The 72,089-nt window shown below is 31.9% G+C and overlaps 4 protein-coding genes and 1 long non-coding RNA gene across 6 annotated transcripts; 2 read left to right on the forward strand and 3 right to left on the reverse strand.

Annotated features, from left to right (window-relative positions):
* Nucleotides 1-12,979: 12,979 nt before the first annotated feature.
* On the forward strand, nucleotides 12,980-13,891 carry LOC120088778 (kiwellin-like). The gene has a single exon (XM_039046217.1). It carries the CDS (start codon nucleotides 13,062-13,064, stop codon nucleotides 13,725-13,727), a length of 666 nt encoding a protein of 221 aa, XP_038902145.1. The 5' UTR covers nucleotides 12,980-13,061; the 3' UTR covers nucleotides 13,728-13,891.
* A 6,289-nt stretch (nucleotides 13,892-20,180) lies between these two features.
* LOC120088923 lies at nucleotides 20,181-20,924 on the reverse strand. The gene has a single exon (XM_039046361.1). The coding sequence runs from the start codon at nucleotides 20,922-20,924 to the stop codon at nucleotides 20,181-20,183; it is 744 nt and encodes a 247-aa protein (XP_038902289.1).
* Nucleotides 20,925-57,397: 36,473 nt separating this feature from the next.
* LOC120088924 lies at nucleotides 57,398-57,796 on the reverse strand. Its single transcript, XM_039046362.1, has one exon. It carries the CDS (start codon nucleotides 57,794-57,796, stop codon nucleotides 57,398-57,400), a length of 399 nt encoding a protein of 132 aa, XP_038902290.1.
* Nucleotides 57,797-64,902: 7,106 nt separating this feature from the next.
* LOC120087592 lies at nucleotides 64,903-66,919 on the reverse strand. 2 transcript variants are annotated; one of them, XR_005484626.1, is made up of 3 exons: nucleotides 66,746-66,919; nucleotides 65,654-65,804; nucleotides 64,903-64,965 (listed from the first exon to the last, which is right to left on the reverse strand). It is a non-coding gene; the product is annotated as an uncharacterized LOC120087592 (long non-coding RNA). The 2 variants fall into 2 exon arrangements; XR_005484627.1 differs by having other exon boundaries at nucleotides 65,654-65,815.
* A 3,573-nt stretch (nucleotides 66,920-70,492) lies between these two features.
* On the forward strand, nucleotides 70,493-71,245 carry LOC120089348 (kiwellin-like). The gene has a single exon (XM_039046785.1). It carries the CDS (start codon nucleotides 70,510-70,512, stop codon nucleotides 71,185-71,187), a length of 678 nt encoding a protein of 225 aa, XP_038902713.1. The 5' UTR covers nucleotides 70,493-70,509; the 3' UTR covers nucleotides 71,188-71,245.
* The last annotated feature ends 844 nt before the right edge of the window (nucleotides 71,246-72,089 follow it).

The following is a 72,089-nucleotide window of genomic DNA, read 5'->3' on the forward strand; positions in this document are numbered from 1 at the left end:
CAACCAGAACACTGTCACCACTTCTACTGAGGTCATTTAATACAAGCCAGACATAACATCAACCAAAACCTCCTTACACTTAACTTTAAAAATACTTTGAGACGGTGGCAGACTAAACCTTTCTTGACAAGCAATCGACAACATGGAACCCTGGAACTCTTCTGTTATTGGGGGGAAGAGGGACAAAATATTGGAAAGCATGAGCTGGGAAGCCCAATTAGTAGCATATTCCTTTTGAAAACCTTTAAGTAAATCAAGATCAGTTGAAACAAGATCTTAAACATAAATTACTCAACATGTTTAGTAAAAACATTCTTAAGAAATCTTGAAACCTGCATGCATTGTATATATCATGCTTAATCATTCCCCAATAAAAACCTAAACTTAGTTTTTACATAGAAATTTCAGTTATTCAGGATATAACTCATTAAAACCTTGAAACATAAATATTTCATCAATTCATATGCTCAAATACTTCCTCAGTTAAGCCAGAGAATACTTTTAAAAATGGATTTAAATACTACCAGGAAATACATCATAGTAAAACATCTCATATAACACCAAAGATTTCATTCGTAAACCTTTCACATTTAAAACTTAGCATACTTTTCGTAGTTTCCTGTAAATCCAGGAAGAACATATAATAAGACACCTTCATAAGACTATAGGTTTTAGCATATTTATTTCCAATAAAACCAGGAAAACATATTTAACTTGTATAGAAAACTGTCAATCATAAGCTTACTCTCATTGATTGATGAAGACTAACTCATAAAGCTTTCATATAACGTTAGAAAATAGCATAGTGAAATATCTCATTAAAACCAAAGTTTTAAATCATTAGCTTCCTCTAAAAACTAGGTAACCATACTCTGACATGTACCCATTTTATCCCATCCCATGTGCACATGTTAACAATTCTCAGCTTGACATATTAGAGTACATTGACATTTTCCATCAATATACACTGAAAATTCCCATCAAACGTCTCTGTTGTATGGTAGCAAGGCTACTTAGCTAGTGGTTGGAACCCTTTCATTCTAAACCAAAATCAAATCATGAAACATCATACATTGATTATATTTGTTCCTTAGCCCTTTTGCTAGAAAACTATAGATAAATCATACTTATCTAAATCATATTATATCATAGATCATGCTTGAAATCTTAAAACATGCTTTGAGTTTATAACATACTTATTATAAACCTCATTAGAGATTGTAGCATAGCGTTGACTCCTTTGGAAATCATGGCATAACATAGCATTTTGGAGTTCAATGCATAACATAGCATTCTTAATAAAAACATAACTTTATCTTAACTTCCTTGGAACTCATCGCATAGCTTAAACCATAGATAAAATAAGTTTATCTAAATCATGCTTTGAACTAATTTAGAAAATCATGATTACTTAGGCATATCATAGACATACTTTATTTTATGCATATCATAGTATATTTATTGAAATACTTTTAAAAGTAATAACCACTCACACTTAGCTAGCTTTTCCCTTGAATCTCTTTAAGCCTTAACTTTTCTTCACCCAAATGATCCTTCTTTAAGCCAAAATAGATCCTTTCATTGCATGCCTTGGTTGGCCGCATAACTTAGTTGGGTGCATGGGATACGTTGAACACATGGGCAAGCAAGTTGCAACAAAACTTAGGCCGTGGGCGCTGGCCCTCACACACAAGCGATCAGATAGATGCACGACACTACTCACATGTAGGGCAGTTGAGTTCTACGATAATCCTTGCATAAGTGTTTGCACTAAAGCTGAGGTGGTGGGTGCTGGCATATACTAAGGCAACAGGCGATGGGCGTGCATCAACTACCTCCTTACGCACGTAGTGTGTGGGCATGGGCACGATCACTACTTTCAACTTGGGTGCCTATGCATTGACCTTAGCATCACTAAAAACAGCCCCAATGTAGGCCTTCTTCAACCTCTTGACCGACAACTCCTTGATTTCTTTTGAAAATCCAACCGACAGCTCCTTTTTCAACACTTTATGCTTTCCTTCATTTTCCAGCACTTATAGCTTTAATTTCAGCCCAAATTAAACAATACTTCCTTCATGAATCTTGTTAAATAATATCTTAATAAGCTTACCTCTGAATTTGGACTTCTAATTCTTTCTTAAGAGCTCGGAATGTACTAAACTCCTTAGCCTGCTTTAGTTGCTGCGAAACTCAGACCTTCTTTGAGTTTCCTTCACTTTTAAGCATTCTTTCAGTCAAATTCCTTCTTGGCAACCCAAGATTACTTTCTACATTCACATAGCCTTGTTCCTTTGAAGCGTAGTCTGTCCAAGTTATTATATTCTTTGGTTGCAGAAAAGCACTAGTTAGGGGAATCTTACAACTAGCAGGTGAGTGAAGTCGTTGTGGTAGCATCAAATTTAGGGGGAACCTAACTTGCTCACTAATGTTCAGTTATGTGTAAACTGATAATATGTAATCTTAATTGAAGTGAATGCTGTAAAATTGAGTTACATCCTAATAGATCTCTTTTCACCTAGGCACAAAGCCTCCCAGACGCAGATTTGGTTGCACGAAACTGGGTTAACAAGTTTCTATATTCTTCATCACTTCTTATTACTCTTTTACCTCTTGTCTTAACTATTTTTAGTAATATTATTCCTATTTAGTGTTTTATTCGTGATTCACCTATTTTTCAAATATGTTAGTTAATTTTTAAAATTTTGAATAAATTAGAAATTTCTTAGGCACAAAATTGAAGATGCTGAGAATGAAGAAGTCCATAGTCTAAATTTTCTCCTCAATTTATACTTGAAAAGAAAAAGGAGAAAAGAAAATAAATACACACAAACTTCAAATTTAAGAAGCTTGTATTCTAACAATTTCTACATTTTAAGTGCATCATCTGAAATAATAAGAAGCTGGAAGGACATTTTGTCTACAATAAAATAAATAACATCTCTTTCCTAATAAACAAATAAACGAAATAATTTCTACGGCCCTTTTTGTTTGCTGTTTTATGCTATCCATTTTGACCAGACAAAATTTGTAAAAATAAGTTAAACTGAAAGCTATAGATATAAAATTAATAGAAAAAAAAGTCAATTTATACACTGAAAGTCTTAAGCCATTAATTGTGTACAAAAAAATCTCAAATTTGTATAAGATCACTCAGTGATTTAAAATTATTTTCATTTGATTTCATTTAAAAACTCTAAAGTATTTAACTAACATTATACTTTTCCCAAATCCCACAAAAGTAGCAATACAAATTGTTAGGACCTCTTTCGGTAACTATTCCTTTTCCTTTTTTTTATTTTTTTTATTTTTTTATTTTTTATTTTTTAAAATTAAGTTTATTTCTTTCTCATTTTTTATTATAATTTGCATTTTTTTAAGTAAACAGGTAGAATTCTTAGCCAAATTTAAAAAATAAAAACAAAATTTTAAAATTATTTTTTTACAGTTTTCAAAATTTGGCTTGGTTTTTTAAACCATTAGTAAAATGTAGATAACAAAGTAAGAAATTTCGAGGAGAAAATAATATCTGTAGACTTAATTTTCAAAATAACAAAAACCAAAATGATTATCAAATGGAACCTACATCATTCTATATATACAAATAGAAAAACAATACAAGAGTAAAAGATGAAAAACTACAAGTCACTACTATCCACTTGATTCCTAATTTTTCCTCTAATATTTAGATTAGTCTTTACATTTAGAAAGAAAAAAAAGTCTTAAACATGTGAGGTTTAGAAATTAACAATTTTAAAATGAAATTTTAGGGAAGAGGATAAATTGATCCAGACTTGAAAATTAAACTTTAATTCAGACCTTAGTATTTTAGATTTATAATTAGTTCAAAAGTAAGTATTAAAGTGATTTTCCCTATAAAATTCTCCTAAAGACAAACAAATAAATAAACTTCCTTCATCATTGTATAGTTCGGGCTAAAGCTTCAGAGTCCGTCAAACAAAATATATGGGCCGAGAAGCCCGAGGGCTTGGACAAAATGGCCCATATAGTTGGGCCAACTAGTCATGTAACAATTTTTTTTGGGGGAATTGGAATGTACGAAGAAATTTGAGGTTTCATTCTGAAAAATGGTAAAATCACTTAGGAATAAGAAATATCCCTGATTTGCCCTTGTGTTATTCGAATATGTTGTTATTGATGAAACTACAAATACCATGTAATTTCAAAATAGAAAACAGGGTTACAGGGTAATTGTTGATATTTGTCCAGGACAACTGCCTCTTAATTTTACTCATGTAGTTATCCTAATCTCTATATTTTCTTATTATTTCAGATTCTATTTAACCACTTTTCGAATTTATCTCACCTTAATAAAATATCCATATTTTTCTACCAAATTTATATTTGAAATATCCATATATTATTAAAACTTCTTTTATCCATATATTTTATTCAAAGTTCTATATTGTTTTCATATTTGTATACATACATTTTTAATGAATTAGCTGTATATTTCTCACATTTTTAATAAATTAGTTGTATATGTTATTTTTTGTATTATTTTAACGTAAAAAAATAGTCATGCGTTAATTGCACAATAATCAGTTGGAACGGTTGCTCCCTACAATGCTATAACTTTTGTTACTCACACAAAGGTTTCATCGATTTAGGTTTTCTTGTGGTTTCTTTTAATAATCTACTGTTTTTGTTATAACTTTACAATTAGGATTTGATTTAAAATAAACCAATCTCTTCCTCATTTTTCTCTTGATTCAAATTGGCTATTTGTTTAGTTATCATCTAATGAACGGTATAACATTTACATTTGATCATTTTTTGTATTTTTTAATTACCTTTTATTCATTTTCATCTTATTATATTATTACATCATTAATTTATCTTTTTGACAAACAAATAAGTATTCACTTTTGCAAGTTATAAATATATTTGTTGAAGCTTATGAAAATGGAATTATGAATACAGTGTAATTGTAAATAAACGAACTCCCTTTCTGATTTTTCTCTCTTAATTATATTTGAATTTATATTTTATTATTAAATTAGATTTTATCTAACTACTTATCGATTTTTTTTAATTAGAATAAACAAAATCTTACCATTTTTTCTCTCCAATTTATATTTGAATTTATTTTTTATTATCAAATTTGATTTTATCTAACTAACTTTTGATTTATTTATATGTTTGTTATAAATTCAATTGTATATAAATATTTTTTTAATTATTTTATACATATTGTTATCAAATTAATTTGATTTTTTTTTCTTTATATTTTCGATGTTTTCAATTTTTCATATACAAATATGTAAAAATGGTTTGTTGAACCTAAAAAGAATCATATAAATGAGAATTAAATTTTAAATATTTGAAACATATAGTTGTGTATATATATTTTTTTTCAGTTTATTATTAATATTAATATTAGTATTATTATTAGTATTCTTCTTTTTCTTATTATTTATTAAAAGAAGATAATAAAAAACCCTAAATCTCATCTTCTTCACTTAGTCGCCCCCGTTTGCAATTTCATGTCTTCGATCGTTGGTTCAACAACTCAATTTCATCATATTGACTAGCTTTTAACGACCATCCTCACTAGGTTGTCAACCTTTTTTCGCTTGTTTTTTGCTTTTGTTTCTACTTTGAACATCATTTTTAACAATGACGTTCTGGGATTGATAGTGTTTAAAGTTGGCTTTCAAGATCTAATGAGCAAAATGGTCAGAATGAAGTGAACATGATGAGACTCCCTACAATTGGTTTGGTGCTTTCATACTTCCAATAGTCACATCGAAGTTGCAATTCCTTCACATATTCATTTGCCAACAACTTTAACGGTAAAATCAACTTTGCCCTTTTTCACTTTGGAGGAAGTCCATTGTTGTATACATCCATAAGTTTCTAATGACCCTCATGGACTGCTCGTCATACTATGTATTTGTGGTTCTAGAATGTCTAGATAGGGTGCATTATGTATTTGTGGTATTCTTTTGAAAGAGTGTATCTCTACATTTTCATTTGTACTTAATTTTGTTGTTTTACGGTAGTTTTGTCATTTACTATTTAGTATTTTTTATTATATAAATTCATTTTGCTATTTTTATAATTTTGAACTCTTTTGCCATTTTTCCAGATGAAACTTTAAAATTTGTTGTTTCTCTTGTCAGCCCATTTTTTTAAGTTAAATATAAAAAAAGTTCCGCTAGTTTTGGTTTATCGTTTTTGAAAATTAAGCCTATTTTCTTCCAAATTTTTAGTATGATTTACATTTTTCTAAATACAATAATTAAGTTCTTAGCCAAATTTTACAAACAAAACGAGCTTTAAAAATTATTTTTTCCATTTCCAAAATTTTGCTTGATTTTTTAAAACATGGGTAAAAAGTAGATAACAAAGCAGAATATTTAGAATTGGACTGAGTGCTTATAGGCTTAATTTTAAAAGACAAAAAACTAAAAAACAAATAGTTATCAAAACGGGTCTTAGTCTTGTAACTTTAAAAAGTAAGCCTTTAGTCCATTTACTTTGGAATCCATAATAGTTTAGTCTCTATTGTGAAAAAGTCTCTAATTAAGTCTCTAATTTTATTATGTAACAAATTAGGGCCAGTTTATGAAGCACAGATACTTCATGTGAGGCAAAGAATCCGTATCAGACATGTATTGGATACCGATACTTCCAGATACTTTCCAGATACGTATTGACACGCGATTTGACGTATCTATTTCTACACATATTTTTTTTTAAAGAAAAAAGACAAGCAACTCATCTAATCGTTCTCAATCTAAAACTAGGCAACCTATTTAAAAACTCGTTACTCAAGTTCAAAACGAAAAGGAAAAATAAATAAATAAATAACGACCAAACCCTAGACTAGAATCATCTAATCTCCATCAGTCCCCACAAAGTCCACCAAAATATAAATCATTTGGATATCTTCAACAATTTAATGAAGAAGTTCTTCGTTTATCTTCATACTTCTCCATCTAATCTTCTTCTTCTTTGCAATATGAGTCACTTTTCTATTGATTTTATTAACTATTATACTTCAACATCTTAGATGTTGCTTTATTTGTATTGTATTTCAGTGTTTGTATTCTATTTTGTGTTATTGTTATTAACTTGTATACTAAATTTATCTATATCCTAGATTTGTTTAAAGAAAAAGAAAATATATCTTTAATATATCAGTATCCTCGTTTTTTTAGAAATTGACAAATTGCTGCATCCGATCATATCTATATCGTGTAGCCGTATCTGTGTCTGTGTTTCATAGGGGCCAGTTTAGATTGACTTGATAAATTTTTTTTTTTTTTAAATATTCATTTTTATTTAAACACTTTTGATAAAAATGGTTGAAAATATACTTCAAAAGCAATTTTAAACGGTTGCCAAACACTCCATTTTTTTTTTTCTAAAATGACTTATTTTTTAAATTAAACACTCGAAAATACATTCCAAATACAACCTTAATCTTTTATAATTTATAAATAAATTTGATTCTCAATTAGTTTATCAATTCGTTAGATTGTAATAGTATTTTTCACAATAGCGGATTAAATGTTAAAGTTTATAAACTATAAAGACTAAATTGTTACACATTAAAGTTAAAAAATCTATACTAAGTGACCTAAAAGTTGAGGAACTAAAAAAAATATATTTTTTCAAATGGAACTAATTTGTTAAACATTTTTGTGGATGGTTTCATCCCATTTGATTGAAACTAATGGAAAAGGTTTCCGATACTCAAATTTGTATAAATAAACGAGTTTCAATAAACTTCTCATTCTTGTTTTTATCATGAACAACAGTCGAAGGTTGACCTAATTTGAAGAAAAAGAAAAAAGAGAAAGAAATATTGCCTTGTGTTATTTAGAATTTAGGACCAGTGGCCCCAACTTGTCTTGGATCAACACATCAACTAAAAGGTTAAAGATTCAATTTTTCCTCTCTCATTTACTCTCTTAAAATTTTAAAGATGCACCTAAAGGGTAAGAATAAAAAGTTGTAATATTTTCCATACAAATTTCTAATTCACCCCGATGTATTTTGGTTAACTTTTCAAATGTTATATTAGAAAATAAGTCATCTTTTAAAAAAATTAAAGTGTTGAGAGCCACTCAAAATACCATTTGAAAAAATAAGTTTGTGAGATAAGTTAGTTTTTTTAAAAAAAGTTTGAAATCAACTTTTAGAAAATTGATTTATGAGTATTTAATTGATAGTTTCATCCTAATTTGTAAAATACATAAAAGTATCAAAATACCCTCATTACTCCTCTAACTCACTTTCATCATAGTTGTTGTCGACCACCTCAAACAACCTACTTTGGCGAAACTTCCAGCAACCATCTCTGATGACTTCCACCTGTAACTAACTTCAATGACCACCACCACCCACTTTGACGGTCACCTCCGATGACCAACTCTAGTAGCTTATCATTGCTAACTCCAGTGCTCACCTCCAACACTCAACTTCGATGATCACCACCGATAACCAACTCCAGTTGATCAACTTCACAACCACTGTTGGCAGCGTACTCCAACAATCACTAAATTTAGTGACCATCATTGGTGATCACCTCCAACAATCAATTTAAGCAACCTAACTTCAACAATAACTACCTTCGATGACTAGCTTAGTGGCTAATTGCATCGATGATCTCCAACAACTAATTCTAATAACCAATAAGATCTATCATATGTTAAAAAAGATTAACCAATGAAAGTATTTTCAAATTACTAGTTCATAATGTTTAATAGTCATCAATTATAGTAATTTAACATCAGTAGTATATAATAAACCAAATAAACGCATATTTGAAAACAGTTTTGTGAAAGTATAACCAAACATTCACTCTTTTTCTTCCCAACATTTCCAATCAAAGTTTTTATTTATTTATTTATTTTTTATTTTTTTAAGATGTGGGATGGAGGAATCAAATTTCTAACTTCAAAATTGGTAGTATAAATAATATAACAGTTAAACTAGACTCATTTTAGCATTTTCAATCAAAGTTAAGAAACTAAGATTGAGTATTAATTCTGATTTTGAAGGAACACACCAAATAAATTGATAATTTGATATCGATTGGATATAGTAATTTTATTTATTTATTTATCAATCACGCCCATCCCCATCCCCATCCCCATCCCCATCCATTAATTGTATTGTGAAGTCAAAGGTTGTTTGAGGACTAAAGTAGCTAGGGGAGTCGGTATTCCAAAAATAGTTGACAATTATTTAACAATTTCCCCCATAAAACCCAAAATTAGTTGAAATATTGTTAGAAATTGGAAAAATAAATTAAAATCATTTGAAATATAAATACTGACACCAAATAAATATGAAAGCTAAAATAGGCTAAGCTTGGAGTTAGTTTAGAGGCCTTTAAACATATAATTAAACTACTCTTATTATTTGGTAAGATTTTGATAAGAAATTATATTCACAATTTTGTCACTTCAAAGTTCAAAATGATCTTTGATTACACATTCTCTCGTACCCACAATTGCCTGCCAATGCATTATGCATGTGGCCGCCAAAACCGAACAGTTCTTCACGCAACCAAAGCATTTCCAAACTAACCTTTAATTTGCATTTTTTTTTCTAAATGAAGTATATTTCTTCTCAATTTTTTACGATAATCGACTTTTTTCTTAAGTAAAGAAGTTGAATTTTTGCCAAATTTCAAAAATAAAAAACAAAATTTTAAAATCTATTTTTTAAAACCTCGTTTAGTAATCCTTTCATTTTTCATTTTTGGTTTTTTAAAATTAAACCTATAAATACTATTTTCACTTCTAAATTTATTTATTTGTTATCAACTTTTTACCAATAGTTTAAAAAACCAAGCCAAATTTTGAAGACTAAAAAAAAAAAAAAGTAACTTTTAAAACTTGTTTTTGTTTTTTGAATTTGATTGAGAATTCAACCGTTATATTTAAGAAAGATACAAATTATTGTAAGAAATATGATGAAAATAAGCAAACTAAAAACAAAACAGCGAAATGGTTACTAAGCAAAAAACTTTCAAGTTTTAGCTTGATTTTGAAAATATTGATAAAAAGTAGATACGTCAAAAATAAGAAAATTAGAGAGGAAAGATGTGTTTATATACTTAATTTTAATAAATTAAAACCTATAATTTAATGCTCTATTTGGTAAAAATTTATTTATTTTTAGTTTGGAAAATTAAAGTAATTTTTTTTTTTGCATTTTATATTTACTTTTTTTTGTCAATATTTTAAAAAATCAAAATCTAAAAACTAAAAAAATCAAAATGTAGTTTTCAAATTTAAATTAGTTAAAAATTCAAATATTTATCTAAAAATATAAAAATCGCGAGTAAGGAATTATGGAAAAACAAGTACGAATATAGAAAACCATAAACAAAAATTGAAATCGTATTTTTCATTTCTTCTTTTGCATCTAATAGGTGGAACCATTTTGTTGTTCAAACAAATTGAATGATTCTTGATATATCTACTTTCTTTCCTTCCCCCCTAACCGTGTGTTTTGAGAGATGTGTTCATATTTTCAACTATATCATTATTGATTGTTGATTTAATTCCTCTTTCTTTGAATGGACGACTTTTTTTATCCTAAAATGGCTAGTATATTTCTACATTTGGATTCTTACACGTTTTTCGTTTGTTAAAAGATAATATAAAAAATCCATGTAATCTAAGACAAATAAAAATGATGTTGTCAAATAATAGAAAATAACAAAAAAAAAAGAAAAAAGAAAAAAGAAATCAAAGCTCGAATTCAAATTATTAATTCTAAGAATGGAGTGTTTCTTATGGCCATAGTCTATAAAACTGAACCAAGATATTTGAAAAAAAAAAAAAAGATTCAATTAAAATATGATGAAGTAACATGTTGAGGATTTCACATTAAAAATACGATGTTTTTTAAAGAGACACATGGATTATTCCTCCCTTTATTATTTATTAATTTTGAAAATAAACCACATATCTACCAAATAAAAGCATTTAAAAATAATTTGGCCAAATAATTCAAATCATTTTCAAGGAAACTAAAGTAGTAATTTTCTTCTGCCCATACCATATGTTGTTTTTTCCACTTTATTTTTATAAACAAAAATTTAATGAAAGTAAAATAATAATAAATTATGCCCATTTTCCTCTTCACAGAAAATCATTTTTTATTATATATAATAAACAGTGTATTATACTAATTTATTTTAACTCTATTATATTAAAAGAGCAGTATAGAGAGAATCTTTCTCTCTCCATTTTGCTCTCCATGTTTTTTTGTTAAATGTCCAATATACCATTTGCATCACATGAGTTGAGGAGAGAGGAGGGAGTGAAAAAGTAACTTAAGGATAAATTATATTCACTTCACTCAAGGATAAATTATATTCACACTCCTTTATAATTAAAAACAATTTTATTTGTATTTTTAAAGTTTTTATTGATATTTTTAATTTTTCTTTTCCAATTTCATTATTCTTAGACAAATACATTGTATCACTTTTTTATGAATTAAGTAATTCAATTTTCACTTTATATGATAACTAAATATTTTTTTAAATAAATAATGATCACACATTTTCATGGAATCCTCTTGACATATCCCTTCAAGTAAAAATTAAAATTCAAATGGAGACATCATTAACAAATAGTACACAACCTTTCTAATAACTAAATATTTTGTAAAGAATAAATACAAGTTTTGTTGTTTTCTTTGGTCTTATCTCCATTCTAAGAATGTCACGATAGAAAGAAGTGTAGAATGATAATTAGAGTTTTTATTATATGTCATGATAGAAAGAATTGTAGAATGATAATTAGAGTTTTCATTATTTGTAAAAGAAATATTGGATCATGCTAGAGTGAAGCCTAGATAACCCATAAACTTATTTTCTTCAATGCAAAGTATGCATGTTATCTTCGTATTTAAATTTTGATTTATCATTATCCATTGACCGTTATATTTGAGGAAAAAAAAACTAGATAAACATAGTATCTTGAAGTTTAAATTTTGATACAATATTGATTATTAGATTTATTTCCAACACTAACAAATATTTAGGTTAATCTCAAATTTAAATTCTGATTTTGTAGGAAATTTAGTTTCATTTTCTTTATTCTTTTTAAATTCCTTTTTTAAAGAGACAGGTGAGATAAATTACAAGAAGCACAAATAAAACAAGAATTGGGTCCTAAGAAATAGAAGTGGGTTTGAATGAGGAAAATGAGAGAAGAACGGAGGTGAAAGTAAATAATAAGGTTCAGGAGGGAGTGATTAACAATGACGATTATTCTAGATTCAGAAATGTAGTAGTTGAACTCAATCAAATAGCAACAACAATTTTTAATTTTCAATTTGCTGGAAATTATATAAAGTATATTCTTTTACATATCTGTGTTTTTTTTAATTAAATTAAATGTTGAACATGTAGTTTTTGTTAGTACTTGAAATTTCATATTATTATTATTTTATTAGTTTCAATTAGATCTTTGATTATATTTTTATAATTTCAAGTTTATTCGAATCTTGGATGTCTTATCTATTTGTTTGAACCAAAATTTTTACCCATTTTGTATGTGTTTGAATTTAACTTATTTATTTATTGTGTTAAGAAAACTATCCATGAAAATTATGGTAATGAACAACCAGATCAAATTTAGTAGATTCAAAGGATCTAAAGACAAACTTTAAATGTATATCCCACCATTATTATAGGGCTGCTATATTGTTCTAAAAAGAGAGGAAAAAAAAATCATAATTAAATTGTATTCCAAAGAGGCATTCATAGTTTTTTCTTTCTTTTCTTCCCATTAATGTAATTACAAGTTCTGAGTCCTAAAGAACTAATTAATGTCAAATAAAGACAAGAGAGAGCCGAACAAATAAGAGTAGATATTGTTGACAAATTCCACTCAAGGGCCTCATAGCAGCACATTAAAAAGTTGACGAAGGACCAAATAAATATTTGGTGCCATTATAAAAGGCCAAGCATATCACTCGCTTTGATTCATATATCACTAGAAGGGGAAAAAAAAAAGAGCCTTTCTATTGATAAATTATTCAATCTAGCTCTAAATTTAATGGCAAAGTTAACATGGTTGTTCGTTTCTCTTTTTATTTTTATACTTGTTACCAATCTTTGTGAAGCAATCTCTTCTTGTAATGGCCCGTGTAAGACCCTGAATGATTGTTCTGGGCAATTGATTTGCATAAATGGTAAATGCAATGATGATCCTGACGTGGGCACTCATGTGTGTTCGAACGGAGGAGGAGGCAGCGGCGGCGGGGGAGGATCTTCACCACCGTCAAGCAATGGTTGTCGACCTTTTGGCAACTTGATTTGTAAGGGAAAATCACATCCGCAGTACAAATGTTCTCCTCAAGTGACTTCCTCGACTAGAGCTATCCTTACAAACAACAACTTCAGTGAAGGTGGTGACGGCGGCGACCCATCGGAGTGCGACGACCAATTCCATGATAACTCTGAATTAATAGTGGCATTATCCACAGGTTGGTATAATGGGGGTTCGAGGTGTGGAAAGAAGATCAAAATTACCGCTAGGAATGGAAAGTCTGTATTGGCTAAAGTGGTGGATGAGTGTGATTCTATAAATGGATGTGACAAGGCACATGCTCAACAACCACCGTGTCGAAACAATATTGTGGATGGCTCAGATGGAGTATGGAACGCTTTGGGACTTGACATAGATGTTGGTGAAGAGCCTATTACTTGGTCCGATGCTTAATAAAACAATAATAATGATAATAGTATAAAATACTTCTTACTGTTATATGGGAAGGATAATCTCCTATTTAAATAAAAAACACATTGTCTGATCATCACTTGTGGTGGTAATTGTATCATCTACTTGGATCCTTTTTCAGTAAAGTTTTTTTTTTTTTTCCTCAATGGACCTCGGTTTTTATATATATATAGTACAAGTTAATGTCAATATAATAAAGCTTTTGTATGTTAAATTTAGATATCTATAATTTGATTTGTATTAAATGTTTGGACTGTTTAATATATAGCAAAATTTTAGTCTATTAATATCTATCATTGATAATTCTAAAATTTTACCATATCTTTTAAATATTTTCAACAATTATACTATTTGAAATATTTTTTTCTAAATTTTCGTTCAAACTAAATGGATAAGCTTAAAATCAAGTGAGGATAAAGCTTAGCTAGATGCAGATATCCTTCATGTCATTTTCTTTTCTTTCTCTCTTATTTTTTTCCCCCAAATATTTAACTCATCTTTTTAGGTAACCATATATGTCCAAGTTAGAGATTAAAGATATGTGGAACCTTTAAAACTATAATATCTATTTAGAGGGATATTGTTGAGCTAGGTTCACTCTATGAACCTATGCATTAAATGTTTTAAATTTTCATTACCTCAGCCTAAATTGCGGATTCTTGCTGATAAATTACTATTTTGAAAATTCAAAGCAACCATATTTTGAAAAGTCTTCGAGATTTTTAAGGATATTTTTGATTGGCAATCTGGATTCTATTTTATATTTTCAAATTTACTGAGTTTAACAAATATGTGTTTGACAGATAATTTAGATTGACAGATAATTTAGATTCTATTTATAAAAACTATTTTCAGTGATCCAAACAATGCAAATTCAGAAAATAATATTTTTATGTTTTTATTGTATTCAGAATTTGAATTTTAAAATTTAAAATGCAAAATTATATTAGGTAAAAATAAAGATATTCAGAAATATTATATGTCATATAATAAATTCAATTCTTTTTTTTTAATGAAAATATGTATTATGTAATGTATTACAAATTAGTTAAATTGCAAATTTGTTTCCTATGGTTTTGATAAAATTAGGAGTTAGTCTCTATGGTTTGATATAATTCATATATAGTCTCTATGGTGTGTTAAAATACTTTTATTCTCTTAAATAATCTCTACTATAGGGACTATTTATGAAACTTTCATCAAATCATATGAACTAAATTCTAATTATAAATTATATGACCTAATTTCTAACTTCCTCCAAACTATGAGAACTAATTTTTCAGTTTATTCTATTAATAATATAACTTTCATTACAAAGTAATAATTATACGAACTTTTTTTAACATAAAACATATTTATAAATAAATTAATAATAGTTTTTTGTCAATTAACATGTTGTGGGTAAGTACAACTAGTTTACAATTGTTTAAATTATAATTCAATATTTGAATTTGCTAATAAACACATTCATAAAAACATGAAATACAACTCTGTTTTTATTTAATCTATTATTTTTAAATTTATATTTCCAGATTCTCTACCAAACAGACTCTAATAAACTCTAAGTTTTTGTTTTTATCCATTTTCTTAATTCCTGGAATCATTGTTAATGTTAGTTACGATAGTTACTTCCACTATTGTTACACTATTATTATGAGATAGGCTATATTGTGACGGCTAAATTCATGTCTCAATAGATTAAGCATCAACAAAATTAAGTCCTCACGTTATAAATGATCCCAATGCTTTTAATCTCTCTTTTCTCCCAAACCTAAATGTATTCAAAGGGAGCGTTTGGTGTGCAGATGTGAAATCTTAAGTCTAAAAATATTAAACCTAACAGTCTGGAAGCTTAGACTGTGAGGTTTAAGACTAAGAATTGTTGCACTATTATTATGAGATAGGCTATATTCTGACGGCTAAATTCATGTCTCAGTAGATTGAGTATCTACAAAATTAAGTCCTCACATTTAAACGATCTTAATGCTTTTAGTTTCTCTATTTCTCCTAAACCTAAAAGTATTCAAAGGGGGTATTTGGTGTACAAATGTTGAATCTTAAGTCTGAGAATGTTAGGTTTGGAGGTTTAGACTGTGAGGTTTAAGTAGACTGGATTTAAGAAAACTGTGTTTGGAGTGTAAGGTTTTCAAAGTCAAGATTTAAGAAGTCTGTGTTTGGAGTGCAGAGTTAAGAAACATCATAATAAAAAGTAGTTTTATAAATCGTGATTTTGTTAAATATTTTTTAATTTAATTAGTGGTTAGATTTTGGATTATTCAAATTTGTTATCTTAATTATTTTAATACAGTTAAGTTTAAAATAAACTAAAAAAATTAGAAGAATATTTATCTTTTTTTAAAATTTGAAAATGATCAAATTTTTTACGGTAACATGCTAACTTCAAATTGAAATAAACTAGTATTTTAGTCTTAGATTTAATTATTGAAAGTATATATATAATCAGATTACATATGAGGAATAAAAAAAATCATAAGTTTGAGTTTTAATTTTTATTTGGTGCTAAGTTGTTACCAACATTTTAATTCTTTATGTTTAAAAAATAATTCTAAATCTTCGAGCTAGTTAAATTGACCAACAAAAAAAAAAATGAAAATCTTAAATTAAATTAGGATTTTCTATACATATATTGTAACGACCGGATCCTTACATATTATGGTCCGACCGCTACGACATGCATACTTAGACTTTCCTATCATGAGATGAGTTTTGGTAAAAATCTTAAAAGAACATATCTAAGATTTTATTAATTAGGTAGAAAACTATATAAAAAGTTTATTTTACAAAACAACAGGATCCATAAAACATTAGCGTAGTGATACAAAAATGCATATACCTATAATAGTGAGCTTGATGGTTGGCCATTTGAGCGACGTCCAGTTCTGTCACCTATGCTGTGTCCTTACCTACAAAGTCTGTAAAATAGGATGAATATATAATATACTCAGTAAGTAGTTCTTACATAGGGTAGTGACCAAATGCACAATCATATGCAACATGTCCTGAAAACATATGATTGGGACCGAAAACATATAATAACATGTGGTGGCCGGTTATGCTTCTAACGTAAATTTCTCCGCCCTAATAGGAAGATGAGGACTTAAGAGGAAACTAACCCATCTGATGATTAGCGGGTCATACAGTCAGTAAGGCTAGAGTCGCATCCAACATCAACCATTAGCATAAACGTAAGATTGGACTAGATGGGTGCAACCATACATACCTTGTTAGTCCCTAGCATAAACTTGACATAGAATTGGGTCTAGAGGAGTGCAACCATACATGCCCTGCTAGCCCTAGAAGCATAACCTTTATCTAATTAAAATTTAATCTTATTTCATCATTGTGAACAAACATAATGCATGGGGTCCCTTGTCGATAAACGTATTTTATACATGTAATGCAACATAACAATAACATAATTATGCAACATATTAAAGGTACACTACCATGAAACACTTAAAAAGAGGGTGAGATAAACTACTTACCTTGACTGTGATCCTAGTTATTCCTTATTATTCCTTATGGTTTAATCAGTAGAGCTTTCCCTCTTAAACCAGAAGGAAATTTGGGCAGCACTTCCCTCGCGTTTCTCCTTCTAACTAACAAAATTACTTCACCCTTTCCACACGATTTTTATTACTGAGTTTTGTTTGAGAATGAGTTTAACTTCTAGCCCAAAGCCTCCTATTTATAGCCATTTCCAGCTCTTCTCTGTGTGACAACTCATCCTACAAATGACTTCTTTAAAATTACTTAGGTTTAAAAATTTCTCTTAATAAGACATCTAATTTTGGCTAACGTTTGCCCTTACGTCATCAATCTTTGTTTGCATTCAATTTTAGGGTTTTCCATGTATAATTTATAAGATCGTGGCTAAATTTAACGCATAATCCACGCTTCTGTCCAAATCTCGCTCTTTCCAGATTTCTCACTGGTGTACTTTCGTGGCTCTCGCTCTCTCCAGCTTTCTCGCTGGTTTTACTCTCGTGGCTCTCGCTCTCTCCCACTTTCTCGCTGAGAATGTCGCTCTCTCCACTCTCACTCTCTCCAATTTTCTCTCCAATCTTGCAAGTGTGGTTCTTTCCTTCTTTCTCTCCATCTTTTCTCTCCAACTTTTCTCTCTTCCAGTTTTCTCTCCAATATTTCTCTCCAATCTCGCTCTCTCCAGGTTTCTCTCGCTGAGAATCTCGCTCTCTCCAATTTTCTCTCTAATCTTACTCTCTCCAATCTCGCCAGTGTGGCTCTCTCTTTCTTTCTCTCCATCTTTTCTCTCCAATCTCGCTTTCTCCAAGTTTCTCTCCACCAATCTCACTAGTTTTTACGCGTGGGTTGCCTTCATCGTTTGTGACACGTGGATTCCATTTCCCCTTTTTAACTCTTTTAAATTTTAATCGTATATGGGCAATTAATTCACCTCCAATTATTCCAATGAGCAGTGCCCAAACAAAAAGTTATCTACTGTTCTTTGTCTCCCGAATTAGCTAGCGTCCAACTTCTAATTAATCCTCCCTGATTCTGTCCCCTTATTCATTATTTCTGGATAATTAGTAAATTTCTTTTTTTTTTTCAATTCTAAATTTCTACCCGATTTTCCTATTAAATTGATATATTTTTCATTCTTAATTATATATTTTATTTGTTTTCTTGCTTTCTAAATTAGGGTTAGGGTATTACATTTATCACCCCTTAAATAAAATTTCGTCCTGCTTAACATTTGACATTTAATGTCCTGTAGTGTATGCATACAAATTTGGGTTGTTACATTCTTCTCCCCAAGCATATGCTATTACCTTTCCGTGTTGCATCAATACACAACCAAGCCCCTTCTTCGATGCGTCATTGTACACAGTTAAACCCCCTGATCCATCAGGTATAGTGAGAATAGGGGTTGTGGTTAACTTTTTTTTTTTAGTTTTTGGAAGCTTTGCTCACATCGGTTCCAGAAAAAAGGATTATTCTTCTTGGTGAGGTTAGTTAAGGACTTGAGAAATTCTTCACAAATCGTCTATAATATCCTGCTAATCTAAGGAAGCTTCGCACTTTACTGACTGTTGTTGGGCGAGGCCACTTGCTAACTGTTTCAATCTTAACAGGATCTATTGAGATTCCTTCTTGCCTTACAATATGTCCTAGGTAGGCAACTTGTCGCGTCCAAAATCACACTTGGAGAATTTAGCATACAACTTTTCATTTCTTAATATGGAAAGGACGTCCCTAAGATGTTTTTCATGTTCTTCCTCAGACTTGGAATAGACCAAAATATCATCTATAAATATGATCACGAAGTTATCAAGATAGTCTTTAAAAATTCTATTCATCAAGTCCATGAAGGCTGCTGGGGCATTCGTTAATCCAAAGGGCATCACAACGAATTCATAATGCCCATATCTTGTTCGAAAAGCAGTCTTGGGTATATCAGACTCCTTGATTCGTAGTTGATGATATCCAGATCGTAAGTCTATTTTGGAGAATACTGAGGCTCCTTGTAATTGGTCAAATAGGTCATTAATGCATGGGAGTGGGTACTTATTCTTTATTGTCAACTTATTCAACTCCCGATAATCTATACATAAACGCATTGATCCATCCTTTTTTCTTAACAAATAAGACAGGTGCTCCCCATGGAGACACGCTAGGGCGTATAAATCCCTCATTTAACAATTCTTGTAATTGTATTTTGAGTTCTTTTAATTCCACAGGTGCCATTCTATATGGTGCTTTAGATACTGTTTCAGCTCCGGGAGTTAGATCTATACAAAATTCTATTTCTTGACTAGGTGGTAAACTTGGTAGCTTTTCTAGGAATACATCTTCAAATTCTCTTATTACAGAAATGGCCTTAATTTCATCCTTTTGGTTTCGTAAATCCACTACACTTGCTAAATATGCCCAAGCCCCATGGTTGAGCAAATGTTTAGTTTTTAAGGCTGAAATTATTCTTGGGCTGATTGTGTATTAGAACTCTTAAACTTAAACTTGGTTCCTGTTGGAAAGGTGAATATGACCTCTTTATTATGGCAATCTATGCTTGCATAGTTTGCTGCTAACCAGTCCATACCTAGTATTATGTCAAAATCACTTATGTCTAGGATGATAAGGGCCACTCCTAGTTTATGTCCTGATACTGACAATTCATAGTTTTCCACTACTGAGTTGGCCAACATAGATACTCCGGCAGGAGTAGCTACGGATAAAATGTAGCCTAAGGGCTTTGATGTTAATTGAGCATGTTGTGCAAAGTTGTAGAGATGAATGAATGACTAGAGCTCGAATCAAATAAAGTGAAGGCATATACCCGAGGATGGGTAATGTACCTGTAACAACTGCATCTTGATCCTCTGCCTCTTGATGTGTAATAGCAAACACTCGTCCTTTCTGTTGTTGGGTAACTTTGTTACTAGTAGGCTGGGTGCTCTAAGCAGTTAATACTTGGTTGATGAGCTTTCTGCAAGCCTTTGCATAGTGACCCGTCTGGCCGCAATTGAAACACACCTTTAAGTTCTGAAGACATTGACCCTGATAGTGTTTTTCATAATTTCTGCACTTAGGATATGTGAATGTTTGACTCTTCTGTTGTGACTGTATGCCCTGAGTGCTTTGGAAAATTTTTACTTTCCGTTGTGAACATTGAGAGTCTTGTTGGGTGAATTTCCTTTTTTGATTTGGAATGAATCCTTGTTCAGAAGTTGAGGTTTTGACAGCAAGATTTACTTCCATGAGTAAGGCCGACTCGAGGGCAAGAGCATACTCTATATGTTGGAAAGTAGTAACAATGCCTCGAATGCCTTCTCTTAATCCCCAAATAAACCTTTCCACCTTCTTCTCTTCTGTGTCCACTAGTCGAGGGACAAAGTGGGACAAGCGCTCAAATTTCCATTCATACTCTGCCATCGACATGTTCTCTTGACAAAGATTAAGAAATTCCACTTCCTTTTGATATCTCACTGTCAAAGGAAAATACTTGTTGTAAAAAACTTGATTGAATTGCTGCCATGTGACTGAACCTTTAATTGTTCTTTGTGTGGATTCCCACAAGAACTTTGCATCACCTCTTAACATGAAGGTGACACAATTTACTTTCTGTTCTTCTGGGATGTTCATGTGGCGGAAAATAGTTTCTATTGATGTTATCCAATTCTCTGCTATAGTTGGATCCATAGATGACCCATCAAATGTTGAAGGATTGAACTTCTTGAATTCTTAAATGATCTTCGAGTCATTTGTAGTCAGTTATTGGTGTGGTGGACGAGGTTGTGTTTCCATTACTCATATTTTGTATTAGTATTTGTAGAGCATCCGGTGTAAGTAACACATAAGGCGTTTGCCCATGTCCTTGATTTTGATCTCTTGTGGATTCACTTCAAGGTCTGCCTCGTCGTGTTGGAGCCCTTTGTGGTGGCATCTGGTACACACATTTTATTTTCATAATAAGGAAGCAATCTAATTTTATTTATTTATTTATTTTTTAACTCATACCTTATGTTTACTAAATTATTTACTAAATTACTTGTTTGAAAATTCCACTTACCAGCGTATTTGGCATAACTGTGGGCATCACTTAACAAGCCGAACCATCAAACACCACGACTCTTCTAATTAGTAGAGCCTAATTAGCTCAAATACTCTGATACCAAGCTGTACCAACTGGATCCTTACATATTATGGTCCGACCGCTACAACATGCATACTTAGACTTTTCTATCATGAGATGAGTTTTGGTAAAAATCTTAAAAGAACATATCTAAGATTTTATTAATTAGGTAGAAAACTATATAAAAAGTTTATTTTACAAAACAACAGGATCCATAAAACCTTAGCGTAGTGATACAAAAATGCATATGCCTATAATAGTGAACTTGATGGTTGGCCATTTGAGCAACGTCCAGTTCTGTCACCTACGCCGTGTCCTTACCTACAAATTCTGTAAAATAGGATGAGTATATAATATACTCAGTAAGTAGTTCTTACATAGGGTAGTGACCAAATGCACAATCACATGCAACATGTCCTGAAAACATATGATTGGGACCAAAAACATATAATAACATGTGGTGGCCGGTTATGCTTCTAACGTAAATTTCTCCGCCCTGATAGGAAGATGAGGACTTAAGAGGAAACTAACCCATCTGATGATTAGCGGGTGATGCAGTCAGTAAGGCTAGAGTCGCATCCAACATCAACCATTAGTATAAACGTAAGATTGGACTAGAGGGATGTAACCATACATACCCTGTTAGTCCCTAGCATAAACTTGACATAGAATTGGGTCTAGAGGGGTGTAACCATACATGCCCTGCTAGCCCTAGAAGCATAACTTTTATCTAATTAAAATTTAATCTTATTTTATCGTTGTGAACAAACATAATGCATGGGGTCCCTTGTCGATAAACGTATTTTATACATGTAATGCAACATAATAATAACATAATTATGCAGCATATTAAAGGTACACTACTATGAAACACTTAAAGAGAGGGTGAGATAAACTACTTACCTTGACTGCGATCCTAGTTATTCCTTATTATTCCTTATGGTTTAATCAGTAGAGCTTTCCCTCTTAAACCAGAAGGAAATTTGGGCAGCACTTCCTTTGCGTTTCCTCCTTCTAACTAAAAGAATTTACTTCACCCCTTTCCACGCGATTTTATTTACAGGGTTTGTTTGAGAAGAGTTTAACTTCCAGCCCAAGCCTCCTATTTTTTAAGCCAATTCTAGCTCTTCTCTGTGTGACAACTCATCCTACAAATGCTGCATTTTAAAATTACTTAGGTTTAAGAATTCTCTTAATAAGACACCTAATTTTGGCTATGTTTGCCCTTACGTCATCAACCTTTGTTTGTATTCAATTTTAGGGTTCTTCATGTATAATTTATAAGATCGTTGCCAAATTCAACGCATAATTCACGCTTCTGTCCAAATCTCGCCGTTCTAGTTTTCTCGTTGGTTTGGCTCTCGTGGCTCTCGCTCTCTCCAAATTTCTCACTGGTTTACTCTCGTGGCTCTGCCTCTCTCTAGCTTTCTCGTTGGTTTTACTCTCGTGACTCTCGTCTCTCCCATTTTCTTGTTGAAATCTCGCTCTCTCTAATTTTCTCTCGAATCTCACCAGTTGTGCTCTTCTTTCCTTCTCTCCATCTTTTCTTTCCAACTTTGTTCTCTCCCAGTTTTCTCTCCAACATTTCTCTCCAATCTCGCTCTCTCCAGGTTTCTCTCGCTGAGAATCTCGCTCTCTCCAATTTTCTCTCCAATCTCGCCAGTGTGGTTCTCTCCTTCTTTCTCTCCATCTTTTCTCTCCAATCGCTCTCTCCAGGGTTCTCTTCACCAATCTCACATAGTTCACGCGTGGGTTGCCTTCATGGCTTTTGACACGTGGATTCCACTTCCCTTTTTTAACTCTTTCAAATTAATCGTATATGGGCAATTAATTCACCTTACCTCCAATTCTTCCAATGAGCAGTGTCCAAACAAAAATATCTACTATCCTTTGTCTCCGAATTAGCTAGCGTCCAACTTCTAATTAATCCTCCCTGATTCTGTCCCCTTATTCATTTATTCTGGATAATTAGTAAATTTCTTTTTTTTTTTTTCAATTCTAAATTTCACCGATTTTCTTATTAAATTTTATATTTTTCATTCTTAATTATATATTTATTTTTTCCTACTTTTAAGTTTAGTAGTAATTTACATTTACCTACTTCCTTAAATAAAATTTCGTCCTGCTTAACATTTGGCATTTAATTTCCTGTAGTGTATGCGTACAAATTTGGGTTGTTACATATATATATAGCCTAAATAAATATACCTATTTATACAATTGCAGTATAATGAGCTATTATTTAACAAAAATATGGCTTAATTTACTTTTTTAGCTCTCAACATGTAAGAAAAGTTTCTTGTGGTTATGAACATTTCAAAACACGCCAAAAATAAACCATGGTATATGCAATGTATATTTACATTTTCCACTATATTACCAATATATTTGACATATATTTGAGATCTCAATAGATAGGCAATCGATTTTCAACTAGAAAAATAGAAAATAAATGCAATCTCCTACAATGAAGGAAACATTAATTTTAAACAAATAGAAGAGAGAATAAAAAAAGATACTACTACTAATAATAATTAAAAAACACCAAAAGAAAAAATAATTAGAAGAAAATTAAATGTATTTTAAAAAATATAATTGTAATTAAACTAAGAGCTTCTTTGGAATGACTTAGAAAAAAAAAATTTGACGTTGGGGTGGTCAGAAATGGCGGCCGGAGTTGGTAGCCAAAGGTTGGCCCTCGACAATGGTTAGAGTTGGTGTCCAGAGGTTGACCGGTGGCAATCATCGGATGTGGTAGTCAAAGTTGGCCAGCAAACTTCTTAGATTAAATTAGAACAAAAAAGAAAGGTTAGTCCATAGTTTTACTATTCAAATCCATAGAAAAAGAGTGTAGGAAGCTAAGACTTCCTAGATCCTTGCCCCAAACAAGGGTTGAGCTTAACATGCCTAACCCATTCAATCCCAACTCTTGAAATAAACACTCCAAACATTTTTACTTGTATCAAAATGATGGACATAACTCTGTCACTTTTGTTAAATTATTATTTGAGGATTAGTTTGCCTCAATAAAACTATTAGGTATTGTATGGAAAAGAAAGTGTAACAATATCTTAAATTTATATCTAGTAGTAATGAAATGAAATAATATATTCTGTCGACAATTATTATGAGACAACCACATTGTGATTGATTAATTTTAAAAATCAAAGATAAGAAAACAGTGAAAAATTGTAATAGGTGGGAAAATAAATTAAGAAAATTATAAACTTAGCAATGAGTTATTTTAGTTTGCATGTATAGCAAATGTTCTAATTCTATTTTTTGTTTTTTCCGGATTCTGATTTTAGCCTTTAACAAACTTGGAAAATCCTATGTAGTTTTCCAAATACGATAATTTCGCTTTCTTCCAAAATTTTTTCCCGCGCTTTTCTTCTCCTCATGATCATCATGAATATGAAATGCATTAAATATCATTTTACACCTCCAATCAACACGTCAAGGCTCAAGCTAATCACTTTACACCTCCCGCTAGCAGACTTTTCATTCAAATATGCAATGCCTCTTGGGCTAAAGAATAGTATCCCAATCTCAACAAATCAACATTTAGAAATTTGTGTTGAAATCTTCAAATATACAATAAGGAAATTTCTTTCATATGACTTGTTATAGCTTTTGGATATGGTCTTTTGAAATTTGGGAATCTCACCCCAAAAAAAGCGCAAAAATGTTAAAATTGAAATTTGGGGATGCGCAGAAAATTTTCGGAAGTATCCGTGTGTGCCACTAGCCTCACCCCATCCACAATGCGCAGAAAACCTAAATTTCATTTTTCTCTGTCTTTTCTTTCCTTTTCTTCGTCCCTGCATGCCAAAAAACCCAAATATTCTCTCTCGAATCTCAACCCTCATTTCTCTCAAATCCCAACTTTCAAAAATTGAAACGCACTCATCTTCTCTTAGAACCTAACCTTCACTATTGATGAGAAGGTTAGGTTCTCATGAGTTCTATTCATTGCGATGTGCTCATGAGGGGAATGAAAGTGAAAGGCGAAGCGGCAACGAGAATGGGAATCGTGGAATCGGCACACGACGACGAGGATGATATCATGAAGGCTACCACTTCTTTTCCATTTAATAAGGCTCCGCAAATTTTTGTTCAACAAGCCTCACTTTCCTCTTCCCTCCCTGTTTCCCCTTTCCAGGTCTAGGCTTCTATCCCATGGCTGTTTAACCCCCCCCTTTTTTTTTCCAGTTCCAGTTATGTCCCTTTTGATTAAATCGATTACATAGTCATCCTCGACCAAGGATTCATCTTTTTCAGCTTCCCATTTTTCTAAATCCATTTGGATTAAGAGAATACTATTCCATAGAAGTGGGTTTTCGTCTTTCAGCCTAGCAAGGTTCGAGAGGTTGGCTACTTCTTATGTTTTGGTTCATAACCATGAATTTGATTGAGGTAAATCTTCCATTTAACTCAAGACCTCTTCACCCTTGAATAACTCAAGACCTCTGCTGCTACAATATGTATTTTCTAGTTTTTTGTTTTATTTATTTTCTTGTAGATTCTTCCTCTCTTCTCATCTGCTGCTAACAATATTCGTGTTCAAGTTTCTCTGTTTTTCTTCTCCATTTTTATTTTTCGTTCATGGTTCAAGCATCTCCACGGGGTAAAAAATCTTATTCCTTCTTATTGTTCTCCTTCTATTGTTGTCAATTCGCCATTAAATCACATTTCTCCATTTAGGGCTTTACTTTTGCCAAAGGATTTCACCATCAATTTATCCTTAACCTCTCTCTCTCTCATCTTCTCTGTTGTTGCATGATGGTTATGCAATGACTCTTTAGATATCTCTATGACACTCAAGGAAGATTAGTCAAAAAGTTAGATATATGTTTGTACTTCTTTGATGCATTAGATGCTTTTATTATGTGACATGTTCTCTCTCTTTTTATGTCTTAAAATAAGAATTTTGAAAGTGGGTTGGATATATGCATAATTTTGTCTCTTTTAGCAGTGGTAGTTTTGTTTTCTATATGTTCATCCAAATGCTCAACATTTCATTTAGATCCAAGATGAGTTTGCATCTAGTATGTGATAACCGGCAGAAATGCCAGTTATTATAAGCCTTTTATTTAAAATTATGAGAGATAATAAATAGAAAATACGGTGAAAATATTTAGAATTTGCAAAAAAGTGAGTTTTGCGTTGATTAGCACCTAAATCTTCACTGACCCCAATATTATGCGTTACTCCGTGTCAAATTGTCTATTTTTGTAGCTATCGCGGGAATCAAACGCATGCATTGGAAATGAGCAATTGCAGACAAGCGCATGCGCTGAAGCCAGGTGACCACAAAGACAAACACATGTGCTGAAAATCGAGCTATTGCATAAACGAATGCATGCGGTGATCGCAAGCGTCCATCGCATGGAAGTTGTGGTGATCAAATGCGCCCATCGCATGGAAGTTGCGGTGATCAAGTGAATGCGGTGATCACTTGGAGATTGCGGCCACGAAGTGACAATCATAATAGAAGGGTGATCGCAAGATGGGTAGAATGCGTTGATACTTCAGCTGAATCAAGCTCGGACGCATACCTTGGGAGTATCAACAAGATAAGACGATGTGACATTGCCCATACCGCAACGAAGGCAGCAGTGAGACATAACGCAATCATGATAGTTGTTGGCGTTTAAACTCTATAAATAGCCCATTGGACCTTCATTTCAAAGCATTCGAACTTCTGCCTAGGCAGAAGTTTGCGATCACAAATGAGAGCATGAGTGAGATTTTCAGTGAGAATTCTTCATCTCCACAAACCAGACCGAGTGACGACCGAAGCTTTTGCCAGGGATAGAGCTCGAGAGAGACATCTCCACCATTCATCCATGGCACCACCGGTAACCTTGACTCAGAGTCTTTCATTTCTCCTCTAACCTCTGTATTGTATTACATTTTAGCTTAAGATATTAAGACATTTTGTAAATGCATATCTTGATTCCTTCAATGTCATCTTCTTCATCATCTTTATCTTTATCATCATTTACCTTCATCGTTTATTTATCAAAGGCGATCGCATACTTAATTGTGTAGCCTAGAGATAGGACGCATGTAGCAACCTACCGAGAGGTGTGCGTTGTGCGAGTATAGTGAGTTAATCCTCTTTGCTTGGTGAAAGGCTATAGCAACGCTTGTCTATAGGTTGTTGCAATGCTTGTCCATAAGTTAATTAGCCGTGTCTAACTACTTGAGAAGGTAAGAGATAGAACACACTAAAGCAAAGTATCCATTGTTCCCAGAGATAGGCACAATCTTATGCTTGATGCAACCATGCACTATAGAGATATAGTCATGCGGCTGACCATCGAGAGGTGTGCGATGCGTTAGTGTGACAAGCTGGGATTACTTGAGCGATTGAAGATAATAAACATTATTATGCGTTAACGGTTGTTATGTATCTATCGATTCTCATCGCAAATCTCCTATTGCTCAATCTATTTATTTAGGAGTAGAAGTAGTGTGTGTTTCCATTAAACTTCTTCTTTTTACTTTTATTCATCGCCTCAAATGCATTGCTTCACAAGCATTATTGAGTGACAAGTCCTTGTGTTCGATCTTGGATTACCTGAGAAACTTGCGTTTTCGTTATACTTGGCGAGAAGACAAGAAAACTTGTGATAGGAACGCATGGTCATTGCATACTAGATTAATACATTTTCATTCCAACGCATGACCTCCGACGCATGGGCATAAATGCATAGCTTAAGCATGTATAATGCATGATTGCGTGCATAACCCCATCACCGTTCCATCTTATCCAACAGTATGACCATAAAAATTCTCAACAATGCATATAGAAATCATATGTTCAACATGCTTGTGCTTGGTGCCTGTAGATTTTTTTCTCTTAGATTAAATATTATGAATGTTATCTAATGGAATAAATACCTACAATATGACCAACTAGTTTTGTATTATTTGGAGAAAGTTGTTTGACCATATATAACTTCTTTTTGTAGGTTCAAATGAGATGACTTTGTTAAGATTATGTATCAAACATTTAATGATGCATGAGAATTTTCTTAAAGGGTTTCAAACCTACATTCCACATGTTTTTTTTTTTAAACTGAAAAACATAGTTGCCGTTAATTGCAATTATTCTTCTAGATCTAGCTGTATTTTAACTAGAGACCGTGAAGTTAGATATTGTATTAGTAGTATCACGTTTTTGCTTGCTATCAAGACTTGTCTCAATCTCCTTAGACTTTTTGGTTCCTGAAGTTTGGATGTATCATTGAAGAACCCATTTGGAATATTTGTTATCTGATTTTCAGTGGCCGTACTTCAACATCAAAATTTACGTAAACCATACCTTCGTTTTATGTGACAAGTGTGTAACTTGGCATGGTCCAAGAATGTTAATGAACTTGTCAATACTCATAGGTTCTCCTAAAACCAAGTAATAGGCTGGAGATATCCAACTATGTTTAAGGTTCGTCGGTTTTCTGTCCTCTTTCTCAACCATGGTCATATGATTTCATTTTCTAGTCTAAATTTAATACATGCTCTTATATAGTTGGCAACATTGACTATTTAGTAATTAACCATCTCTCTTTTGGTTATCTTTAAAATTTTTATAGTGAATGTTGATTTCTCAAAGGTTACTCTCGTTTGACTTGTATTGTGTCTTATCTGAAGTAATCTTGAGTTAATTCTTGATCTAGAGTGAGTTGGCTTTTAATTTGGAGTTGGTTGTTGATTCACGACTGAACTATTTATGCTTTAATACTTTTAGACTGATCTAGAGTGAGTTGACTTTTAATTTACGGCTGAACTATTTGACTTGAATTAGTAATCATGTGTTTTTACTCTGCATGTTAACAATGTATTTCTTTATCAAAATAACATTAGGTTAAAAACATTTTCAAGATACTTTTGGTATGCTTTTTCACTCCTTTAAGAACGTGGTTTTAATTTTTATTAATGTCCCTTCTATTCTGATTAATGAGAATCGATTGAAGCTAACCGATGCAAAACACTTTCCACTACAAGTAGTTACTAGTCAACTTTGCAGTATCATTCAAACGGATTCTTATTCTGCAATTTCGTTCTATCCACAAAATTCTTGTTCCACTGCGGCTTTTGTACAAGTTAATATACAATTATTATTAATGTCCCTTGCTCCTGTATTATTTTTGTGGTATAATCTTTTTGTTGCCTTGCTTTCCTCTTCTTGATTACATTCGACTGTAATCCAATATCCACCCATTTTTTTTAGTGTTTGGTTCTTTTGATTAAGTTGATATTTAATTAAATGCCCTTGCTTTATGGTGTTGCTTTTGAGAACTTTTCAAGAAAGGTACATTTGTCACACTTTTCTTCATTCTCGACTTATTCATGTTAAATTGAAGCAAGTAGGTTGTTGATAGCGAATAGAGAGGGATGACACAGATATCCAAGTGGATGGAGGATGTGCACAAGAATATGGATAATAACACATGTACATTCATAACCATCACTTGTGAGATTGATAATATTGTTATAGGTACCGATATTAAGGTTCATAATTTGTGAGAATGATTCCATCTTATGTCTTTTCTTATGCTATTGACATCTTATGAACTAGAGATGTTACTATATTCTTTTTTTTTTTATTGGGAGAAGTTTAAATGAAATGAACGGGAACTTATCTGAAGATTGTGCATTGTTGTGTAAACAATATATGGATTAGCTTATGAATGAAATTAGTGCCAATTTACTTGAAGTGTGTAGTTGTGCTCTTTAAAATCTGGTCATTTGATAGTTTTATTTGGAATATGAAGAATAACACATGTATATTCATAACCACCACTTGTGAGATTGATAATAGTGTTATAGGTACCAATATTAAGGTTCATAATTTGAGAGAATAATTCTATCTTATGTCTTTTTTTTCTGCTATTGACATCTTATGAAAATGAGAGGTTACTATATTCCCTTTTTTATTGGGTGGAGTTTAAATGGAATGAAAGGGAACTTATTTGAAGATTGTGCATTGTTGTGTAAACAATATGTGGATTAGCTTGTGAACGAAATTGATGCCAACTTACTTGAAGTGTGTAGCTGTGCTCTTTAAAATCTGGTCATTTCATAGTTTTATTTGGAAGGTTTTGGGTTTTCCTCGGAAAAGTTGTGTATCTGTGTATCATTTAGGTACTTTTTAAGAACTTTTTACATGGTTTCCAAGGTCAAAATGGGGCTAAGCTTATTTTAAAGAACATTTTAGGTGGTTTATTCATGGCTTTCTTTCGTTATTTTAGATACTAATTAAATGTACATTTAATTTGTGTCTAATGATGAGCAAGATACACAGTGGAAAATGTTTTAGATACTAATTAAATGTACATTTCTTTCATTATTTTTAAGAACTTTTTACATGGTTTCGAAGGTCGTTTTTTCTTGATTTCTTCTTTTCATATGGGTTAAATCTAATTGTTTGTTATGTTTCATTTTTAGAAGAGACTATTAAAGAAGACCAAATTCTTTTCTTTTCAAACAGTAAGAAGGTAGACTTACCAACAAAACATGATGCATATTATGGAGGCCAAACTCATAAATGAAGATGCAATTGGTGAAGGACTTAATAATGCATGCAATGTCTAGTAACACAACTAAGTTGGAGTTATTTGGATTTTTGATATCAACATATTTTGTAATTTATAGAGTATGTTTTGTTTCCTTTCTAAATATTTGATACTCATATTATATCTCTTTTTTATTGGGCAATATGAATCTTGTATGAATGCTTGTTTATATACATTTTGATTATGTGGATTATAAATATTTTTTTATTTGACTTTTAATGTATAATGAAGTATAAAACACAATAATATTAATATGAACATATGTATTCAATAAGCTATAAAAGATGAAATTATAAGTATTCATCTATAAAACTTTATGAAAACTATGAAAAGAGAAAAAATTATTTCAAAAATAATTTTATAGCTTTTTCAAAATGCTATCTTTCATTTACGAAGGTCAAATTAGCTATTTAAAACTTATCTTTATAACTTTTACAAAATGCTATAAAAATTTTAACATTTCATAGCATTTACCAAGTGCTATAAAAGAATAATTTTTAGAGCATGTAACTAAATGCTACAAAAAAAAGTTGAACTTCTTGTAGCATTTTAAAAACACCATAAAAAGCCCAAGATTTTTAATAGCATGGGCTGTTATGACTTCGTATAAAGTGCTAATAAAGACCAACGATAGCATTTTTTTGAAGCAATCGTAGGCCTTTTTTCCTGCAGTGGTAAAATACACATTCTTGATAGCAACTATTAGAATGTATTTTATACGTTCGTACAACTATATATCAACAATATATCACATATCAATCAACTTTCAAATATGTTAGATATCGAGGCAACTTTCAAGAATATTAATAACATATCAGTCGTGAATCACATAGCAATAATCAACTTTCAAGTATATTAATAGCATATAAGACATCAAAGAGATTTTTAAGAGTATTGATAGAATATCAACAATGTATAGAAAAACAATCAACTTTAAAAAATATCAATAGCATATCAGACATCAAACAATTTTCAAGTATATCAATTCTCTCGAGAGGTCACAATTTGATTTACTTTAGTGCTCAACTAATATACTTTAAATTTGATATATCAACAGTACATCTAACTTTAGGGATAAAAGTCCTAATGTAGCGAAAAAATCAAGACCTAACTCAAAATTAATTGAGAAATCAAAATACCTATACATTGGAAAAAAAAGAAAACTGAACATCACAGAGACTTAAAATAATTAAACCTACTATAAAATTTCTAGGTTAAGCATGCTTTAAAATAAGAAATTCAATCAGTAGTAGAAAGGAAAACAAAACTTACTTTCGTTGAAGACTCGAATGGAAGAATGCTAATTCTCTTTGGGATTGAAATCACGAACACTACCAATTCAGAAACATCCCTATTCTTTGAGAATTTTGTTATTGGTCTTGTGCGAACCAATTTCTAATTGGGAAGATAGGAGAGATTTTTTGGAGAGATTTTTCCCCCATAAAACACTTATGTTTAGAGAATCACACCCTACACTTACATTTTCAGATATATCAACCAAATGAAAGAGATAGAGGAAACATGCGAGCTATCCCACGTTTTAGATAACTCCCCTACGTGGGAGTTATTTGATTTAATAAAGCCAAAAAAATAATTTAATTAATTAATTAATTAAAATAATTAATATTAATTAAATTAATAATTAATTAAATCTGATTTAACTAATAATTTCATTTAAATCATATTTAAATGAAACATCTCTCACATAACTTAGTTTTAATTCAATTAATTTAATTAAATCAGATTAAATTAAATTAAATTAATAATTAATTAATTAATTCTCCAATTCATTAATTACCAAATTAAATATAAAATATTTAATTTAGCCTACATTTGAATCATATTCAATTGTATTTCTCTCATACTTTATAGTTTTAATGTGCATCTAATATGAATTAATTTTAACCTATAGTCTTAATATGAATCCAATTCATATGAAATTAATATTTGAACTCCTTCAAATATTTAATTCTCCCATAAATTAATTTTGAATCATTTCCAAAATTAAGTTCATATTATAAAATTTAATTAAAATATAAACTTTATATTATAATGTACCATTATACATTATACTATTTTCCTAAGTGAATTTGAACATTTCAAACTCTGTTAAAGACATAATTACCCCACTTCCCTTTACGAGCTAGGAAAGAGAGCTCATGGACCTACAGATCAGAATATGAGATTAATTGACTAAACTCATTAACCTTATTAATCAATATTCGTTAACTGTGGGTACACTCCACTAAAGACCCACAATTGTACTCTTCTCACTGCAGATATATTTTTGTGTCCATGGACATAGACCAACAATACCAAGTTAGTCCTTCATGAGTATTCGTAGCACTAGTTGGGTCAAAATTACCGTTTTACTCTTGGGTTACTTCTTCATCCTTAAGTACCAGTGCTCCTCTAATGAACAACTTGTTTATGGTTCAACCATTAAATAGAAATCCCTCTCGGGCCAGTGAGAGGATAGGACCCTTTGTTCAAGCCCCGAAAATACCACTTAAGGGAACACTTATTTACTTACCCTATTTTCAAGAAGGAGTGAAATCGATCTTGTATAATTATGTTCCCAGCTCCTACTCGGTCTTGTCCCCAAAATGGTAGGCATATTGAGTCGACGAACTGGTCATTCTCACCCATACAAATTAAAAGATAATCCTTCATGAATTAGGAGTTCATAATAGACTCAGGATTAAGACTAAGTTGTCTAGGTTATCCTATTGAAATATAAATTAAAAGATAATCCCTCATGAATAGGAGTTCAACATACCAAAAGTGTATTAGCATTATATCTAATTGAAATGATTGAATCCTATGTGGAAGTACATGAACACGTGTGTTTTTAATGTACGTTTCAAACTCATTGAAAATTATAGAGAAGTATACTTTAATTAAACATGTTTTATTGTGAAGATTTTCAAGGAGAAAGAAAATACCTTTGAAGAGAAAGAAAATACCTTTGAAGACAGCTCTTCAATCTTCATAAATTATTCACTAATATTCACGAACTCTTCAACCTCATTAGATCTCAAACAATATATCACCGCTAAATCTCCCCTGCTATTCTCCAGCAACGATTTGTTTTGTGGGAACCAAATTTTGGAATACTAAGGGAAGAGAATTTTCAGATATACTTTTTCGCTTAGATTTTTGGGTGATGAGAGAATGAGAGAGTAGAGAGAGTATAGAGAGAGTGAATGTTAACCAGAACACATTCTTCTGTCTTAATGTATCAAAATGCAGAACTTCTTGATCTGCAATTCATTTGAGGGGAGTTAAATTAAATAATTATTAATTAATCTTAATTAATTAAATATCATATATTTAATTTGTCACCAAATGTTCGAGACGATGCAAGTGACCGACGTCCTTGGAAAGGATTAATTTTAAGAAAAAAATAAAAAAAGAGTTGCCACCAACCTTTATTATAGTGTGATTGGACATCGAAATAGACTAAACAATTTTTAATTGGACTATATTAGAATTGAGGAAAAATTCATCACTTCAAGAAGGTGAGAAATTATTACAGTTCTCAAAATCCGTCGTAGGATAGTCTTTTAATAAAAGTTTTTTTTTTTAAAAAAAAACAATTATTTTAATTAAATTCTTTTTATCTTGGATTCAAAATCTCGGACTCCCAAAGATTATGAACTTTCACCTCAAGAATATAGAAGATTAAAGTCTCAAATACTTCTAGATTCCGTCATAGAAAATTTTAGAAAAACGTCCTTGAAACAAATATTTAAGAAAAGAGATTAAAAGTCATTTAATTAAACTCAAAAGGAGTTAATTTCAAAGATTCGAAAATAAAATTAAAAGTGCTAAAAATTCTAGAGAAATTTTACTAAAGAAAATATTAATTTAAATATGTAAATCTACATTGGCAAAATATACAATTTAACAATGCATTTAAAATAATAAACGAACGAGCAATGATATGTACAAAGATATTAAAAATTTAACTAAGTATATTGGAAGCTGATCTCAGACTCCCAAAGAATTGATTCTTCACCTCAAGATTCTAAAAAATCAGACTCCCAAAAATTTCTAGAATCCATTGTCATATTTTTTAAAAAGAAAATTGATTAAAAATATTAACAAATTTAAACAATTATTAGCAAGAATATATTAAATTGACCATTAAAAAGGAAGAAAAATATAGTATTTAAATATGTATATAAAAAATGGAAAAATAGTAAAGAAACAATAATCAATGCTATAATGGAAAAAAAAAAGAATTAAATCAAAATGCTAATTATAAACAGAAAAAGAGTTTTGTTGAATCCATTGCAATACATCAAAAAACAAATGAAAATAGAACTAACAATCATTATGATTTGCTTGTTCCAGAAAATATCTTATATCTCCTCGAGGTAGAGTAACTTTTATCAGTTGAGCAACGACCCTTATATTCGGCATCATTGGATCACTAAGGCGCACTCTCGTCCCTGCTAGGTGGGATGTGCAACTGAAACAAGTTCTTGCGAATGGTAAAGATGGGCAATCTATCTTTAGAGAGCTATCGTCCCACTAAAAAAACATTCTAAGGATAAATATATAAAGAATAAAGTTCAAGAATAAATTAACCAAGAAAGAAAAAACAATAATATTAATCAGATTGATTTTTTTTTTAAAATAAGTTATCTTTTTCTCCATCTATTTTGTTTTTCTCCCTTCTTCCCTCCCACTCTAAGCACTCTAATTCTTTTCATCTCTCTTTTATTTTGTTACTAAAAAGAGTCTCATAAGAAAAAGAAAAGAGAAGTAAAAACAAATAATGAGTAAAAAAGATAAACATCTTAAGCTATATGTATAAAAAATAAAAGAAAAGCTCACAAGACAATAAAGAAATAATTGTAAGCGAAAGGAAAATGGAGAAATAAGAAAAGGAACAATAACCAAATATCTAACCCTTTAGTTTTTTTTTTCTTTTTAGGAGAGCTTGACGAAAAAAGTGTAAAAAAAAAAAAAGTTGAAATCCAAAACACTAAACTCTCTTGTTGTTTGAAGTATGGATCCTTGGGACCAATACCCTACTAATGTATCTCCAACTAAGTTAGAGTTTTTCTTGTGTGTTGAATTCTTGACATTGTAGAGATTTTTGTGTGTATGTGTGCTGAAACTCTCCCTCGATGTATATAAGGATGAAGGCTCTAAGATTTTTAAAGAAGAGAGGATTTGGGGTATAGTTGCTAGGTTTCTTTTTAGAAGAGAAAATGAGGATTTTAGATTGTTGTGGTGGAGGTTTTCTAGAATTTGTTGGGAGAGAAAATGGGATTATAAAGCTCATAACCATTTCCATAATTGCCTATTTTCTTTTAAATGGATATTATTTCCAATTTGAGATTTTTCTAAACATAGCCTAAGCTAAAAAAAAAAAGGACAACTTTTAAGTAACTAAAACCAAATTCAGAACTTTTTCACCTTTGTTTTGTTTTGTTTTCTTTTTACCATAACTAAATTGATAACTTTAACCAAACTAAAATAAAAGTTAAAAAGAGGTAAAAATTAGCATAAAAATCAATCTAAAAATAAATTAATTTAAATAAAGTCAGATAAAATAGGTGGCTACATAACTAATACTACATTCGAATCATATTCAAATGTATTTTCCTGACATAACCTATACTTTTAATGTGCATCACATTCACATTAAATTTAACTTATAATTTTAATATGGATTTCATTCATATTAAATTTAACTTCCAAGTATAATATGAATCTCATTCATATTATTTAATATTTGAATCTTATTCAAATATATTATTTTCTCATACTATATAGTTCAATTTTGAATCTCATTCAAAATTAACTTTATAATAATGTATCTGTATACATTATATTAATTATATAATATATAATTAATTTAAATTCCCTTAAATTTTGAACAATTCAAATTCTTCCAAAACTATATATTCCATGTGCTTACCCTTAGTGAGTTAGCATGAGGACCTAATGGACTTACATATTAGAAACTCCAATGATACAAGATTAATTAATTAAACTCTTTAATTAAATTAATCAACATTCATTAACTATGAGTCACTCCACTAAATTCCTACAACTACACTCTTCGCATTATAAAATATTTATGTGTCCATGGAAATAACTAATTATCAGTAAGTCAACCCTTCACGAATTGATCGTAACTATAACTGGGTCAAATTACCCTTTTACCCCGTAGTTACCTTTTACTCCTTAAGTCCCACTAATCTTCTAATGAACAATCTGTTTATGGTCCTACTATAAACAAAACTCTCTCGAGCCAGTGAGAGGGAGGGGCCCCATTGTTCAAGACCCGAAGTTAGCACTTCATCTACTTACCCTAAAGACGGGAAGGAGTGAGTTCCATCTTGTATAGTTATGTTCACAACTCCCTATTCAGACAAATCCCCAAAATGATAGGCTTATTAAGTCGGCAAGTCGGGCGACTCTCACCAATACAAATTAAAGGATTGCCTTCATAAACATGAGTTCATAACTCATTTAGAATTGAGATCGAGTTACCTATGGTCATCTTATGAAATGTTCAAAGGATTGCCCTCATAGATATGAGTTCATAACTCATTTAGGATTGAGATCGAGTTACCTATGGTCATCTTATGGAATGTTAATCTCTTCAGTCAACAGTGTTATAAAGAGAGATTAATCATTTCGCGGTTCAGTCTTATACAAACTCTCTATATAAGCTACTCCACTCACATGTCTCTACATGAATGATTTAGATCAAATCATTTGTAACATTTACAATTCTTATGACATTTACAAAGTGAGTCATATCTGTAGTGTCACAGGATAAGGCACCTAATCTTATACATATACTACAGACTATTTAGGTTATTACTTGAACATGATCCACTTGTATGTCTACCATATACTGTTCAAGTTACATAAAATAATCTTGGATCTTTCCTTAATCGATAATTGCATGTATAAAATATTCAACCATTATTTCAAATAACTTATTAACTTTGAGGCTTTATGGCATACATCCCAATACTAACATCAATCAATAATTTATTTTGAAGTAAAACATGTGTGATTCATTTTATAAGCATGGAATTTCAAGTGTATCAACATCATATCAAATATAAGACATGATTATGCATCAGACATTAATAAGTAAATACTTGAAGTAAATACTTCTTTTGAAGAGAAACATGTGTATTTCATTTTATAAACATGATATTCCAAGTGTATCAATAGTATATAAGATATATGTGATCAAACACCAATCAGTAAATACTTAGCTAAAAAGTAATTTAAACAAAAATTTCATACAAATACATTCACTTCAAAAAGATAAAAATTAATATAAACAAATTCAAAAACAAATTGTAGCAATTAATTTTAAGAAAAAATCATAGCAATTAATTTCATAAAAAGAAATCTATTAACAAATTAGTTACAAAATTAAATAGGAGAAAGATAGAGAAATTAACACTGATAATTTTATAGTGGTTCGGCACAACCAGTCTGGGTATGTCACTTAAACTTGACTCTTTCCACAACTTAGAGTCGAACCACTAGAATGTTCTTTTTTCAGGAGCAACAAAATGAACTCGATCCTTTCCATGGTTGATGAAAAGAATAAAATTGAAGCTTGGAGAGAGCAACAATGGTGGATTACTAAGTTATGGAGGATTAAAAATAATAAAAATTGTTGTTTTAATTTAAAGAAGATGAAGAGTTAAAAAGAGAGGGAAGTAGGTGAAAACCAATATCAATTTGGGCCATTGGATGTTGATAAACAAAAATTGAATGGTGAGATTTAAACTTAATGAGCTATTAAACACAAACATTGTTGGCTTGAAATCCCAATGTGGAAAAAAAATCCAGATCATTTTCAGATTCTTTCGTTGACCAATTATTGGATCTACAATCTTGATTCCTCCACTGCAAATCAAGTGAACACCACAAAAATGGTTTCACTAGTATTCTCCTTGAGCTATTGAGGTAGAAGGAGGTGGGATCCTTGCAGGAATTTTCTACAGTAAAAAAATCTTACAAAGTCAGAAACCTAGAGAGAAAATTCTGTGTATCACCTTTTTGTATTATGTGATGAACTAAAGAGAAGAGGAAGTTGGGAGAAGATCTCTCTCCCACTCCCATATAACTCTCCATGTTGAGGAATTTGTTATAACATTCATTATTTATTTAACTAATAAATTAAATCAAATTTAATTTATTTAATTAAATAACAATAAATTTATTTAATTTAAAAAATAAATTAAAAAATTTTAATATATTCAAATAAATCAAATAATTATTAATTAATCAAATTAATTAATAATAATTAAATATCTTATATTTAATTAAACGTGTATTAGAATCATATTCTAATACATCATTCTTTTTATAACCTATAGTTTTAATTCAACGAATTTAACTAAATCAAATTTCTTTAAATTTAACTTAATTAAATAATTAATTATTCACCAATTAATTAATCATTAAATTAAAAATCATATATTTAATTTAACCTTATAATTGAATCATATTCAATTATGTTTTTTCTCATATTATCTATAGTTTTAATGTACATGTAATGTGCATTAATTTTAACCTATAGTTTTAATATGAATTCTAATCATATTAAATTTAATATTTGAACTTCTTCAAATATTTAATTCTCCCATAATTTAATTTTGAATCAAATTCAAAATAAATTTAAATTATAAAGTTTAATTACAATATAAATTTTATAATATAATGTATCACCATACATTATTTTCTTTCCCTTAGTAAATTTGAGTATTTCAAATTACTTTAATTACCTCAATACCCTTTATGAGCTATTAGTGGGACCTAATGGACCTACAGATCAGAAGCTTCAATGATATGAGATTAATTGACTAAACTCATTAACCAAGTTAATCAATATTCGTTAATTGTGGGTACACTCCACTATAGACCCATAATTGCACTCTTCTCACTGTAGATATATTTCTGTGTCCATGAATATTGACCAATGATAGCAAATTAGTCCTTCACGAGTATTCGTAATGCTCGTTGGGTCAAATTACCATTTTACCCCTGAATTACCTCTGTATCCTTAAGTACTATTGTTCCTCTAATGAATAACCTATTTATGGTTCTATTGGGTTTTATGTCCTAAAACTCGCAGATAGTAAGTATTATCAATTGACTGTCATCAATAACGAGTTACAAATGTTAATTCAATAAATGTTATTGTGTTTTTTTCTATTTTTTTTCTTAATAACCTTAAATTCAATAAATTAACATCCAAGGCTGCCTTATGAGTGTTGAACTATATGTAGAGATATACAAGGATCAACGTTCAAGATACAATCTAAAGGGCCTATAGTATAGGGATAAGGTTGGGTACCTTATTATGGTGATATTATGGATACAACTCACATTGTAGTTGATACAAATGCAATGAACCAACGCATTCGTGTAGGTGACACGTAAGTTGGGGTATCCTATGAAATGAGTTTTCATAAGACCGGACCGCAAAATAGTAATTACTAGATGTAACACCGTTAACTAGTTAGGTTTTTATTTCAATAGGATGACCTATACAACTTAGTCTTAATCCTGAGTATATTATGAACTCCTATTCACTAGGGATTGTCCTTTGATTTGTATGGATGAGGGTGGTCAGTTTGCCAACTCAATATACCTACCATTTTGGGGACAAAACCGAGTGGAGAGCTGAGAACATAATAATACAAATTGAAACTCACTCCTTCCCGTCTTTAGGGTAGGTAAATGAGTGTTCCCTTAAGTGGTATCTTCGGGACTTAAACAAAAGGCACTACCCTCTCATTGGCACGAGAGAGGTTTCTGTTTATTGGTTGGACCATAAACAGGTTGTTCATTAGAGGAGTACTAATATTTAAGTAGTCAGAGGTAACCCAAGGGTAAAACGGTAATTTGACTCAGTTGAAGTTATGAAAACTCGTAAAGGACTAACTTGCTGTTATTGATCTATATTCGTGGACACAGAAATATATCTGTAGTGAGAATAGTTTAGTTGTCTTTAGTGGAGTGTACGCATAGTTAAAGAATATTGATTAACTTGGTTAATGAATTTAGCCAATTAATCTCATATCGTTGGAGCTTCTGATCTACAAGTCCACAAAATCCCCTTGTTAGCTCACTAAAGAATATTAAAGAATGATGATTTGAATTGTTTAAATCAATTTGAGGAAATTGTATATTAATATGATTAATATGTAATTGATTATGGATATGATCTATAATTCAAAGAAAATTGGAAAGAAATATTTGAATAAGATTCAAATAATTAATTCAAGTGAATTAGATTCACAAAAAATTAATTAATAGAAAGGTGTTGCATATATACATATGATATTTATGATAATTAAATATATATACACGTTAAATTGGATTTAATGTATAAATAGTTATTTAATTAATGTGCTAATTAATTAAATAAATTATTTAATTAATTGTACACAAGGAAAAATTGAAAAAAGACTAGAAGAAAAGTTTGACCCTTCTCTATATAAAGCCTTCCGTATGGCCATTTCTGAGACACACAGAACACAACAGAATTGCAAGCATGCATTATGTAGGTTTTTTTTTCCTACGCCATAAAAGAAATCCTCTTTACTCTCCCAAAAAGTTTTCCTCCTTACCCTCTTCCAATAGTTGGATACGACTTATCCTTCTATTGAGATCTTTGAGAATAATAAGGTTACTCTCGTGGTCGTGTTCAAGATGTTTCGAGGAAACGTTCGAGTTTAAGATTGTTTGAGGAGCTGTTCGTTGGAACATCGAGAAGATTGTTTTAGGAGCTTGGGAATCTACAAAAGTAAAAATGGTTCTATCCTTTCCTTACAACATGCTATTTGAAGGAACTCTTAACGAAGAGTATCCATGAGCACCTTCGAATCTTTTCGATTCCATCCTGACCGAAATTACCACACACATTCTATCAAATAGTTATGCAATTCACACTAGTTAACGACATGCTTCAAACAATAAAAATACAAGGGAAAGAGTTCTCATACCATTTGAAGACCCACTTCAAATGTTAAACTCAGACGCAGCGAAAGAACCTCTACGCGAACTCTATCCCCAACAAACCAGTCGGCTGTAGCAGCACGATCGTCTACACAAATGACAACAACTCGAACAAGCACGAACAAGTGAATAGCGGGGATGATACCACCAGTTGGAGCCCTTGGTATTCTTGAAGTGAAAATCCAAAGTGTGGTCTTTGGTAAATTTTCGAGAGGTCAGAGAAAAGACAAATCGTGTAGACGATAAGCAAGTGGGAGAGAAGAGCTATTGTATAGCTGTGTGCTTATCGTTTAGAAGAAGCTACACGACCGTGTAGGTTTTATTAAGTGATCATTTAATAAATAATAGACGATCGTTTAGAAAATGTGGCATGCTATGCGATCGTTTAGAAAAGCTAAGCAATTTAGACGATGAGCAATTTAGAAAATGTCATGGTGTGCAGTCGTTTAGACGATGAGCAACTATTGTATAGGCTCTCAAACTAGGTGATCGTTACGTTTTCATACCGATTGCGAATTTTTGAACTATTTGCAAAATGAAACAATTTTTCATTTTATTCTTCAGTTACAATAACCAACTTTGGATTCTCCCAATAATGCACGACCGAGGAGAGGTTTTTCGGCCAATTATCATATAATTAACCAATTTAATAATTAATGAATATAATCATATTATATTCTTACCCTATAGTTTGATAATTAATAATTAATGAATATAATCATATTATATTCTTACCCTATAGTTTGATATCACATATCTACTATAGTAATTTCTCCTCCACTTGATATAAATCATATTTATATCTATTTTTCTCCAAAATTAATGCATCTTATACATTTAGTCAATTATATCATATATAATTAACAAGTTCAATTATATCATATATAATCGAACTCCTTCTTGTCAATTTGAATATTTCAAACTGACCCAAACACTGATTCTCGACTTTATCCAAGCTACCCAGGGGATCTAATGGACCTGTAGCTTGAAGCTCCAATGGTCCGTGAATAGCTGACTAAACTCTTTAGCCACGAGATCTACCATCTGTTAACTGTCAGACATTCCACTAAAGACCAACAACTGAACTCTTCTTACCACATATATATTTTTGTGTCCATCAGATATAACCAATCATGAGTACGATGACTCTTCATAGATGCTCGTAAGTACAACTAGGCCAATTTACCATTTTGCCCCTGTAGTTACAACTCACTCTTTAAGTACCACCGATTCTTCTAATGAACAATACAACACAGTCCAACTATGTGTGAACACCTCTCGGGCCAAGAGAAGGTGTGTGGCACCACATCGTTCAAACCCTAGAATTAGTCCTTAAGGGAGCTATCTATCTACTTACCCCTGTTTCGGGGAAGGAGTGAATTCCATCTTGTGTAGTTGAGTTGCCACTCGCATGTCCCCTACACGAATGATTAGGATCAGACCATCTGTGACAAGTCACAACACTTGTGACCATTCCACAAAGCGGGCCGCATCTGTAGCGTTACCAGGATAAGGTTTCCCTCCTATATCCATATACTACAGACCATTTTGGTTATCACTCAAGACATGATCCACTTGTATGTCACCACATACATGCTTAAGTTACATACAGATAACCAGGGATTTTTTGTTTATTGGTTTGTGGTAAAGAAAATAAAACATACAACTGAGCAAAAACAAGATGTGAAGTAAATATCATATATTATACAACACAAACATTCGTACAAACTATTTACAAACTACAGGACATGAGACTTTAGGGCATCAACCTTAACACTATTTACATGTTTGTTCTACGTATATTCTTTTTTAGTTTACTGTTTTTGTTTATGTAAAAATTGATTTGCGGGATGCAAGGCGTTCACAACAATTCTGCTACAGGATCTAATCCCTACGAGTCCAACCATTAAAGATAAACCCCTATCGAGCCATTGAGAGGATAAGACCATTTGTTCAAGTTCCAGAGACACCACTTAAGGGAACACTTATCTACTTTCCTAAGGTTGAGAATGAGTGAACTTCATCTCATGAAATTATGTTCCTAACTCCCCACTCAGTCTTGTCCCCACAATTGTAGACTTATTGAGTCTGCGAACTGACCACTCTTACCCATACAAATCAAAGAATAATCCCTCGTGAACAGGAGTCTATAATCCACTCAGGATTGAGACTAAGTTGCCTAGGTCATCCTAATGAAATAGAAACCTAACTAGTCAACGAAGTTACATCTAGAGGTTACTATTTCGTGGTTCGGTCTTATGCAAACTCATTACATAGGATACCTTCACTCACATGTCCCCTACACGAATGTGTTGGATTATTGCATTTGTATCAAATACAAAGTAGGTCGTATCCATAGTGTCACAAGGATAAGGTACTCAGTCTTATCCATATACTATAGACCCTTTGGGATGTATCTTGAACACTAATCTTTGTATGTTTCCACATATAGTTCAAGACTCATACAATAGTCTAGGATGTTAGTTTATTGGATTAGCGTTATTTAGGCAAGATAAGCAATAACTATTTATTGTAATAAACATCAATAACACTTTATTAATGATCGGTTAAATGTTACATTTACTATCTACGAGTTTCAGGGTATAAAACCCAATAAACATAATATAATATAATAATATTTATATTTTTAAAAAAAACCCATACAAAAATCGAAAGCCCACCATATGTCACTTCTTCATTACTCCATGTGGCACCTTTAAATTTGTCCACTTTGATGAATAAAATCTTGCATGTCATCAACTCAGGATTTTTCTATTAAGCCTGTTTTGACTATATCTTCTTCGTTTGAACTATGGTTTGAGTGATTCAAATTGCATTGAAACCGTTGTTCCAAGCTCTATACACTCGACACTTCAAAATACTCAAATTGTTAATAAATAAATGTATATTTGTATCATCAAAATATTAGTTAATTAAATTTAAAATTAAGGGCCAAAAAACCAACAATCTCCCCCTTTTTGATGACGACAATCAACTCAAAAAAAATAAATTCTAAGATGAGGCGGTGATATGAACTATGAACTTGAATCACGATTATAGTACACATACATAATTTCAATTCACTTGAAAATAATGGATATTTCATTAATAACAATTCTCAATTCAATAGCAACAAAAATATTCAACAAGCTTTCATTTTTCTTATTATCTCTCTTCCTTTTGGAATCAATAAAAAAAGGACAATTAAGAAAAGTAAATAATAACATGAAAGTTCTCCTTCAAACATGAACATATAAAGTTTCATTTCTTCTCCTATCAACCAGTGCCTTTAAGAATAAACAACAACATTGTAAATTCAAACAAATTTTCAACTAAAATATTAACTCCAAAGACGATTACTTCCCTTTAAAGGATAAACAATATGCATAAGAGGGGTACAAAATAATATAGCAATATTGGAATCAAATTCATTCAAACATGAATTTCATATATAAGTGTATATAAATCTCTCTATAAAGAAGCATTCTCCTTCTATTAAGAAATATCAATACAAACCAAAGAGATAAAATCATTCAAGTAAAATCAAACAATTGAGATACCGAAATACGATCAAATCAACATTGTCACGTATTATGTCATATAAAGATAAAATTAAAACAAATATAGGCAAGATCATACACAAGAAGAATAACTCCAATTTTGAATAAAAACTTTATGAATATAAACCAATTCCATAAATACTCCCCCTGTGAGAAAGAATTTAATTACTCTTCAAAACAACATGCTTAAAACACATCTTTTCAACATAGGAAATATAACATGCTCACAATTAATTTTCATTTAACAATGTAAGTCATAGAATATACATAACTCATGCTCAAAATGCATTTAATAAAAGTTTAACCTATTCCATCCAAGAGCATAAACAAGTTATATCAATAATCAAAATAGAAAGTTACAACATACCCAATTTCCTTTGTTGGATTCAAACAAGCCATTTAGTTGCTACAATTTGAATTAATTCCACATTAAAGTCCAAGTAACAATTGCTTCTTGAATCACACCTACAAAGCTCAACCAAAGGATTTTGCTCTCCATTTCTTGGGTCCTTCATTGTTAGTAAGTAAATATTTTGGAACGTATTTTAAATTAGCTCCAATATTACTAGTATCGACTTTTGCAAATAACAAGTATTAAATTTATGACCAATTTTGCCATCAGGATAACATGGCACGTTAGGCAAGATTTTTTTTTTTCACAAATTGATTTTGCACCTTATTTCTATTCAAGAACTTCTTTCTATGAGGATTTTTCGATTTAAAATAATTTGGTCTAATATGACCTTTAACTCCCTAATAATGACATGTAAGTAAAAATTTTGGTTTTTCATGCACATTTCTAGCATTTACATGTCGAGACACAAATTTAGAACTATGCATATATTTATATTTTTCATGAATATTTTTACGCATAAATTTCACATTATGAGCACATTTTGGTTCAAAATGATTTTGTTTATGCACAAAATTTGAATTTCCATTTATATGTCTAATGTTTCCATGCTTTGGCACAAATTTAGATGCAACAAAATTAGGCAGGTTAGGTAAAACATTTTTAGCCATAATAGGGGTGGTTTAACAAAAGTAATCTTAGAAGTAGACGAACAATTTTTATTTACATAGCATAATTCCTTTTTGTCATTTAAATGTTTACTCATATCAATAATTTTATCCAATTTTGGTGCACCTATAGTCAATTTCTTAATAGACTTTTTTGCAATTTCAGGCTCATTTATATCAAGCATTTCTTTCTCTTTAAGTATATGAAAAGGCTTATTTTTCTCATCAATATCACAATCAAGAAATTTAATTTTATCAATAAAAGAAATTTTCTTTTTTTTTTCTAAAGAAGTATTGCTATTTTTCAAATCAAGAATTTGATCTTTCAAACTAGTAATTTCATCTTTCATTTCCAAAGAACAAGATTTAAATTTCTCATTTTTCATTTCTCAAATCATTCAACTCAACTTTCAACTCACATGATAAAGATATGAGCTCATCATTCATTTTTTTTCAAGAAATTTTTTTTTATCATTCAATGCAATTTTTGTTGTGGGTGTCCACCCACTTGTTACACAAGCAAGACTTTATTTTAAACTTGTGTTTTGTGAGCCCAATCGTACTAATATTTAGATTGGCCCATCTTGTAAGTCCTAGGTTTTCTTTTATGTGATATGAGGATAACCTAAAGGAAAAAAAAGTGAAAAAAAGGCAGAAAATCAGAGAGAAAGACAGTAGTTCAGTTTTTCAGTGACAACTTCCACAAAGTTGTCAATTGTCGGAGTTTGAACTGTTGGATCGTGCTAAAATTTGGTCAGCCTATTCGAAACACATAAGGTCTTGTTTTGAACGGTTGGGTCGTTGTTTGGAGCTCTGATTTTTTCGTAATCATTGACGAATAAAATCTGGAAAACTAGGTGATTTTTATTCTTTGTATCTCTCAAGTGTTCATCTTTTATTATGAAACTATTGGTGGGTTGTGAAACTTTGTATGACTAATTTTGGTTCTTTTTCTCTCAATTTTATCATAAGAAGAAAAGTTGACAATGGTGGACTCCTCACAAGTCCCGTGGTTTTTACTCTTTACATCGAAGGGGTTTTCCATTTATAATTCGTGTGTACTCTTTTTTTTTTTAGTTTCCAGAATTTTGTGGTTTATTGCTGTTCTTTGTTTGGTTGATTGTTTGGTGATTATTTAGTGATTTACTTGTGGTCTTTTGGAAAATAATTATTTGGTTGATTGTTTTGGAGGAGATCCTAGTAGGTTATTGTTATATTGTTTGGATCTTATTAGTTGGTATGAGAGCGGGTTTTAATTTAATCATTGTTATAGAGTCTACTGGAGCTAGTTCAATATAAAATTGACATCCAAGTATTCCATTAGGAGACCGATGATGGAGGATTTGTTATATTGCACAGATTTGTTTGATCCAATTGAAACAACCACAAAAGTAGATGATACAATTTCAAAACCTACAAAACCAGAGAAAATGGAAGAAAAAGATTGAGGAAAGTTAAAGAGAAAAACTTTGGCGATTATTAGGTAGTGGGTTGATATCAACATTTTCAACCATGTATCTGAGGAGTCTAACCCATATGAGTTGTGGAAGAAATTAGAAGGTTTTTATGAAAGGAAGACCACAGATAACAAAGCTTATTTAATCAAGCAACTTATTAATTTGAAATTGAAGGACGAGAAGTCTGTTTCTAAGCATTTGAGTGACTTTCAAGATATTATTAATAAGCTGAGTATTATGAAAATTAATTTTGATGATGAATTGCAGACTTTGTTTTTGTTGAGTTCTTTGCCGAACAGCTAGAAAACCTTGGTCGTGACTATTAGTAACTCTACTCTAGAAGGTATTTTGTCTTTGGATGTTATCAAACAAAGCATGTTCGATGAAGAGATAAGAAGAAAGGAGATGAGAGTTGATAATTCACATGCTCTTGTTGCTAAGAATCATGGAAGTAACAAGAGTAAAGGACTTAAAGATCGTGGTAACTCAGAAGGGAGGTCCAAGTCTAGAGACAAAGAGACTAAGATATGTCATTACTGTAACAAACTTGGCCATATAAAAAAGTTTTATTATCATCGGAAGAAATAACAAAGTAAGAAGAAAGACTCACAAAAAGAAGAAGATGATAAAAATACTGTAGTGATTATTTCTTAGAGTGATAATGTTGTCACCTTGATTTGTGCAACTAGTGAGTGTCATCATGTAGAGAGTTCAAACACAGAGTGGATGGTAGATTTAGGTGCTTCATATCATTATGTTCCCAAAAAAGAGTATTTCATGAACTATCAATCTTGTGATTTTTAGTAGTGTGAAGATGGGAAACAAAAGCTCAGCTAGCATAGTTGGGTTAGATGATATTTATGTGAAGACAAGTGTTGGGTGCAGACCTACATTAAATAATATATGCCATACTCCTGATTTATGCCTTAACTTGTTTTCTACAAATATCCTTGATCAAGAAGGATTTCGACATACCTTTTGTAATGGTAAGTGGAAATTGTCTAAGGGTTCATTAATAGTTGCTCGAAGTGAGTTGTGTTGCTCTTTGTATAAAACAAACTTGAGCATATATTATTTTGAGTTGTATGCAGTAGGAAAAAAAAAGAATTATCCAAATTTATGGCATCAAAGGCTAGGTCATATGAGCGATAAGGGGATTAAATTGTTGGCAGGTAAATCTTTTATCCCTATCGATAAAACAGTTTCTCTTGACCCTTGTAATCATTGTTTGGAAGATAAGCAACACAGAATTTACTTTTCTAGGAAATCCACTAGAAGGCAAGGAAAATTGGATTTAATACATTCTGATATTTGTGGGCCTATTAAGGTGGAGTCACTTGGTGGCAATAAATATTTTGTCACTTTTCTTGACGATGCTACTCGAAGAAGTTGGGTGTATATGTTGAAGATAAAAAGCCAAGTGTTCGAGGTTTCTAGGAAGTTTCATGTCATGGTAGAAAGGGAGACCGAAAGAAAATTGAAGTGTCTTCGATTTGACAATGGTGAGTATATTTCGAATGAGTTCAAGTAGTATTGTTCACAAAAAGGCATTAGACATGAGAAGATAGAGCCAGACACACCACAATACAATGGAGTTGCTGAGAGGATGAATAGAACCATTGTGGAAAACGTGGGAAGTATACTTAGAATGTCTGATCTTCGTAAGACAGTTTGGAGTGAAGCAGTGCAATGTGTCGTGTATTTGATTAATCAATCTACATCAATTCCTCTTGGTCTAAACATTCCAGAGAGAGCATGGAAGGGACACAATCTCACTTATTTGCATCTCAGAGTCTTTGGCAGCAAGGCATACATGCATGTGCCTAAGAAACATTTATCAAAGCTTGATTCGAAGACCAATCCATGTGTTTTTTGTTGGGTATAGGGATTAAGAGTATGGTTATAGGCTCTACAATCCAGAAAATAAAAAGGTAGTGAAAAGCAAAGGTGTTGTATTCTTTGAGCATGAGAAATGTGCAGATCTTCTTAGTACAAGATACACTTCTACTTTAGAGTTGTGTTTTGATACTATAAATGATTCTACTTCTACTCCTTTTGTTGTTCAGCCAAAAAATGAGAATGTTGATGATATATATAATGAGGTTGGTGAGATACAACCTGATGGTAATGTACCAGATCATGTTGTTTATGATGATTTTGAGTCTTCATCCGATGAAGAAGTTCATGAGGAAGATGCATATGGGGAAGTGATTCATGGAGAAGTTCATGAGGAGGGGGAGCAATCTATTCCCCAAGTGATACTTAGGATCAAAAGTCCACCAGAATGCATAAAACTTCAACAAGATATCCAAACTCAGAGTTCATTCTAGTTAATGAAGATGGAGAACTAGAGAACTATCAAGAGGTCTTGTCTCATGATGAAAAAAATCAGTGGGTCAACGCGATGAAGAGGGAGATAAATTTCCTGGAAAAGAATGAAACCTATGAGCTAGTGAAGCTTCCAAAGAGTAAGAAAGTATTGCAATATAGATGGATTTTCAAGTACAAGAAGGATGGTAAGAAGATAGTGAGGTACAAAGCTAGATTATTGGTTAAGGGAAGCAACCAAAAAATGGGCATTGACTTTGATGAGATCTTCTCTCCAGTGGTCAGAATGATATATATCAGAACAGTGTTGGGATTAGCAGCAAATCTTGATCTTGAGATAGAGCAACTTGATGTAAAAACAATTTTTTTATATGGTGACTTGCATGAAGAGATCTACATGGAGCAACCTGAAAGATTTGAAGAAAAAGGGAAAGATAAACTTGTTTGCAAGTTGAAGAAGAGTCATTATGGGCTTAAACAGGCACCAAGGAAATGGTACAAAAAAATTGATTCGCTTATGATAAGCGATGATTATAAACGAACTACAACTGATTCTTGTGTATATTTTAGAAAGTTTTCTGTAGGCAACTTCATCATTCTTCTTTTATATATAGATGATATGTTGATAGTTGGACAAGATATAGATATGATTCAAAATTCAAAGAAAGACTTGTCCAATTCATTTAACATGAAAGATTTGAGTCATGCAAAATAAATCTTAGGGATGGAGATTGCTCGTGACGAGAAAGCTGGGAAATTGTTGTTATCCCAATAGAAGTATATTGAATAGGTGCTGGAAATGTTCAATATGAAGCATGCTAAGCTTGTTAGTACGTCACTGGCAACTCACTTTAAGCTAAGTAAGAGAGCTTGCCCTACAACAGAGAAAGAGAAAGAAGTTATGTCATCCATTCCTTACTCTTCTGTCGTTAGTTCTTTAATGTATGCTATGGTGTGTACTAGACTTGATATTACACATATCATCAACCTAGTGGGTCATTTTCTATCCAATCCAGGTAAGACTCAGTAAACAGTAGTGAAGTGGATCTTCAGAAACTTATGGGGCACCTCTAAATTGAGTTTGTGTTATGGAGGTGGTAAACCTATGCTTGAAGGCTACATTGATGCGACATGACAGGTGATATTGATAACAAAAACTCTAACTTAGGTTATATGTTTACATTTTCAGAGGGAGCCATCTCATGGCAATCCAAGCTACAAAAATGTGTAGCATTGTCTACAACTGAGACAGAGTATATTGCAGCAATGGAAGCAAGCAAAGAGTTGTTATGACTTAAAAGGTTCCTTCAAGAGTTGGGTTTGAAACAAGGTGAGTATGTTATATTTTGTGATAGTCAGAGTGCTATGGATTTTAGCAAGAATCCAATGTATCATGCGCGTATTAAACATATTGACATTATATATCATTGCTATGAGATGTAATTGAAGAGGAGAGATTGAATTTGAAGAAAGTCCACACTTCCAAGAATAATGCAGATATGTTAACTAAGGTAGTTCCCGGAAGCAAGATTGAGCTTTGTAGTAAGCTTACCGAGATGAGGTTCAAGTGATCATGGATGTGATTGAGTCTTCCCTATGTTGGGCTGGAGAGAGAGATTATTGTGGGTGTCCAGCCCACTTGTTGCACAAACAAGATTTTATTTTGAACTTGTGTTTTATGAGCCCAATTGGGCTAATTTTTAGATTGACCCATCTTGTAAGCCCTAGGTTTTCTTTATGTAGTATGAGGATGACCTAAGGAAAAATAGAGTAAAAAAGAGGCAGAAAATCGGAGAGAAAGACAGTAGTTCAAATTTTCAGCAACAACTTCCACAAAGTTGGCGATTGCCAGAGTTTGAACTGTTGGATCGTGCTAACATTTGATCAGCCTGTTCGGAACACATAGGGTCTCGTTTTGAACGGTTGGGTAATTTTTTGGAGCTTTGATTTGTCCGTAATCACTGGAGAACAAAATCTGAAAAACTAGGTGATTTTCATTCTTTTTATATCTGAAGTGTTCATCTTTTATGTATGAAAGTATTGGTGGGTTGTGAATTTTTGTATGACTGACTTGGGTTCTTTTTTCCTCAATTTTATCATAATAAAAGAAGTTGACAAGAGTGGACTCCTCACAAGTCCCGTGGTTTTTACTTTTTACATCGAAGGAGTTTTCCACGTATAATTCGTGTGTGCTCTTTATTTTTAGTCTTCTACAATTTTGTTGTTTATTGCTGTCTATTGTATGATTGATTGCTTAGTGATTACTCGATGATTTATTTGTGGTATTTTGGAGAATAGTTATTTCGTTGATTTTTTGGAGGAGATTCTAGTGGGTTGTTATATTGTTTTGGGTCCTATCCATTTTCTTTTAACAATCATCAACTTTATTATGCAACAATACATTATTAGATCCACTTTTCAAACATGCATTTTCATTTATCAATGATTCATTCTCAATAGACAATACAACAAACTTCTTTGATAATTTCATATATCTAGAGTTAACTCTTTCAAAATCACATTGTATACTTTCAAATGCATCATATAACTCATCATATGATAGAGATTTGAGACTTACCTCATCTTCATCGGACTCATTACCGGAGTTGTTTTTCGAATGGGCTATCAAACAGAAAGAGGACTTATCACATTTTTCATTTTTCACTTCATGAATCTTTTCTTGATTTTGAAAATTATATTTCTCCTTCATATCAAATAAAATATTAGTAGTACAAGGAGAATTTTCTAAGCTATACATATTATGAAGAAAATTCCAAATATCATAGGCATACTCAAAATGTAAAATTTTATCACATATTTGTCTATCCAATACACATGAATATATGATATTTATGGCTTTAGCATTAAAAGTGAGCAACTCATTATTCAGTCCAAATTTTGACAAATCATGCTCACAAACATACAAAACACTAAAATCCATAGCAAGCATAAATGTTGTCATTCTATTTTTCCAAACATTATAATTTCTATTAGCATCATAGAATGGGGGTCTATCAACACAATGATTTTCTAAAGTTGCCACAGCTCTAGCAATTAGGCTTTCAAATAATTTTTCAAAATATCAATAAGATACTTAAAGTACAAAAATGATATTTGGAAATTACTTTAATCAAAAGAGCAACCACTCTGATACTAATTGTTGGACTGAAAAACTCAAACAATGAGTATCAATCCAAAATGATTTATGAAAAATATTTTTTATTATAAACAAGAGCAATTGACTCTAATATCAATTGTAGAATCGGTATGGAAACCCTATAGGGGTGAGTAGGGTTTATCTAAAACTAATCAAAATTTTTAATAAGTGGGCCTAATTAAATAAATTGATATCCTTTTAGCTAAAAATTATTTTAAATAAAATTTCATACAAATACATTCACTTAAAAAAGATAAGAAATTGACATAAACAAATTCAAGAACAAATTGTAGCAATTAATTTTAAAAAAGAATTGTAGCAATTAATTTCATGCAAAGAAATTTATTAACAAATTAATTACAAAATTAAATAGGAGAGGACTAAAAATATTGACATCGGTAATTTTATAGTGGTTTGACATAACTGACCTACATCCACTTCCCAAGCTCCTCTTGAGTATATTACTCAAACTTGACTTTTTCCATGGTTTAAGACTCGAACGGTTACAATGTTCTTTTTTCGGGAGCAAGAACAAACCCAATCCTTTCCACGGTTGAGGATCAAACCGTTACAACTCTTTTCAAGGATCATGAGCAACCCTTGCAATATTTTGGAAAAATAAAGAACACACTTGACAAATTCTTTAAAAGAGTGAGATTTACAAATTTTAGCACTTAATGAATTGAAGATAGAAAAAATTGAAGCTTGGAGAGAGAGCAACAGTGGTCGCTTAATGAGTTATGGAGGATTGAAAATAATAAAATTATTGTTTTAATTTTAAAGAAGATGAAGAGTTAAAAAGAAAGGGAAGTAGGTGAAAACCAATTTCAATTTGTGTCATTGGATGCTGGTAAACGAAAATTGAATGGTGGAGATTTAAACTTAACTATCCGTTAGACACAAACATAATATAAAATAGTAATATATATATATACATATATATATATATACATACATACATATATATAATACATACATACATACATATATATATATATATATTAAAAAATAAATTCAAAAATCAAAAGTCCACCATGTGTCACTTCTTCATTGCTCCAAGTGACACCTTTCAATTGGTCCACTTCGATGAATAAAATATGCCACGTCATCAACTAGGGATTTTTCTGTTACGATTGTTTTGGCTATATCTTCTTACTTTCAACTATGATTTGAGTGATTCAAATTTCATTGGAACCGTTGTTCCAAGCTCTATACAATAGATGCTTTAAATATTCAAATTGTTAATAAATAAAAGTAAGGACACGTGCCAATTTCATATCTATTTTTGCTATGCATACAACTATCCCAAAACCAGTACCTGGTGTGATAACCATTTGGCTTTTAGTCTGTAGTTTTTGAAAATAAATTCTATAAAAACTCATTACAAGAAATTAGGTTTTTTCCGACGAAAGTTTTCTCGATGCAAAAAAAAAAAAAAAAAACGTCGGGAAAACTCAATTTTCCAACACTTTTTTTGGCATAAAAAAATAGGATATCCCGACGGTGGTTGCAATGGCGCGAGAAAAAAAGGTGTTCCCGATTCCATTTTCTAGACAGTCGCCATAAAAAAGGTGGGAAAAAAATTTAAGGCTTCTCTCTGCTATGGTTTAGGCGTTGGGAGATTTATTCCGATGGTAGAGGGGAGGCATCGAGATTTTAAAAAATTTTTGGTAAACTTTTTTAAGGCTCTCTCGACAGTAGTTTAAACTACCATTAGGAGAACCCACTTTTCCCGACGCCATGTAAGGTGTCGGAATAGGGTGATTTAAAACCCTAAGTTTTACCTTATTCTTTTTTCACTTCTCACTTCTGTCTCCCAAAGAATTTCTTTTCCCTCATTCTTCTATAGACAAAGAACGCGCCTACTGTTGCCGATTGACAACTCACACCCTTGCTATTACCGAGAACCTATGCCACTGCCGTTGGTGCTTCATGTTGCTGCCCTCATTCCTCACAAGTCCCTACTGCTGATGCTTCATGCCCAACACTTATCTGTTGTGAGTTACCTTCATGCCCAACACATCCAGTGCTTCAAGAAATTGAGCCGCCACTTGCTGCTGAAGCTGACTGGAGCTAACGTCGAACCCACCCCCAACCGGATCGAAAATGTAATGATCCAACTTCCTAGGACTCAAGCTATGCCGTTACGAAACGCATGCATGCATGGAAGTTAAAACGACACCCTTTTTATATTGAAATAAATGCTAAATAAATAAGGTAACTTAAAAGATCTTCATTAAATTCAAATATTAAAATCAAATGATAAGGTACCCATAAGTCATAAATGGAAATACATAAGTCAAAAAACAAATCTTAATAGAAAGTTTCAAACATCAAAACTGAAAGTTTCAAACATGAAAAGAAATCTAAATATCATGGGCAGAAGCATAAAACTGGTCCCAATGGCTCGATCACGAATTTCACTTATCATTCGTTGGCGCATCTCTACTTTTACCTGAAACGACAACATGAGAAAGGATGAGTATAAAATACTCAGTAAGTAACCCACTACTGGGGTCAGGCTAGACATCCATGTCCTCTAGATGCCTACTTCTGGTGAAACATTGGAACTGCTCTAGTCCTCATAGGATACATACATACATGAAAAACTGATTTCTATCCTATTGTGGTTAAGTATATCCACTACCTCTAGTAAGTCCCGTAGGACCCACAACATTTGGTGAGTCGCGTAGGATCCACAACGTCTGGTGGGTCACGAAGGAAACACAACCCCTGGTAAATATTGAGGGAAACACAACCCCTAGTGAATCCCGATGGAAACATAACCCCTAGTGAATCCCGAGGGAAACACAACCCCTGGTGAATCTCGAAGGAAACACAATCCCTAGTGAATTCCAAAGGAAATACAATCTTTGGTGAATCCCGAAGGAAACATAATCTCTGGTGAATCCTGAAGGAAACTCAACAACTAGTGGGCATCTAACTAATTAATAAAGACACTATCACAGTCTCAACATCACAAGTATAGAACATGGTTCTATAACATACATATACACCTCAACATCATGGCTCTACAACATGCATATATGTCTCAATATCCTCATATCAAATACAATCTCATTGAATCAAGTATCAACTCATACTAGCATGCAAGTATCTATGTGCACAAATAAATCTTTCAGATCCTTATACAAGAACATATATTGGCCATACTATACTATCCGTCTATCATGCTATCGTTCTATCATAATATTCATCTATCATGCTAGTATATATCTAGTGTTGGCCTGTGGGCAGTTCCAGAAGTAAGATTACTTACTTCGATACTAGATTCAGATATCGATCTAAGCGACAGTCTTCAATAATCAATCTTTGTATTCAATTCTCCAACGAAGCCTGAGCAATAACCACCCTCAAGGTTCCAATGTCCAAAATCTTCCTTCAATCAGACCCTGCTTCTAACTTTTAACTTATTTTTTTCCTTAAAATTTTCAATTTACAAAGAATTTAACTATTCCTCTTTAACAATGAAATTAATTCATGACATTAATTCTTGTGTGACATAACCCCTTTCCAAAATGAAATTAATTCTTGATATTAATTTCAAATTAAACTTGTGTGACATAACCCCTTTCAAAAATGAAATTAATTTTTGACATTAATTTCAAATTAAATTTGTATGACATAACCCCCTTCAAAAATGAAATTAATTCTTGACATTAATTTCAAATTAAATTTGTGTTAACAGTCCAATTTCCATAACTTCCCTCCGATTGAACCATTAAATTGAAACACCATTTTCTTAGCAATTAAATCACAATAATTACATTTTGAATTTCTAAAATTCCAAAAATGCCCTCTAATACTAGAAAATATTGAAATTACATTAAGAACAAAATTCGGGGTGTTACATTCTTCCTTCCTTAAAGAACTTTCGTCGTCAAAAGTTCATTCCTGAAAAAGTTCTGAGTACTGGGTCCTCATCTCATCCTCTCGTTCCCAAGTGGCCTCTTCGAACTGCTTATTCTGCCACGAAATCTTTACGAGTGCTATTTTCTTATTGCGTAACATCTTCACCTCTCTGGTGAGAATCTGCATAGGTCTCTCTTCATAACTCAAGTTGCCATTCAACCATAATGGCTCAAAGTCAACTACATGGGACGGATCTGTTACATACTTTCTTTGCATCGAAACATGGAATATATTATGAACTGAAAAACGTGATGGAGGCAATACCAATCGGTAAGCTACAAGACCAATTCCATCCAAGACCTTGAAAGGTCCGAACGTCGGGCTCAACTTCCCTTTCCTTCCAAACCTCAAAACACCCTTCATATGTGCCACCATTAAGAACACTTTATCACAAGTCTTAAATTCCAGGTCCTTACATCTTACATCGGCGTAGCTTTTCTGTTTGCTTTAGGCCGTTTGCATATGAGCCTTAATCTTCTGTATTGCCTCACTCGTGGCTTGCACTAGCTCAGGTCCTAGCTATTTTCTCTCTTCTACCTTATCCCAACACACAGGAGACCTACAACTCTTCCTATAGAGGGATTCAAACGGTGACATGCCAATTGTAGCCGGATAACTGTTATTATGCGAATTCCATCAAATGTAGGTGAGAGTCTCAACTCCCTAAAAACTATAATGCACAAGTGCACAACATATTCTCCAATGTCTGGTTCAAACGTTCTTTCTAACCATCAGTCTGTGGATGAAAAACTGTACTAAAATCCAATCGAGTACCCAATACCAACTGGAGACTCTTCTAAAAACTAGATGTAAACTGAAGGTCACTGTTTGACATAGCTAAAACTAGTATAAAAAAAGGTGTGACAACCCCTTCCATATATAACTATGAAACTTAAGATGCTGAAAAGCAACAATACTTTAACACGTTCAAGCTGAAAATTATGAAAACTGTCGTGAGCTTAAGAAAGTCTTATCCACTAAAAACATATATCTGAGCTTATCATTCTGTCACAGGGAAAATTTCATATGTGTAGTGGAGAAACTGGTCATGCTATATAATGCGTCATATGAAGATACGAACTAGAACAAATGACTGAAAAGTGCTTTTACTCTAGAAGCGTCGATTGTGATGTCTCTGTTAGGGTCTACATGTCTGAGAATAACTCTGTCTAATTAGGTCTCACATTCGTGAGAAACTCATCATGAGGCTCTTTACTGTCATGGGCTATAAAACTTGCTTGAGCCAATCCTCATATTATCCTTTAGCCTCAAAACAATCATATATCATTACTTAGACCCTGTTGTGGATGAGTAAAAAATTCCCTTTAAAAATGAGGTTTTGAAGTCCCTTGATGCTAAAGCATCAGTCAATTGATAACACATTTTCATAACCTCATAATAATCGTAATTGATCCCTGAAGTTAGTTTTTACGATAAAACCTTCTTAATTCATAAGTCATAGCTTAAATTACTTGTATTCCCTAGAGCTAATTAACTCATTCCCCATGCAAGGGAAAAACATACTATATTGTACTGCTCCAAACCCACCTATAACAATTTCTTATTATCAACTCAACTTTTTTTACCGGTCTATCTCTTATGCAGATGGTGATATTGGAAGATCCAACTTACGTACTTTTGTGCACATACCACTTTTGTTTACCTCGAGCTAGATTGATTTCCATTTTCAATCAAATTGATGGTCTTGCTAGTTCATGTTTCGAACTTGTACACTACGTCAAAATCCCTTAAATCTTACCAATGCCCTCAATGCTTTACCTCTTAACTAATTAAGCCTCAACATACCATGTCAATAGTTCTTGAACATCTACTCACTAGAAGAAATTCGGGCTTTAATGTCGGTTTTAAACTGACATTAAAGGGCTTTAATGTCGGTTTGGAACCCACATTAAAGATAGTGTTATTATCAGGATTCTTCTTCTTCAGCTCATCCAGCAACTACAGAAGAATTAGAAAGATTTAGAATTTAACTTCAACTTAACAAGTAAAGTTATTGCACACAGTAAAAGTTAGCAGTAGACCTCGGCCAGGCGCATGGAGGGTCCTCAAAGCTGCATTTTCTCCATAATAATTTGCGAGATGACAAGTTTTCCAAGAGGAGGTCGTAATTCTCCATATCTTGTGGGTAATACTTTATCATCAGATGACAAGTTTAAGAGTTTTAACAAATCACCTGTGAGACAAGTGCTATTAGAAACTAATAGAAGAATTTTACTTCCCACAAGTAAATCAAATATTTGCAATTATGGAGACCATGCTGCTGTATTCATAGTGCTACTCACAATGCTGCTTTCCTACTATGTACATGCATGCCAAATCAATGGGCTAAATGTATAAGAGAAACCACAAAGTGCACACAACTATCAATATTAGATCAATAACAATTAAATATTTCTCTGAAACTTTGATGATTATTGACCTGATATTGATAGTTGTATGACTTCTATGGATTCTTTTATACATCTAGACCATTGATTTAGAGAATATAGAGAGCACAAGTGTGAACTAAGGCACCATCAAATAAATGAAACTAGCATCATACACTAACCAAGTTTAGGGAGCATTGCATCAACAGTCTCTGGATCAACAGGAACTGGACATTCATACATATGTTGATTTCGGAAAGAGTGAAACAAAGGAGAATACGCTGATGATCTCTTTGGATCCAACAAAGAAATGCATATAGAACGTGAATGCACAAGGCCAGACTTTGAATGTGAATCTTCCAAAGCATGATCAAATATCCTTGCAACAAAACTGCATAAGAAGTGATTGATAAGTCAAAACAACGATCACTTATCTACATACTACCATAAAAACTGAAAAATAAAGAAGTAGTTCTTGGTCAACCTAGGGCTATAAAGTTTGGCAGCAAGAGCAGATAGGGCATTACGGGCTATAAAACATAATGTTTCTGCTGCATTTGCATGAACCTCAGGCAGAATCTGATCCAAGGAGAAAAATTAATATTATAACCATAATCACATTTATATAATCATATGAAAGGCCAAATGTTATTGAAACTTCAATTTGTCACGCACATTGAAACGTGCTATAATGTGATCAGGATACAGAAAACAGAAGTGTCAACTCATATGTAACAGTAACACAATCAAGATAACCAACTTCTGTCAGATTGCAAAAGTAATCTCCATTCAATAGAATGAATGCATAATCTGATTATATGAAACAGGTTTAGCCAAGTAAATATATCTTATTCGGTGTCATGCCAAGCTCTCTCTTGAACATTTCACACATTTGATTGTACAGGGATACTGGACATTTGCTCAACATATATTCTCTCATTATCTGGACATATTCTTAGGGTACCAAATACTCCATGAATACAACTTCCAATAATAAACATATCATGTATTCCACCTATGAATTTATCCACAAACAAGAATCACAATACCAGAACCAGACTTTCATAGAATACTTACACAAGGCCATCATTTCTCTCATTCACAAATATCATATTAGTACTAATTCCATTCACAAAGATCATGGTTAGATAAATTTACATTCATGCCCATTGGGTCCGAATTACATCGATCTCTCATTGTGTATATGCATCTTTTGTATTGAACTACAAAAAGGAAAAAAAAAGATAAATTCAACATAAGTTTACGTCCATTTATTAAATTAAAACTAGCACTAAATAAAAAATAAATAATTTAAATACGAGGCTAGTAATGGGAGTAGTAGGATTATGCACTATTTCGTGTATATACTTTTGCACATAGTACCCGCATCCTACAGAATCTAACTGACGAGGGCACTGTATATTGCCTTTGAGGACAGAGTAGTCTGTAATCATGTATAGTTAGATCGATACATAACCCAGAGGTTTTGATGTCTTTAGTAAAATGTTTCATATCCTTGGCTCCAGGCTCAAGGTGATCAGTTTTTTGTCCTGATAACCCAGTACTGGTGGCCCACTCCCACTGATCCAAAGGGCACTCATGCCCCCCCCCAAGGCTGAGACCCAAAAGACATACGAATTTTTCCTTATTTAAGCTCACTATTCAACACTAATTGTGCATTTGACGAACAATTGAATGCTAAATCTAAAAAGCCTAAGTCATTATCCAAAATTGCTGTTCAAGGTAACTAGCAAGCACATGAGAGGTAACTTTGTCTAATGTCTTGAATAGATATTAAGGCAAGAATCATAACTCTTACCAGCAGGGTCAACTTCATTAGATAGTTTTTTCCTTATTTTAGCCAAACTGTCCTCCACAAATCGCTCATGGCCTTCAAGAATTATACCAAGATATCCGTACACATTGCTCTAGATCTTTAACTAAATAATTTCACGTTCATCTTTAGAGAAAGGTGCATCTTTATATAGAATTTTGGCCTGCAAAAGCATTTAGAAAATGAGATTGCCAACTTGATTGGACTACTAAAGATTTGAAATCAAGGAGTGCAATGCAGACAAATTTGAGATTACTAAAGAAATCTATAGAGTACACACATTATCTCAGAGATAAAATAAATGGAGCATCATTTCTCATAATATAACCACCAATGGAACTATCCAAAGACAATCTAGTGATATTGGTACGATGCACCATATACTCAATTGACCAATTAGAGACTACCTGCTTGAATATAGTACTTGTCCCAGATCCATCATAACCAACTAAAAGGAGCTTTTGAAGAGTAAGGTAGTCAGGAAAAGTTCTGTAAACAAGGTTGCTGTCTGGTTCCCCAGAACAAGTTGAAGATTTAGAAGGAACCGGTAGTGATAACAAAGTATAGACAAGCTTCGTTCCAGCCTAAAATGTAATCAAGAAGTTAAAAACAAGTATATGACCGGTTATAGCTACATATGTACGCTAAAATCAAAATTAACTGTCTATTTACACAAGATAGTACCTTCCCCTATATGTACCCTTTGGTGTTCTTTTGACCCTCCTTTTGGTACGATCCATCCTTATTGACCCAAAAGTGTGGATTACCAGCGCATTGAAAAAACCATAAACAACCAAAAAAAAAAAAAAAAACCAAAAAAAAAAAAAAAAAAAAAAAGAAAAAAAAAAACGCATAATACGCCTCAAAAATTAGATGGAGACTTCGCACCCTTTGATGGAGATTTCGGCTCTTTTGTAGCCTTATCTGTCTTCTTTGGCAACAGAATCAGGTTGGTATTTGGAAGAATACTGCCGCTAGCAATAGTTACGCCAGCGAGCAACTTTTCGAGTTCTTCATCATTCTTAATCGCCAATAGAACGTGCCTTGGAATGATCCTGTTCCTCTTGTTGTTTCTCGTTGCATTTCCGGCTAACTCTAGAACCTGCATATCGCATCCATAGAAGATCAATACAATGAGGATTAGAAAGACCTAGATGAAGAAGAGGAAAAATGACAATTCAGTTACCTAATAACAGCTAAATGCGATTTATTAAAGCTTCCAGAAAACACTATCGTGCAAGAGCTCCTAGCGTCACCTAATAACTCAGAAGAATTTCCTTGACTGATCGATGAGCAGGCAAAAACCATGCGGAGACGGAGGTGATTTTTGTGGACAGGTAGATCTCGACGGCTTCAAAGATTTGATTTGGGGATATGCCGGTGGTCTCTTCGATGACGAGAGTGAAGAGAGGGGAGTGCAAGTTGAAGAGGCGGCGGATTTAGGGATTTAGGGATATATTATTCAATAAAATAAGAAAAAAAAATATTACACCTTTAATGTCGGTTTTAAACCGACATTAAAGCCCATCTTCAATGTCGGTTTAAAACCGACATTAAAGTTCTGTTTTTTTTAAACCGACATTATACATCCGATTTCACTTTTTCCAACCGATATTAAAGCTCGAATTTCTTCTAGTGACTGTTACTAGTAACTCCATTTTAGCTTATTAATTCTCAACCTTTTATTTCGATAATAGATTCTTGTGTTAAAACAAAGTTCCATATCGATCACCTATGTAAGCTATCTTTCCATCTAACTCATATTCTCCTAAAGTTCCACATGATAATGAGATATTTTTCTTTTACACTAAAAAAATTCCTTGTAACCCTTCATATCATCTCCAAACCATACTTAACTAGGAGTTTTGAATACATTAAATTCATTTCTCTTTCTAAAAGAGTAAACTTTCTTGGATACTTTTTTTTTCCCCACTTTTCAAGTGGAACATAATCTCTTTACTAAAGTATATTTTACTTAACTCCTCCATAAGTCTTATCTCTCTCACTAAGAATTTTCATCTTGTAGAATTCTTCTTTGCCAATTTTCATGCTTTTAAACTCCAAAAGACTTCATTTGTTCAAATTTGTCCAACTTTGATCTTCTCATCACAATAAGGCTATGGATTTAATTAATCTAGGTACTCTAAAATAATCCTTCAACCCAAACAAATAACACTTTGCTTTATCCCCTTTAAGTCTAAACTCATGTCCAACTATTTTTGCTTCCTTTAATGACATCAACTTAGCTAGATATTTCGAAAGAATCCTTCATATCACTGCACATACTTTACCTAGTCTATCAAGGCGTAGTATTACCAAAGTGATTATGACTTATTAATCCTTTCCAAAATTCTTCTCAAAATGTTTGGTTTTAATATCTCAGAACCTTTAATAAATCCATAGTCTTTTTTTTTTTCTCCTTCTTATCCATAAAACAACTTTTAACCTTATACTTGAGTATGTGGCCTGTGAAGGAATTTATTTATCCAAACACCAATTGCACTACTCAACAAAAATAAATAAATAAATAAATAACACTAGTCCTTAATGAATTCTTATCTAGACAATTTTATTCCTTGACATTTAAATACCTTTATTCCTAAATTTTCATAACTTTACATAGTTTCATCAACCTTTAAGATCTCTGAACTGAGGTATATATTTGTTTGTTTCTAACAGAATTTCCATGAGATAAACTAGTGCCAAATGACCTCATAATTTTTTTTTCTCTTTTTGTAGCGTCGTACGTGAATAATCCGCTTATAATAATTTCTAATGAGTCACTGACCTAGCATTAGAATATAGCTAGTGCATTTAAGCTAAACAAAAATTTTAATGTACAACTACCATAAAACTTTAAATTGATAAGACATACCTGGCGATGACGAGAAATCCGTTTATGGGTCATTGGGACAATTTGGACTTACCTAGTAAGTCAGTCTACAGAACCCAAAACATAGGCTCTGATACCAACTGTAACGACCCGACTTCCTAGGACTCAAGCTAGGCTGTTACTAAACGCATACATGTATGGAAGTTAAAATGACACCCTTTTTATAATGAAATAAATGCTAAATAAATAAGATAACTTAAAAGATCTTCATTAAATTCAAATATTAAAATCAAATGATAGGGTACCCATAAGTCATAAATGGAAATAAATAAGTCTGAAAACAAATCTTAATAGAAAGTTTCAAACATCAAAACTGAAAGTAGAAAAACATGAAAAGAAATCTAAATATCATGAGCAGAAGCATAAAACTGTTCCCAATGGCTCGATCACGGATTCCGCTTGTCATTCGTCGGTGCATCTCTACCTTTACCTGAAACGACAACATGAGAAAGGATGAGTATAAAATACTCAGTAAGTAACCCCACTACTAGGGTCAGGCTTTGGTGGGACATATAAACTGCTCTAGTTCTCATGGGACACATATAAATTGCTCTCGTCCTTATGGGACACATACATACATGAAAAACTTATTTTTATCCTACTGTAGTTAAGTATGCCAACTACCTCTAGTAAGTCCCGTAGGACCCACAACATCTGGTGAGTCTCGTAGGACCTACAACCCTTGGTGAATTCCGAGGGAAACACAATCTCTGGTGAATCCCAAGGGAAACACAACCCCTGGTGAATCTCGAAGGAAACACAACATCTAGTGGGCATCTAACTAATCAATAAAGACACTATCGCAGTCTCAACATCACAACTATCAGAACATGGTTCTATAACATACATATACACCTCAACATCATGGCTTTACAACATGCACATATGTCTCAATATCCTCATATCAAATACAACCTCATTGAATCAAGTATCAACTCATACTAGCATGCAAATATCTACGTGCACAAATAAATCTTTCAGATCCTTATACAAGAACATATATTGGCCATACTATACTATCCGTCTATCATGCTATCGTTCTATCATAATATTCATCTATCATGCTAGCATATATCTAGTGTTGGCCCGTGGGCAGTTCCAGTAGTAAGATTACTTACTTCGATACTAGATTCAGATATCGATCCAAGCGGCAGTCTTCAATAATCAATCTTTGAATTCAATTCCCTAACGAAGCCTGAGCAATAACCACCCTCAAGATTCCAATCTCCAAAATCTTCCTTCAATCAAACCCTGCTTCCAACTTTTAACCTATTTTTTTCCTTAAAATTTTCAATTCACAAAGAATTTAACTAATCCTCTTCAACAATGAAATTAATTTTTGACATTAATTTCAAATTAAATTTGTGTGACATAACCCCCTTCCAAAATGAAATTAATTCTTGACATTAATTTTAAATTAAATTTATGTGACATTAACAGTCCAATTTCCATAACTTCTTCTGATTAAACTATTAAATTGAAACATCCCTTTCTTAGCAATTAAATCACAATAATTACATTTTGAATTTCTAAAATTCCAAAAATGTCCTCTAATACTAGAAAATATTGAAATTACATTAAGAACAAAATTCGAGGTGTTAAGAGAACCCACGACCTTGCTATATTTCTCTTTGCTTTCTTGGATCATTCTCCTTGTATCTAACTTTTCTCTTCCATATCTGTATTTTATATATTCCTTCAGGTTTCTTTTCTAGAGTTGACTGTCTTTTTAGTGTCCATTTTCTATTTCGGGACCGATTGAGGGGTTTCTCTAGGAGGAATACAGGTAATGGTTATGAATTATGATGTTCCTATGAGTTTTGTTTTTTGTTTTTTTTTTTTTTTTCTCATTTGATTGTGTTCTGTTTGCGGGTTGATTGGCATATATATTCTGATTTCTTCATCAAATGAATATTACTCTAAACTTTGAAGTTTCATACATTCTAGATGGTGTTGGTTCTATTGAACTGTAATGAAAATAAGCTAAAAAATTTAGCTATAATCAGTTCAAGACCCAACTGAAGCTACTTCAGCTAGCTCACCTCTCAAACAAATAAAAAATTTCAGTTAGAAGAGTTAACCAAAACAAACGAACTACTTCTGTAAACTGAAATCTCTGTGTGTAAATACTCAAACATTACTAAATAAAAAATAGTTGAGAGAAAAGATCTTTAATACAACTTAGAAGCTTTATAAAGAAATTTTCATACCTTTAACCGTGGATGTAGGTCTTTATGGCCGAACCACTTAAACCATTATGTAGATCTTCTTCTCCTCAATCTTTTCCTATCATGCATGCTTCGATTTATGTTCTATGCTCTCAAATCTACACAGAACATCAAGGAGGTTAGGGAGAAAAATAAGAACCTAGCCTAAAGATGTCTCTCATCTGAAACAAAAGAGGAAGACAAAAGTTTTTTTTTTCTTTTTTTTACTCATCTTTTCTCTTAAGTTTGCGACGTGGCACAATGTACTTCGCACATAAAAAAATCAATTCTGTTTTGCCCCAGCTAAGGGAGGAAATTTATTTAATTAGGCTCCTTTTAAATCATCAGCAATTAAGCTAAAAGGCTATCGTTTATAATATAAACAAATGATTTTTCTGTAGTTGCAATTTGTTGCAACTTCCAAATTATGACGCATTCACCTATAGAGGAAAATGCTCAGGCTAAAACCAAGGCCAATGCAATAGGACTAGTTATTATTGGATGTTCTATTTTGCATCATTTACTCCCTCTCATTTCTCTGAAGCATCGGTTAAGGTACACTTTTTTTAAGGGAGTATTATGAAGTTTTCTGACCAGTATCAACATTCTGTGATGTATTAAGCATGTTCCATCCTATTTATCTGCTTCCCTGATTTATATTGAAGCTTTCAAGTCTGGAAAAGTAATTTTTTGGTTAGTTGGTTCAGTTTATACAAGATATTCGTTCTAGAGAGAATGAGAGTCAGTTCAGAGTGTCCCTGTTTATGTAATGCTTGTCGTAAGTGGTTGTTATTCGGTGTATTAATCAGATCCTACTCCATTTATTTTTCCAGATTTACCTTCTTTTTCAAAAAGAATGGGATGAAGGTATCCTGGTATCAGTGAGTTTCAGGTATTTATTAAACATTACCCTTTCATCGTATTGTTAACCCCTGTTCTTCGGGTTTTTTTGGCCATCCAAGTATTTTGTTTCATATCTCATGAAGATCCTACCAGGTTGAAGGATGTACAACAAATGTTGTGCTTTATATTGATTTGAATGTTTTAGGTTACATTTCTAAATTCAACTAGAAAGTGATTTGTGACCATTGGATATATTATGCTTGGGACCTAAATATCTTATTGACCTTTTTTACTTCATGTGAATTTGATGTGGCTGAGACCGTGTAACTTATTTGCCAACTTGGGTCGAACTGTATGTTGTTTAGATTGTTTATTTTAAAAATTTAAAATGATTTGGATGAGGCTGAATTTGATTTATTTACTAATTTTATTGATTTACAATTTTGTGGTCTTTTATTTTGGCTTTGAATAGATATAACAAACTTAATTTGTACAATGATTTAATGCAATTTTTATGTAATTTGTTTATGCAACATAGATTCATTTGCATAAGTGTCTGTTGTTAGATTTGATTTGAGTTAGTTTTATTTCTTAGCATATGAGGTTTAGTTTGAGTTAGTTTGATTGTAGGGAGTAGTTTATATTGTTATGTTTTAGTTAAATGATTTGGATGAGGTTAAAATTTTATTTGTTTGCCAATTTTATTGATTTACAATGTTGTGGTCTTTTATTTTTTTGGCTTTTGAATATGAATATATGACAAACTTAATTTATATAATGATTTTAAGCAATCTTTATTTAATTTGTAAATTGTAAGGTTGTTGAGATTTGGTTTGAGTTAATTTGATTGTAGGGAATAGCTTATGTTGTTATGTTTTAGTTTAGTATTGATTATTTTCTTTATTTTTAGCTTTAATGTTCTTAATTTCAAGCTTAGGTTTGAGATTAGTTGTTATATTTATATGGTTGAGATTAGTATATGGGATGAATATCGGGATATTGAGATTAGTATAGTTTTGACTATTTGTAAAGTATTGAGTTTGAAATTAGATTGAGTTGAATTTTAAGTTTTAATGTTGAGTTTTGATGTGTGCTGAGAGGGGAAGTGGGTGGGTGAGGACGAATGTCTAGATTTTATTTGAAGTTACTTATGTTACTAAGTTTAAGTTTAGGTTTTATATTGAATTTGAAATTAGTATATGGATAAATGCATTGTTATGCTTAAGTTTTGTATTAATGTTACTATGATTAAAGGGGTAAATTAATGATGCATAAAATTAATTATTTAGTAGTATTGAAACTATTTAAATTTGTATTTTGCAGGTATGTTGTAATTTATGTTCAATGAAAGAAGTAAGAAGAATCAAGATATGTTTGGTAGATATTATGTAATTGTAGATTTGTATTTTGTATTTTGAAATTCATGTTTCGTCGATGTCATATAATTGTAAATTATTTTTTTGAAACTTAATTGCATGTTAGGTAAGAAAACTAATTAAATGTAAAAACGGTTGATTTTAGTTTATTTACTTACATTTGTGAGATTGAAGCCACTTTCAATTATTGCTTAAAAAAGTTAATAGGTTTGATGGTCAGTAAATTTAAAAAATTATATAAAAAAGTCCATCCCTAGTGCTAAATTTTAAGGTGTCGGAAAAAATAGAAAAAAAACATATGTACATTTTTAAGCCTTTTTCGATGCCAAATTAGCATCGGAAAAGATACCATCTCTCGATGTTTATTTTTCGAATATGGCATTGGAAAAGATCTTTTTTCCATATATCCAATCATTTGCCACCAAAGAAGTGACGTCGGCATAGGATATTTATCCCGACGTCGATAAACCAAATATTGGTGTGGGGAAAGGTGACTTTATGTTGACGCTACCATTTTGGCGTCGACATATTTCCTCCCAATTGCAACCGTCGCGAGATCAACTTTTTCCGACGAAGGAACTTTTTTGCACCGGGATCTTGCCAACAGTAAAAAAAAAAAATATCGAGAAAGGCTTTTCCGATGCTTTTTTGACTTTTCCTGATAGTTTTTCCATCGGAAAAGTATAATTTCTTGTAGTGACTACTTTTAAAGTTTCACCTCTAAATTTCTATATGTTTTGCTATCCATTTTCATTCATGTTTTCAAAACCAAGTCAAAATTTTTTAAGTAAAAAAAAAGAGTTTTTTAGACTTGCTATAACTTTTACAATTTAATTAGAAATTTGAGTGTTTCTTTATTTAAGATGAAAATCATAATTGAAATTTAGAGAAGAAATAAACCTAAATTTTAAAAATAGAAAAGTGAAATCATACTAAAAAAATATCATGAAATTTTAGTGACTAAATTTTTAAGGAGTATTTTCAAAAATAGAAAAATAAGAGAAACTATTTATACAAAATAGTAAAATTTAATATTTTTAATAAAAGTCTATAAGTGTCTATCATTGATAGAAACGGATAGAAGTTTATCATCGATACTATATGATAGACGTTGATAAAGTCTATCAATGTCTATCGATATGATTTTTATTATTTCTATAAATAGTTTGACATATAGAATATGTGAAAATTTCTCATTTGCGATTTGGTTTACATGAATATTTGTGCACCGTTGACATAGATTTGTGATAAATACATTTCACACGGCCCAATTGTTATCGTTTGTTATTAGTTTTTAAATTATGATTCCATTGATCGTCTGAATCATAAATAATATAATAACAAAAGTAACGACAAGATGGCCAAACAAGAAGAACCAAACGCATAGACTTTTATGATAAAATTTTCCTCTTGGGTCTAACGGCAACATCTCAAAAAGTTGAACTTTGAAGGGCCAAACAAATAGTTTGTTCCATTATATAAAGGCATAAACAATCCCTTACTTCTGTTCATCTCACTTGGGAAAGTTTAAAAAGTATTGTTCTTCCCATGGCAAAATTGGCTTTGTTGGTTTCTCTTTTCGTTTGGGTTGTTTCTCTTCTAGATTTTTCTCAAGCAATCTCTTCTTGTAATGGACCGTGTCAAACCTTGAATGATTGCAAAGGTCAATTGATTTGTATAAATAGTCAATGCAATGATGATCCCGATGTTGGAACTCACATTTGTTCAAACGGCGGCGGAGGAGGTAGAGGTGGAGGTGGAGGAGGAGCAAAATTTCCACCATCTTCAAGTGATGGTTGCGAGGCATTTGGAAACTTGAACTGCAAAGGAAAATTGTTCCCCCAGTTCAAATGCTCGCCTCGAGTGACTTCCTCGACTCGAGCCATCCTAACAAACAACGACTTTAGCAGAGGTGGTGATGGTGGAGACCCTTCTGAATGTGATGGCAAGTTCCATCACAACTCTAAAAAAATAGTGGCATTGTCCACGGGTTGGTACAATGGGGGCTCTAGATGTGGGAAGAAGATCAGAATTACGGCTAGAAATGGAAGGTCAGTTTTGGCTAAGGTGGTGGACGAATGTGATTCTATTAATGGATGCGACAAGGCACATGCTCACCAGCCGCCATGTCGGAACAATATTGTGGATGGTTCAAATGGAGTGTGGCACGCTTTGGGACTTGATATAGATGTAGGTGAAGAACCTGTCATCTGGTCAGATGCTTGATAAAAAAAATAATATCATATTTTAATTTTGCATGTAGTCTTGAATTTATAGAAATGTTATAATCCTGTAAGGATCATGAGTGCAAAGACACGACTAGTCTTTCATCATTGATCTCTCGCAATGAATACAGTTGGTCTCGAACCAACTTAATTAATTAAGCTTGTATAAGTTATTTTCAATATAATTGTAGTTTTCCTAGTTGAGCTAAACTATATTATAAGTGGATGGCTTCATTTCAGTGAATAATATATATCCGTCTAGTATAAATGAATTTGAATATGTTTGACTCAAATACATTATATTTTTAGTTTGTTTATAACTAATTTTTTCTAACGGTCAGCTGGTATATCATTGTAAATACCATTGATTTCGAATTCAAAAAATAGAGAGTTATCTTCTTTTCTTAGTTTTTTTGCAAACTAAAATCTGTAAGCAATCTTCAGTTAGTAAAAGATTTCAGATCTTCCCGTGGACGTAGGCAACCTTGCCGAATCACGTAAATCATTGTGTTTCTTTCTTCTTCCTTATCTTTCTTTCTTTTAATCGAGTAATACTTCACTACGAATCGCGTGCCAATCGTTTACAGTACAAATCACATCGAGTATCAAGTTATCGAGTCAATCATGCATCGAATTACTGCTATCGAGTAGGTCCGAGTAGATTGTTTTCACCTTCGAGTTTCATCGAGGATCGTTCAAGAACCGTCGAGTACGATCGAGTATTAACTCTGTTATCATCGAGTTGCATCGAGGATTTAACAAAGACCAGTTAGACGAAGAAGGGAATTCTGTTCGAGGATCGAGTAGCAAGGTGTCGAGCGTTGAGTTCCGAGTATCGAGGATTTGGCAGAATTGATTTAAGTCATTTCTTCATCTCTTTAACAGTGATCTTGAGTATTTGGG

The sequence above is a fragment of the Benincasa hispida genome, chromosome 10 (genome assembly GCF_009727055.1).
Source record: "Benincasa hispida cultivar B227 chromosome 10, ASM972705v1, whole genome shotgun sequence".
NCBI lineage: Eukaryota > Viridiplantae > Streptophyta > Magnoliopsida > Cucurbitales > Cucurbitaceae > Benincasa > Benincasa hispida.

Excerpts from the sequence above, each read along its gene's own strand:
- LOC120089348 (XM_039046785.1), top strand. The coding sequence starts at position 70,510 with ATGGCAAAATTGGCTTTGTTGGTTTCTCTTTTCGTTTGGGTTGTTTCT.
- LOC120088778 (XM_039046217.1), top strand. The coding sequence starts at position 13,062 with ATGGCAAAGTTAACATGGTTGTTCGTTTCTCTTTTTATTTTTATACTT.
- LOC120088923 (XM_039046361.1), bottom strand. The coding sequence starts at position 20,924 with ATGGATCCAACTATAGCAGAGAATTGGATAACATCAATAGAAACTATT.
- LOC120088924 (XM_039046362.1), bottom strand. The coding sequence starts at position 57,796 with ATGGTGGCACATATGAAGGGTGTTTTGAGGTTTGGAAGGAAAGGGAAG.